At 40.1% G+C, this 72,089-nt stretch overlaps 1 protein-coding gene and 1 long non-coding RNA gene across 4 annotated transcripts; one reads left to right on the top strand and one right to left on the bottom strand.

Moving 5' to 3' along the window:
- Positions 1–27,475: 27,475 nt before the first annotated feature.
- LOC121159811 lies at positions 27,476–34,299 on the bottom strand. Of its 2 annotated transcripts, none has more exons than XR_005884447.1 (3): positions 34,122–34,299; positions 30,438–30,597; positions 27,476–29,587 (listed from the first exon to the last, which is right to left on the bottom strand). It is a non-coding gene; the product is annotated as an uncharacterized LOC121159811 (long non-coding RNA). The 2 variants fall into 2 exon arrangements; XR_005884448.1 differs by having other exon boundaries at positions 30,438–30,560.
- Positions 34,300–42,425: 8,126 nt separating this feature from the next.
- ATP6V1G3 (ATPase H+ transporting V1 subunit G3) lies at positions 42,426–59,892 on the top strand. 2 transcript variants are annotated; one of them, XM_040985203.1, is made up of 4 exons: positions 42,426–42,507; positions 49,035–49,047; positions 54,556–54,661; positions 59,719–59,892. In XM_040985203.1, exons 1-4 carry the CDS (start codon positions 42,426–42,428, stop codon positions 59,890–59,892), a joined length of 375 nt encoding a protein of 124 aa, XP_040841137.1. The 2 variants fall into 2 exon arrangements, with proteins under 2 accessions (XP_040841137.1, XP_040841138.1); XM_040985204.1 differs by lacking the exon at positions 49,035–49,047 and having other exon boundaries at positions 54,561–54,661.
- Positions 59,893–72,089: the final 12,197 nt, after the last annotated feature.

Genomic DNA, 72,089 nt, shown 5'->3' with positions numbered 1-72,089 from the left:
CAGTGTTTTTAAAGGTTCCCTTAAAGTTAAGAACTGCCAGGTGGACCTGTACTACCAGTCACAGGTGAATGAGAACACCTTGCTGTAGAAGCTTCTGGAATAGATGCTCCCTAAGTGAGGAAGGGGGTCCTATAAGCATCGCTCTTTCTTTTCGCTACCCCACATTCTCTACCTCCTTTAACCTTCCATCCTATGCCCTCCAACTACCTCCCTATTCCTGTCGTGCCTCTACTGTGGATATTAGCATATCCCTTGCCTAGGACCTTTGATGGGTGAGCCATGAACTTGTATCCAGTTAAAAGCACAGCTTGATTGTTTGTGCCTAAGCCAGAATCACCCTACCATTACATTGGCTGGATTGAGTCCATTATGTTACTATTGCCACACTCCTGAACCTGGATAAATGTGTAAGACAGAAGCTTATTTCTAGAGTTGTGGAGAGTGAGAAGTCCATGATCAATAGCATGATGTCTGATGACACACAGAAAAAAATGCTGATGAGCAAGAAAGAACTCATTCATGCAGTTCACATTTTAAAACTCTAATTTGTTCATGAAAGTAGACCCACTCGGGAGCTAGACAGAACCCTAAAGCTCCAAGTCCCAATACTGTTGCAAAGGGGAGACTCCCAATGCATGCATTGTAGAGCACAATTTCGGGTGACAGAAATAAATAAATTGATTAAACGTGGTTGCAAGCCACAAATCACTTCTGAGTTGTAGCATTAACAAATTCTAATGAATCACAAGGTGCCACGCCAGGATTTTAATAAATCAAGTCTGAAATCACCTACTCCAGAATGTTAATAAAAAAAAAAAAGATACTTCCAACTTTGAAGTTACAATTTACAGGGATTTATATTACAAATGAACTCTTGCTAATAGTGGAATATTCAAATGAAAAGGCTGGGAAGCAGAAAGAAATCATTAAATAAAATCATAACTACAGTCTTAACAGATAGCTTGGAATAGAATAAACTGGAGTATTCTAGGTTATACTCATTTCTCAATAGGCAAAGAAGATTGGTATAGTTAAATAGAGTTGGCAAGCAAAAATTGAATAAAAAATGTATTTCTCTATATTTTATACGTGTGGTTTCTGATAAAGTTGCCTACATGTTTAGTACTTCTGTTCCTCACCTCTGAACAATGACCCAGCTACCAAGACTGTTTGGGCTATTAAATAATGCATGTAAAACCTGCAATATATAAGGCCTCAGTTACAGCAAGCAGTTGCTCAAGAGTGCCTGGGTATCAAGTGCCTATCACAAATTCACAGCTTGAATCCAATACTAAAATACACATTGAAATGTCTGGTACAAAGAAAAGCAACACTCCACACTCAGAGACATAATCATCAAAATTTAATATGACAATTATATTTTTGTACATATTTTCTTAGAGAGAGAGAGGGAGTCAAAGTGTCCTTATTATAATACCTCCCCCGAAAATTAGAGAAGTGACAGAATCAACTTAGCTTCAAGCTTTTTGAGACCAGGAACTGAATCTCAGTACACAGAAGCCGTGAAGTATGTTTCTGTGTCCATGAGTATAACCCAGAATATAGAAAAATGACAGGACCAAGTCACTATTTATGAACAATACCCCTGAATATAAACTGCATAAATTTCCCAATTAAAGCTACCTACTAGATGGAAAAGTTAAAAAAAAATTAAGGATCTGCCTACAAGACACTTACCGGCAAGGATATACACAGCCTAAAAGTGAAAGGATAGGAAAAAATGAAAAAGAGAAACAAACAGGGGTAGCCGTCTTAATATCAGAAAAACTAGATTTAATACAAAACTGCTAAGAGACGAAGTTACATGACAATTAAGGGATCAATTCAACAGGAGGAAGTAACAATACTGAATCTATATGCGCCTAAGGCCAGGGCACATGGCTGTTTAAAACAAATGTTAGTGGGCCTAAAGGAAGACATGGACCTCAGTACATTAATAGCAGAGGACTTTGACACCTCACTTTCATCAATGCACAGATTAACTAGATGAAAAACTCTACACTACACTACAAATTAAATGTACTTGATTGACAACTACAAAACATTTTATACCACATCTGAAGAATACACATTGTTTTTCTCACTGCCTGGAACTTTCTCTAGTGTAGATTACATGCTAGGCCATAAACCAAGTATCAGCAACTCAAAAAACTGAAATCAGACCATGCATCTTTTCTGGCCACAATGGAATGAAACTGGAAAGTAAGAACTTCAGAAATTACAGAACATATGCAAACATTTGGGGATTGAACATGCTCTTTTCATGAATAATGAGTCGTAGAAAAATATCAAAAGAGAAATTTTTTAAATGTCTAGAAATGAATGGTGACAACACAATACATAGATAATTATGGGATACAGCAAAAGTAATGATAACAGGGAATTTCATTAGCAATTATACTGTGTACTTCAATAAATTGGAATGGCATCGAACAAATTGTGTTTATCAAACAATTAAAAAATGTATTTGAAAGCCTTCCCCCCTCCCCCAAAAAAACACAAGAAACAAATTAGTAGGAGGAAAGAATTAGCAGATTCAAAAAGAAATAAGCAAAACTGAAATAAAAAATAGAAAACAGATGAAAACAAATAACTGGCTTTTGACTAATGCTTTTGCTCTTCTAAAAATAATATTTGATTATTTGTTTTAAATGATGAACAAATTTTCTTCTTTTTTGAAAGGCAAAGTTACAAAGGTGAAGGGGAGACAGAAAGAAATGGAGAGAGAGAAAGGGATAAGGGAAGAGAGAAATTGAAAGATATATATTAATATTTTCTCCATTTGCTGGTTCACTTCCCAAATAGCCACAACTGGTTGAGGTCATAATTGTCAAAATCCAGAAGTAACTTCTGGGTCTCCCCAACTTCTGGGACCAAAGCACTTGGGCCATCTTTCTCTGGTTTTCCAGATGCATTAGCGGGAAACCATATCAGATATTGAGCAGCCAGGACTCAAACCTGTGCTTTTATGGAATGCCAGTGTCACAGGGGGTGGCTTTACCCATCTCCTCAGAGATGGCTTTTGAAAAAAAAAAAGGAACAAAATAGATACACCACTGGCCCAACTAAACAAAAACATGAGGGAAGGAGAGAAGACCCATGGGCTTCCAGTTCATGTCCTGGTTGTTTCAGCTCCCTCCCAGCTGGCAACTTGATGGGCGCTTTGTGGCCTGGGAAAGCAGTCAAAGACAGCCAAGAATCTTGGGACCCTTCACCCGTATTGAAGACCTAGAAAAAGCTCCTGGTTCCTGGCTTGGGAACTGGAGCGCATATTGGATCCCAGCGCATGCAAGGTGAGAACTTTAGCCATGACGCTATCAGGTCAGACCCCCACAAGGCCGCATTAAAAATAAATAAATAAATAAGTAAGTAAGTAAATAAATAAATAAAGGCTAAATACTAAAGAGTTAACATAGGGGAGTGGTTATTTCTTTTATTTTGTAGAGGGAAACCATTGAGCTATTCTTTAAAACACTGCTCACACCACACTGCAGTATGATTGGCTTAAAAAATAAAAGAATATGTAGCTAAAAATGCAAGAGATTTTGTTTCCCATTTTTCTTCTTTTATCCACTTCACAATCAGATAATTGGGATGCTCATCTTACAAATATGGGAAGGAGAACAATCAAGTGGCTCCCTCGAGAGCCGCTCTTGAGGGTGAAAAACCCTACTCCAGGGCCCTTGGTTCTGGGCACGGAGTGGCACACTGATACCCAGCACCCACTCCCACTCTCCTCCTGACAGCTCTTGTAGAACCTATTCTGCAAGGACGTTATTCAGTCAGATAAGGAAGGAGCTCGCTGCCTTTGGAAATTCTGGTTTGGAAATGTCTCAGGGATGACTTAAACGCTTCTAAACGCTATTTAGATAATTAAGAAGTGAGAATGTGTTGAAAAGAGTGTGGTCACTTTGATGTGATGAATGGCATTCCTCAGTGAATCATTTGCCTTTGTAAAATTCAAATTAAATCAATATATTGGATTATACACATCAACTATTGGTTTGCAACATATATCAAGCATAGAGTCCAGCATCTTATTGTCCAGATAAATTCAATGGTTTCTTGGGGACACCATCTCTGGTCTGAAGGCAGAGCTGGCAGAGTATCATCCTGATCAAAACATTTGAGAAATAGGTAATTTATGATTACATCAAATGTTTTTACCATTGTTCAAATACGCTTCCACTCTTGACACCTTATTAGCAATTTTCCACACAGCATCTTCATGTCACCCATTAAAATGTTCAATCTTTTCCTTCAACAGGTATCACACTGCCAAAATGTCTCTTCTACATTATTTTCACATCACACCTAGAAGAAAATCAGAAGTCCTTTGAGCATTTGGCAATCTCCTCTACCCCTTATCTCAAGCCTATCAATTGAGTCAAGTCATACTGTCTCTTGGAGTGGTTCTCTGTAGATACAGTCCTACCGTCAAGGCTGCTCTGAAAAAACCGCTTTTCTGTCTATCTCAAATGTTCTTCTCCAAGAGAATCTCTTAGACGCCCCCCCTCACTTTTTTTTCAATATATTTTCAAATTAACCATACTCAAGATGTTTAAAGTAGGTTGAACAAATGCATTCCTATCTATGTTGTACCCTATCCTATTTTTCTTCAGAGTCACCAAAAACAGGACAAAATAATGAGCTATTAACTCATTGATCTTCAAGATACTGGAACTGTGGAAGATTGGAGTTGAACCACATGGACTCTAAAATGCCCTGAAGTATTCCCAGGACCTGGAGCAGGACAGACCCAAGGTAGAGCCAGAGAACCTCCCGGGCTAAGGAGATGCAACCAAGGTGGTAGTTGGGGTGTGGGGTGACAAACACAGCTAGAGTTTAGAGAACAGCACTAAGGAAATTAGACAGCTACAAAAAGAAAGCATACTCCAGAGCCAGGCAGAAGGCACTTACATCTAGCAGCATGTTGCTCAGCGCATGTGAGGAACCATCCAAAGACAGAGATGGTAGTGCCCAGTCTCATTGGCCAAAATGGATGACTTTTACTTTGTGGGGCATTAATGAGGCACTAGGAAGACTCTTGACTTAGTAGTAGAAAATAATTAGCCATAGACTAACTCCTGATCCTCTTACTTAAGAAATCTCTAATACAAGATTCAATAGTGACAACGAAAGAATGTCTACACTAAGATCAAATTTTGTAAGAATGCACACACAAATAGAATACAGTGGGGCTATTGCTGTGGCTCAATAGACTAATCTTCCACTTGCAAGTGCACGCATCCCATATGTATATGGGTTCATGTATCAGCTGCTCCACTCTAATTTGTGTGTGTGTGTGTGTGTGTGTGTGTGTGTGAGGAACTGGATAGGAAGTGGAGCAGTTGGGATATGAACCAGCAGCCATATAGAATTCTGGTGCATTCAAGGCAAGGATTTAGTCACTGAGCCATCTTGCCAGGCCTGCTGTTATCAGTTCCAACCTGTACCTTGCTTATGACCCATGAAGGCAACGGGAAGATAGCCCAAGCCCTTTGGGACCCTGCACCCATGTCAGAAGCCCAGAAGCTTCTGTCTCCTGGCTTCAGAATCACTCATCTCTGGCTGTTATGACCATTTGGGGAGTGACCCAGTAGAAGATCATTCTCTCTCTCTCTCTCTCTCTCTCCTTCTCTTACAGATAAGACTTTCAAATTAAAATAAATAAAATAAATGAAAATAAAGAGTCTTGTGTTCATAAGATATTTTATCCCTTAGCTTCTAGTCTTACTAAGGTAGGACAAAATGTAGCCATCATTCGTTCTGACCTGCTGTCTTTGTAACATGTCCTAAACTCAGTTCATAGATTAGTGGGTCTTGAGTTTTACATCTAATGAAGTATCCAGAGGTGCCACTTTCATTATGCCCTTTTATTTCTTTCTCTGTAAAATCTGCCTTTCCAGCAAAAGTAAATAAGTCTTTAAAAATTAAAACAAAATAAAAATCTAGTATCCAAAAAACAGAAGGTAAAATGCCTGGTATAAAAAAATTCCACAAATCTTTTGAGATGTGCAAAAAAGAAATGCATGACTCATAAAAACAATTGCCAGATGCTTGTCTAACTCTATGTACAAAAACAAATTCAAGATCCATACATAGCCTAAACCTAAAACAAACAAACAAAACAAAAACTATGCGATATTGGGTTTGGCAATTGTTTCTTGGAGATGACTGACTGTAAGGGACAGGCAACAACTGCGAACATATTCAAATTGGACTTTGAGAAACACACAAAAAATTGTGTGTTGAAAGATATTGTCAGAAAGGAAAAGTCTTGTCTCGGCTAACCCATTAATATATTTTATCTTACAAAGGCCAGTGAAGTGAATCCGTTGTCTAAAGAACAATTGTTCTAGAAAGTTAATGCTTCTTGGTGTTCATTCAGCCCAGTCCTGCATTGCACTTATCCTTAAGCTACATTTAAATGATTCCAAAAGTACATATACTTTATTTTTAAGACTCTTAAGTAAAACATATCTACACCCAATATTTTAATGTTAATCCCTATGAAAAGTGAGTTTATCATATATTTATAGATGAAAAAATATCTAGTATAATATTATTGTATATCACCTTATGCTAATTAACTCACAATATTTTCTTTGCTTTGAGCTTTTACCTGGATGAAAATTATTACTGGAATTTATCAATTCCCCCTTCTCTCATGTTACAGCACAACAACAAGCCTAACATCATTCAGTTTTGTTTCACTAAGCATTGTGTCCTCAGAGCTCTTGATTTCCAGGGTAAATGTAAGAATTGCTATATTGTCAAATGTTATCATATGGAATGTCTTTCCTTTTTTACTTTACAGTAATTAATTGATAAATAAAAATTAAGTGTATCCAAATTAAAAAAAAAAAAAAAAAAGAAAGACATTGTCATCAGGGTTGGCACCGTGGTGTATTCAGTTAAACTTCTGCCTGAGGTATCAGCACTCCAGGTAGACACCACTTTGTGTCCTGGCTGTTCCACTTCCAATTCAGTTTAAGGCCTAGGAGAGCAGAGGAGGATAGCTCACATCTTCGGGCCACTTTATCTACATAGGAGACCTTGAGGAAGCTCCTGTATGCTGGCTTCAGGCCAGCTTAGCTCCAGCTATTGCAGCCATTTGAGACATGAACCACTGCAACTATCTCAACTTTTGTCTGTAACTCTACCTTTCAAATAATAGTGATAATAATACTAAGAAGAAGATACTGTCATCAGGATAAAAGTAATATACAAAATGGGAGGGAAAATTACAAATTTTATATATGATAATGAATTAATTTCCACAATATTTACAGAAATTCCACAACTTAACAACAAAAATAAATAACATAATTCAAAAATCGGTGAAATCTTTGGGCAGATTTTTCTCCAAGGAAGATATCCACATAAGCAATAAGCACATGAAAGTATAATTAATACCCCCAATCACTAAGGAGATGCACTTAAAACTACAGTGAGATACTATGTCTCAGCCACTAGACTGGGTTCCATACAAAACAAACAAAAAATCAGTGAGATACTATGTCTCAGCCACTAGACTGGGTTCCATACAAAACAAACAAAAAAACAGCAAATAACAGGAATATGGAGAAACTGGAGTCTGTACTGGATTCTGCTGCCAGGCATGAAGATTGATGTACTCTATATGGGAAACAATATGGTAGCTCTCCCCAAAACTAAGGATAATTGTCACCATTTACACTCCTGGAAGTATATCCTCAGAAATTAGAAGTTTTGCAGTTGTATTTACAAACCCACAACCTACTAGCATTCTTGACAACAGCTAGTCTGCTTCCACCCCAGCGCCTCTGGGAAGGCAGCCGATGATGGTGCAAATCTTTGTGTCTCACATGGGAAACACAGACAGACTTCTTGGTTTCAGCTTTGACATGGCCCATTCCAGCTGTTTCAAGTATTTAGGAAGTGAACCAGATGATGGAAGATTTTTTTCTTTCTCTCTACTACTATTACTACCCTGCAATTTTCGAAATAGATAAATATTTGTGAACACAAACTCTGTTAATTTTTTTTCCAAAAAGTCAAATTGGGGCCAGCATTGTGGAACAGCAGGTTAAGCCACATGCCTGCAATATCAGAATCTCATACATGTGCCACTGTGAGCCATGATGCTTCATTTCCAATACACCTCCCTGTCCATGAGCCTGAAGATGTGACAAAGGATGGCTCAAGTCCTTGGACCCCTGCAAGCCCCTGGGAGACCCTGCTGAAGCTTCAGGGTCCTTAAGTTTAAATGAAAGTATAGATGAAAAAAATGGTAAGCATTTGGGCCTGCAGTCATATGGAAAGCGAATCAGCAGATGGAAGATGCTCTGGTTTTGCTCTCCCTTTTTGTCTTCCTCTCTCTCTGTAACTTGGTGTTTTAAGTAAATCAATGCATCCTTTAAAAAATGAATAAAGTAGTCAATGTAATGTTCTGTGTACCTTATAAGAGTGAAAAAAAATGGGAAAAGAAATCTTCCCAGAAAGCAATACTTGATCTTCACATAGCTTCAATGGTAAATTCTGTAAAATATTTATGGGAAAAATTGTAGCAATTCTAAAATAAACTATTCCAGATCACTGTCTTACAGGAAATATGGTACCAAACTTTGATACAAATTGACCAAAGATGTTAAACAAAAGAAATATAGATTAATATCTCCCAGGAACAGAGATGCAAAAGCCCTAAACAAAATTCCAGCAGATTAGATGCAAACAGAGTTTAATCCCAGAAACACAAAACTGGTTTAACATTAGGAAACAAACCACTGCAATTAAATTCATGCACTGAAAATAAAAACACTTTGAATTTTCAATCGAAACACAAAAGCATTCAATAAAATGTAACATCTACACCTGATAGAACTCTATGCAAACACTGAGTAGAAAAGAGCTTTCTTAATCTAACCCAGGGAATCCATGAAATCTGCTGCTGACGTTGTATATAATAGTTGAAGCAGAACGGTTTCCTGTTAAGATGAGGAATGAGATGAGTGCATCTGTATTTATCACTTCCATCCAACACTGTACAACTGTTTCATTAGGCGAGAATAACAGAATGGAGAAAGATATTATGGCACTGCAGCTAAGGTACTATTTAGGATGTTCACATCTGAGTTTCTGGGTTCGAATCTCTCCTTCTTCTCACTCCTCCCCTCTGTCTCTCTGTCATGTAAATAAATAAAAATAAAGAACCACTTTGTGAAAACAATTCAAGAAAAGAACACTTATACAAAAGACATCCCAATACCTAATGTAATTCTCTATATTGGAAAGCAGTGTGATGATATCTGAAAAAATATGATTGGCAAAAGAGAGCAATTAAATGAGCTTAACAAGGCTACAGAAAAAAAAAATCAAAAACCAACTGTATTGTTGTCAGTGACTGGACATTTAAAATATCACTTTTAGGGTCAAGCACAGTAGCCTAATCTCCAAAGTCGTTGCCTTGAATACACATATATCCCATATGGGCACCAGTTTTAATCCCTGTGGCCCTGCTTCCCATCCAGCTCCTTGCAGTAGAAGACAGCCCAAAGCCTTGAGACTCTGTACCCATGTGGGAGACCTGGAGGAAGCTCCAGGCTACTAGCTTGGGATTTGTTCAGTTCTGGTTGTTGCAGACACTTGGGGAGTGAATGAGTAGGTGAAAGATCTTCCTTTTTGTCTCTCCTCCTATCGTATAACTGACTTTCCAATAAAAATAAGTGAATAAAACTTTTAAAATAAATAAAATACCAAGGAAAATCTAGATGGTAGAATAAGATGAGGACATATTTAGACAGATGGGGAAAGATCAGCCAGGGTGAGGCAGAGAGGGCAAATTCCAGTAAATAGGAGAGGACAGACCAACAGCAGAGGGTCACCTGGAGACTGGAAAGCACAGGAAAGCAGCGGAGACAATGGTGTGGTGCTGCAGTGACACAATATGCCAGCAACATTCAGCAAGTGGTGCCCAGAACTGCACCAGCAACAAGTTCACTGGGAGATCAGGAGGTGAACCCAGAGGAAGAACTGCCTTCCTACTGGTTTGTTTGATTTGACCAAGATCAGAGAGAGAGCAGCAGATCCCAAACAGGTGGTGCAGGTACGGGTTGGATTTCACAATTCAAACCCTTGCTAGAGCCAAATTGGGCGCCATCTTAAGTAGGAAGGTAATGGCTAAGGGACAGGGCTGCACATGCACTAAGCTGAGAGGAAACTCACTTCAGGCTCAGTGAATTGCAACATGGCATTCTTCAGGTTCCATTCAAGATAGGTCCAGGTAGCCCCCAGACTTAACAGCAAGCAGATCAAGAACTCCTCACATCTCACATCATGCACCATTTTGTACAGTGTGGCAAAGAGTTTGGGAGTGGAAGGACAACAGTGAGCTGCACAAGCTATCATCCTAGGAACTGTGCAAACCAGACCTGGGAGAAACGTACAGACAATGGTGTCACAATAGCACACGGTCACAGGAGATGGAGAGTGGTGAGCCAGGAGGTTGGGATACAGAGATCATGGTGGAAGTTTAACATAATTTTGCTGGAGGGAATGACACAAGCAACTGCAAACAAAAAACCTTATACTAACTGCAATAAGTAAAAACACACTGTAGTTCTATGTTGTGACAGATCTTAGAAACCTGCCACAAGGAAAAGAATCTGATAGCCAGAAGTACAATGGCCAAAAACAAAAGAGAAAAAGACACAACGAATATTACTGAAGACTCCCCTGCAAAGGAGCAAAAACTTTTGCTAACCTCAAAGTTAACCGAAGTATACATCAAGAAAATGGAGAATACAGAATTCAAAACACTTGTTATAAAGCTTCTTATCAACAGGGAGAAGCACATAATACAGGAGAATATGTTACACAGGAAATGAGTCAAATGAAAGCTGATATATCAGAAACGAAGAATTCAGTACAGCAAACCAAAAGTACAGTGGAGAACTCAGCACAATGGCCTGGTGGCTAAAATCCTCACCTTGAACACTCCAGGATCCCATGTGGGTGCTGGTTCTAATACAACAGCCCCACTTCCCATCCAGCTCCCTGCTTGTGGCCTGGGAAAGCAGTCAAGAATGAGCCAAAGCTTTGGGACACTGCACCCATATTGGAGATCCAGAGGAGGTTCCTGACTCCTGTTTTCTGATCGACATAGCACCAGGCATTGCAGTCACTTGGAGAGTGAATCATCAGGTGGAAGATCTTGCTTCTCTTCCTCTCTGTATATCTGACTTTGCAATAAAAACAAATAAATCTTTTTTTTTTTTTTAACAAAATAGAGTGGAAAGTCTCTAAAATAGAATGAATGAAGCAAAAGAAAAAAATCTCAGAATTAGAAGTTATTTCCTGTCACCAGGGAAAACAGACAAAAAGCTGGTAGCAGAGCTGGGTCAAGCTAGAAAAAAAAAAAAAAGAGTATTCAAAAAATGAAAGACACTATGAAAAGGCCAAATATAAGAGATATGGGAGTCGCAGAAGGTGCAGAAAAAGAAGCTGGGTTTAAAAATGTATTTAATAAAATAAGAGAAAATTTCCCTAATATGGAGTAAGAATTGGGAAACAACATCCAGGAGGGGCACAGAACTCCCAAAAGGGTTGAACAAAAATGATCTTCACCGTGACACATGATAATCAAGCTCTCTTCAACTGAACATAAGGAAAATGTGCTTCGAAAAAAACCAACTGACATATTAGGAAATGCCAATTAAACTCACAGGAAACTCTACAGGCTGGAAGAGAATGGAGCTACATATTCCAGATCCTAAAAGCAAATATTCTCAGTCCAGAATAACATACTCAGCAAAGCTTTCCTTTGTCTTTGAAAATGAAATAAAACTCTTCCACAACAAAGAAGAGGTAAAAGAATAAACCTCTTTCAAACATCCTTACAAATGATACGTAAGGTTGTTCTCTTGACAGAGAAAAGAAAGAGCACCCACGAAAACCAAAGGCAAATGTGAAGAAGGTTCCAGCAAAATAACAGAACTGAATCAATGAACAACCCATTGCTAAATTCTAGGAACAAATTACCCCTATTTATATTAACCCTGAATGTAAATGGCTTAAATTCATGAATCAAATGTCATAGATTAATAGACTGAATTAAACAGAAAATCTATCTATCAGCAGAAAATATATCTCATGGATTTGGATGTTTTTAGCTTCATTTCTTCAAAATATGCTTTTTTCTCATTAAATTCTTTAATGACTCAGACCATACAGTAGCATCATTTTCTTTAAGAAAGTTCTTGATTTCCTTTTTCATTTCTTCAACAACTCATTTGTCATTCAGTAACATGTTATTTAACTTTATGGCAATTGTAAGTTTATATTTTTGCTTCCTGTTATTGATTTTGCTTTGCGTCTTTTAATTCAAGATGATGTATAGCAATTGTGTAATGGAGACCATCATATCCAGTGGTACGTTGTTTAACTTCATGGTATTGTAAGTTTCTATTTTTCTTCCTGTTGTTGATTTTGTTGTAGCTTTTCACTTGGGGAAATTTATACTAGCTGTGTAGTGGAGACTGACATGTCCAGATGTGAGGATACGGTGAAGTGTGCATCTCCACCTCAGAGTCAAGAATGCACTCCTAGTGAAACTGTCGGATGCGTCATGACAATAGGATGCTGGACTCTTTGCCACTGTCCATGCCCACAGTGATGGACTTATGACTGTTTATGGCGAACTATGCTGTTCTAATAATATGAGAGAACTCAGTGAGGTAGGGAGGGTTAGGGAAGGGGGTAGGGAAATTCCTAGGGCCTATGGAACTGTATCATAAAATGATAATAATATACTAAATAAACAGATAAATAAAATATAATTTGTAATATAATAGCATCAATATCAACTAGTTAGAGGTGACTCTGATAAAGGAAAGATATGCCATGTCAATTAAATATTACACAGCATTCTGGTGAGGAATTCTTCAAAGTCTAGATGAATGAAGAGATGATCCTCATTCATAAGTGACAGAGTTCCACGTTTTTAAAGTTGATTATTCACAATGGATCTAGTCCCAATAAAAATGCCAATGATATTTTTGTAGAAGTTGACAAATTGGACCTAGCATGGCATCCTAACAACTAAAGTCCTTGCCTTACATGTGCTGGGATGTTATATAGGGTCCGGTGGTTCTAATCCCAGAGGTCCTGCTTCCTACCCAGCTCCCTGTTTGTGGGCTGGGAAAACAGTCGAGGACAGCCCAAAGCCTCGGGGCCCTGCACCCACGTGGGAGACCTGGAAGTGGCCCCTGGCTTCAGATTGGCACAGCTCCAGCCATTACAGCTCTCTTGGGAATGAATCAGCAGACAAAAGATCTTCCTCTTTGTCTCTCCTTTTCTCTGTATAACTGACTGTCCAATAACATAAAGTAGATCTTTAAAAAGGTTGACAAATTTTCTATTTCCACAAAACTGCAAAAAACAGCAAAATTATTACAAATGGTGAACAAAAGGAAAGATTAATCCTGTGTGACTTCAAATACAATTACTATGTCTGAGTGTTAAAGACAGGGTGTTATTGTGGTAAAGACAAATTGGACATTATATGCAAAAGGACAAGTGATTTTTTGGAAAAAGTGATTGAAATAGAAAAAAATAGTCCTGATAAATAGCCCTTAAAAAGTACATAACCACATGTAAAACATGAACTTTGATTTATGTTTAGCACCATAGGCAACTAAATCAAACATTACAACAATTTCAGAAGAAACCGCAAGAAAATGTTTGTAATCGTTCATTAGGCAAATATTTTTTTTTGATACAAAGAGCAAATAAATTCAACAAAATGCAGAGCAGAAAAGTACATACAAGGTGTATTTCATTAAAATTTAAAACATCTGATTTTCAGAAGTTGCTGTTAACATAATGAAATACAAGTCACAGGCCAGGAGAGATATTTGCCAATGGTAAATGTAATAGGACACTGGTGTTCTAGTTACACAGAAAACTCCAAAAAAAGTAGTTGTAATTTTTTAAAATGAAAAGACGTCCCAACAAGGAATATATGTGGATAGCAAACCACACATGAATGGATTCCAATTTTCTTCGTCATTAGGGAAATGAGAATTAAAACTTCCAGATAACATTACTCTGCTATTAAAAAGGCTGAAATTTAAAATGCTGGGTATGTGAAGTACTGACAATAAGATGGAATAACAAGAAATGTCCAAAGCTTGGGTTGAAAAATGCAAAATACACCATCATTTTCAAAAATATTTAGGATCCTTAAAAATTTGTGCATTTCTAGTTTATGTATAAATATAACATTTAAAATGTATTATTTATTTGGATAACATATAGCAAATTTGACTTAACTAGAAGAGGTGAAAACATACACCCTGAATGCTTAAACAAAAATTTTTACTGCAGCACTATTTTTCAATAACTCCAAAATGGAAACAACACTTATGTCAATCAAAGGGTGACTGCATGAGTAACTTCCAGTATTTCTATAGAAATGAATATTGCTTAGCAATAAATAGGAGTAAACTACTATTACTTACCAAAAAAAAAAAAACACACAGAAAGCATGAATGAATCTCAGAATAACTCAGTTTTGTAAATAAAGGCAGAGATTTAAAAAAATAATATACTGCACGATTTCATGAACATAAAACTCAAGTTTGAAATGGCCCAAAATCAGTCAGTGGTGACCTCTACACAGAACAATAGGACCAGGCAAGATGGCACGGCAGGGGCACTGGAGCCAGTTCAAAGCAGAAGGCTGTGTTTATTATCTTGAAGATGATAATAATTTCCCAAGTACAGAAATACCTCATGACTTTAAATATGTCATGTCTTGTTCAGCAAGTAAATTCAATGAAATGTGCTTCAAATAGAGGGAATTAGGACTGTAACTTGAGAGCAAAGTATGTTACTGTCACCTCAATGGTGATAGAGCTGATCTGAGCAAAAAAATCAAGAGGCAACAATTTTCATGTCAGTAATTGGCATCAGCAGGTGGGTTCCAAACAGTGGACAGAGACCTCTGAAGGCCAACAATTCTTCCGGCAATTGAGGCTGTGGAAGAGGATGAAATGACTCAAAGATAAAATGCAGAAGCAAAAGAGGAAAATGCGTAGAGAACCTTGGGGAAATATCTGATCTTCAGAGGTAAGAAATGGAAGAGGAACCAGATTTAAAAAAAAAAAAAAACTGAGAAGTAACACAGAGGTGGGGAGAAACCAGGAAATGATGGGGTCACAGAAGGTAAAAGAGGAAATATTTTCAAGAAAGAAAGTATGGTCAAATGCTGCACCCATGAGAGAACTCAAATATGAGACAGAGCCATTGGTCTTCCCAATCAGGAGTTTGTCCTGTCCTGGAGGGAGCTGCGTCACTGCAGAGCTGGGCAAGCAACGTCCCAAGGATGAGGCCAGGAAGTAGGACAGTAGAACTGCTGGCTGCAAGCAGATCTTCACAGGAACAGGTGATTCTGCAGCACACGGGCAAAACAAAGTGAGAGGCCCATGAGAGCAGGTGATGGGAAACGCAAAAGACAAAGTGCACAGCTTCCAAACCAGGCTTTGAGAGGCTGAAACAAGGACAAGACGTAAGACACAGATGGGCGTCTAGGAAAACAGTGAAGATCTTCTGCATGTGATGCAGACTGGGAAGAGGAGTGGGGGCCAGAGAGAATTGGAGTGGAAGCGTAAGAGACTCGAGCACTCCAGCATGCCATGGCTGCGATTCTGTCACTAATGTAAGCATGAGGGTCATGATCAGAAAGAGACTGGCCGGTATTGCGACACCACAGGATAAGAGGCGACTTAAATGGCACAAAGATGATGTCCGATGTGCAATTTCTTGAATAATTTAGAGAAAGAATATTTCAATTTCATGGATGTGTAACTGATTCTTATAAATCCGAATTGTCTTTCATTGATAGCGGGTAATTTTCTTTCCATCAAGAGCAGTGAGCAATGAGGCACAGAATGTACAACTGGGAAATGAGGTTCCTGGTGCTAAATACACAGCTACAAAGACAGCAAGTGCTTAGTTCCCGTTGTGGTACTGTCGTGTGAGTTTGTAAGATGCTCTGCCTCACTGGACCCCAGTTTCTGTCATGAATTTGAAGTCAGATCTAATGTGGTGTAAACCAAATGTATGTGTAATGTAGCTGACTTGTGTGAAGCTCAAATGATTGCAACCTTATAATAACATTGCCCTTGGTTTAACCAGGCTGGTCAAATTATTGCTGTCATTGTTGTGTCTTATAAGTCCCAGACAAAATATGTCATTGTTCTCAGCAGGTGAGAATAAACAACTAAGAACTCCAAGTCCCAATTGCCAAGCCTCCTTACTTTGTGTGTTCAGTCTTACACAATCCTCCTCCAAACACATGTCATCTCCATACACAAGGCTAAAAATGTCACACGGATGGTCCTTTAGTGAAGCTTCCCCTGTTACTGTGGCAACTACTGGCTTCTGACTTCATACAGGTCATCCTATTTTATTCTCAGGATAAAATTCAAAATTATTTTTGCTTTACGCTGTTTTCCAGAGAGCTTGATTCAATATCAAGGAAAAGGGACTCGTAATTTCAGGAAGACTGTCGTATTGGGATGGAGTGGTGCATGGCAGCTCTTAGATAATAACATTTGACTTAGAATTCTAGCCTGCTGTCTATGGATCACAGTCTAATCCCCTTCCTGCCCCATCAGTAAGATTTCACTGCTAAAGCTTTCAGTGGGAAAATTGCATAGATGTGTTTAGGATAACTGCTGGCACATGGAAAAAATAAATTCAAATCATTCCTACTGCATTCTGGGTAAAATACTGCTCTATCAAGAATATTTCTTCTGTCTGATTCTATAGTTATAACTTATTTAAGTCAGCTTGAGGAAAGCATGCTCTTCAAATTGGGAGTGGAATGAAATGTATACTTCTTTTCTTTTTCTAGCTAAATCCACAAGGTTCTGGAGAACAAACGAGTAACTGGTGAGCAGTGGCTGGCAACCAAGCCTGTGTACATTTAGCAGCAACCATTACAAATCCAGAAAGAAGACTGGGCCCTTCTATCATCTAAAATATTTGCTTAAGAAATATCATATTATGGAGACTATAAATAATAATGTACTGTATACTTTCTTTTTAAAAAGTCTTGAGAAATGATTTTTATGATTTCACTGTAGACAAATGATGGAAATAAAATATTGATGGGATCATGAACATTGTGTGGGCAGGAAGGCAAGCACATGTCAGGAAGAACACCAGATGGAGCTCCCCCAGCTATAATTAACCCACACCTGTGATGCCAGCATCAATCTCTCTGTGTGGATGGCCTCCCCAGGACCTAGCCACCTTTTTATACCATCACAGTGACATTTGCAGCCATGGACGGCTTATCTGGCAAAGACTTTGTTGTCAGTCCACTCACTAAGCAATATTGAATGGGTGCTGTGTGCTATTTTTCTAGATTGAGCATCATAAAGATTCCACACAGAGAAAGATCATGAGCCGAAAGCCCAAAGGCTGCTATTGTGTACTAAAAGAAATAAAAATTAGTTCTAAAAAAAAAAACCCTAAGTTTACAAAGTTGGGGTCTGAGAGGATTTAATAGGGGTTTTTAAAGGGCTGTTGAAAATTAGCCTGAGAAAAGGTAGAGGAAGGATGCTCCAGAGAGAAGACCAGCACAACACACAAGTAAGAGAAACCAAAGCCATTCCGCGTGTCCACATAAGTGGGCATTTGTGGGAGGCGGACTAAGAAAAGCAAAAAGGGACTGTAGAAAACTTTTTAAAACTCTAACGGCTTTTCCTCCATTCTTGCATTTTCTTTATTTTTATCAATTATTTTTATTTTTGATGATTTTTACATAGTTGATTGGGGTGATAAGGATCAAAGGCTAAATAAAGGAAAATGGGTGAGATCACCATTTCTACCTTCTCTTCATTTCCTTCCTGTATCTGGGGGAAGCAGGGAGACAAGGAGAAAAACCACACTCAGCCTCCCAAACACCTCTGCACCCTGGGATGGAGGCCAGTCACCTGATACCACCCCAGGGTCCCCAATGTGGGGCATGCTCAAGGGTCCTGCTGTGGGTCCTGCTCAAGACATTTCAATAGTCTAACAGTTCTGAATTACTGCTAATGTCGCTACTCCAAGCATGATGAAATCTCTCCAGAATCCACAGGCTGACATAGTCCACCTTAGAATCTCTGTTTACATAGACATCCACTGCCAACACCTGGCAGGGGTAGTTGATTAATTTGTTCTGTCCTGCATCATTTGTTGTGGTACCAGGTGTCCTCTACAAACTCCGATGTACTGCTCTATCTTCCACGTGCACCTGGATGCTGTCCACTGTTCCGTCTAAGACACTGAGGAGGCCTGCCTCTGACACATACACTCCACTGTCAGACCATGGAACCTGCGTTCTCTCCATGGTTTGGTTCTGATTCCAGCAATTCAGTTGGAGGGATCCCCCAAGAAACTTCACCTGAGGTGATCTAGACCTGATTCTTGTGTGTGGATGCCAATACAGATCCAGCACAGTCTGAAGCCACAATCAGCCTGTGCACATGCTGGTGGTTGCAATTGCTGCATCAGTTTTATCTCTAGCCATGTCTTCTACAAAAACCACTGGATGTTTTAGCCCAGCCCGATCCTGCCCACCATACACTCAGCCTTCATGTATACCAGTGGGAGCTGCAGCCTGGTTGAAGTGACCTGTAATAACCCTTACCAGGCCTACTTTCCAGTATGTTCAGCAGACCTGTCCAGTCTGTTCCACAGCCCATTCAGCTCGCATACATGTCAACAAGCATTGAAGCCTGATTCAACTCAACCAAACCCACTACCCAGCCCACACATGTGCTAGCAGGTGCTATTCTCTATCCAGCCATGCCTGCCCCTAGTCCTGGTTCTCATGCTTACCAGTGAGAGCGGCGACTCAAGATAGAGGTGTCAACTGTTTCCCTACTGGACCCACTCCCACTCTTGGATCCTGTTCTCTTGCATTTTCATGTAATCCTTAAAAGGGCCGTTTTTACAAATGCTTGTGTGTTCCCAAATCTCAACATTCTTATCTTTTTAAAAAAGATTTTATTTTATTTTTATTGGAAGGTCTGATATACAAAGAGGAGGAGAAATAGAGAGGAAGATCTTCCATCCACTGATTCACTCCCCAGGCAGCCGCAACAGCTGGCGCTGAGCCAGTCCAAAACCAGGAGTCAGGAGCTTCTTCCAGGTCTCCCACACAAGTGCAGGGTCCCAAGGTTTTGGGCTAGCCTTGACTGCTTTCCCAGGCCACAAGCAGGGAGCTGGATGGGAAGTGGGGCTGCCGGGATTAGAACCGGCGCTCATATGGGGTCCTGAGACATATGAGGCGAGGACTTTCAGCAGTAGTCCATTGTGCTGGACCACAACATTCTTATCTTGAAGTCCTAAGTTTTTTTTTTTTTTCCTTTTCTTGATAAGGAGTGCACACCACTAGGATGAGGAGACAGTTGGACACACAGTTCATTCCTTAAACGCTTGCAGCCAAGTTGGAGCAGGGCACGGAACACAACCCAGGTCTCCCAGGGACTCACCGCCTTGAGTCATCACTGCTGCTCCCACTGTCTGCACTGGCAGGAAGCTGGGATCAGGAACCGGGTCTGGCCTGAACCTTACATCCAGGATCACACATTCAGGCCATGGACATCTTCACTCAGGTTTAAGCCACTAAGACAAACGTACAGCTTGAGGCTTACTTTTCAATGTTTTGGTACTTGGAGTGTGAATTTTTGCAAATAATTGAGTTTACAGGAAGTCTTAAGGGTGGACCCTACTCCCTCCACCCCCCCCCCCATGAGAGGGCTATTTTCTCTATAAAAAGAAAAGAAAGAGGACCAGGCGCAGCAGCTTAATGGCTGAAGTCCTCACTTGGAGGATCCCATATGGGCTTTGTTCCATGTACCCATGGCTCCACTTCTCTTCTAGTTCCTTGCTTGTGGCCTGAGAAAGCAGCAGAGGATGACCCAAAACTTTGGGACCCTGCACCATGTGGGAGATCCAAAAGAGACTCCTGGCTTCAGATTAGCTCAGTTTCGGCCGTTGTAGCCACTTGGGGAGTGAACCAATGAATGGAAGATCTTTCTGTCTCTCTCTATCTGTAAATATGCCTTTCTAATAAAAAAAATAGTAAATAAATCTAAAAAAGGAAGGAAGGAAGGAAGGAAGGAAGGATGGATGGAAGGAAAGAAGGAAGGAAAGAAAGCATCTTCTCTCTCTTCCTCTGACAAAAATGTGACTTTCCAAGCCAGAAAAAGAGACTCTTCACCAGACGTACAACCTTTGGAAACTTTATCTTGGGTCCTCTGCCCTCCAGAATTGCCAGAAACAAAGGTCTGCCATTTTTAACAGCCCTAGCCAACCAGGATGTCCACAGAATTAGGAATGTGGTTTGGGAAAATCTACAGGAATCAATGTGAGTAATGTTATAGTTAGCTTTTGTATGTTCTTCCTCCCCCATCCCACTCACATGTACCGCTCTCCAGTCCTCTAGCAACCAATGGTCTAGGCACCAGTTCATTTGGAAATTTGTTAGTGGACAGACTAGAGAGGGAAATAGAAAACCAATGGCAAACTATGCAGGGTGCCTGTAATAAGAAGGCATTCCAGAATTACAGAGAAAAGGCCTGTAAGCTGTTTCTGCAGGTGGCCATGCAATAAGTATTTTAGTTCTTGCTGAAACTACTCAGCATTTCCTCTGTGGGTGAAAGTGACCATAGATAATATGAAAATTAGTGGCTGTGGCTATGTTCAAATAAAACTTTATTTAAAAAAATACAAAAGAAAGAAAAGTATGGTGTTAAGCTGAGTGTAACTTTATCATAACAGATAAATTGGAGAAGATGAGACTGAGCCTGATTTAGATATGCCAGCTAGGTAGGTAGCATAATTAACAACACCGTCCTGCACACACACACACACACACACACACACACACACACGGATGAGTTTGGAAGAGGAGGAAAGACAGAGAAACAAAGGGTCTTTGATCCAAAACTTAAGATACAGTCTTGTAAGAAAGTGACTATTGGAGAAAGTGATAATGAAGGTTTATGGCTTGAATCCGACTCAGATAACACTGCGCATGCCGTCCCCACAGAACCATGAGACAATTTACAGGCACTGTTCTTCGCTGAAGAGAACGGCACCGGAAAGCTTCGCTCGCTGACCACAAACCACAGCCCTGACTGAAATCTTCTCTTCCGCCCAGGACCAGCTCCATCATTCCAAGAACTTACTGAAAAATAAGCATGCAGGAAGGACCCTTGCTCAGATTGCTAAGAATCTCAATTCAAGGCAGCAGAGTGTCAAGCAAGCACAGGCCTCGTGTGCCTACACCGCCTTGTGACTGCCTCTTTGCCCCGTACCGAGTCCCCAGCCGGGCATCTGTCCAGGGCCGATCAGTTATGGTAATCCCAGAAGCATGCGACATTCACAAAGTGTTATGTGTAGTCGTGTTTCTTTTGGTGAGTGGGGTTCAAGAAATTTTCACATGCATAACAATTTCGCTGTGTCTTTAAGGGAACTTTCAAAGAACTCAAGGCTTGTTTTTACTTGTTTTTGCTTCACCAAGTTGGTGACAATTATTTTTATTTTTCACAGATGATTTTAGGTCTTGAGTAAGTACATGGAGAAACATTTATTATTCAGATTAACTGATGCTCCCCCTCTCCCAGTAGAATTTGGATTTTGCTCTGTCCTATACTTTGATACATTATTTTCATGCACGACAGGTGAACATGCCGGATTGTAGGTGACATATCCAACACTCAGCAAGTATTTTGCATCCCGTGCACTTCCACTTAATCTTACTTTATCAATCGAGTTACAGGGATGTCTCTTTTGGCCCTCACTGCAGCTTGGACAAATTTTACGCATTGTGTTAACATGCCTCCATAGCCTCCTTTTGTTAGCCTGCAAATCTGCCGCAATCAGCATTTGCTTCTCAGTGATGGTTTCAGTAGACAGGAACTGTAGGTTTCTTTTCCCCCAGCTCACATTTCAGATTAGGACAGGATGAGGATATACAACTGTCTACGACCGACTGAGAACACCTGTTGTGAGTGGGTTTTCCCCCAGTGCATCATCTAGTGAGCACATTTGAAAATGGATAAAGTTTGAACGTTCTGGACAGTTGGCTTCTCTTTCCCTGGGAGTCTCTGGACATCCATCCTGGAAGGCTCATTCACTAGACATCATGGAGAATATCCGCATTCGGTGAGAAAAAATGTCTCTGGCCAGAAAAGCAGAAAGCAGTGCTGTCTGCCTGGCTTAGCCACTATTCTGCGCCCTTCACCAACTCACCTTATGTACTACACTTCCTTCGTTTTTCATCTTACATTTTCTGGCGTTACATAGAGTTTCCGAGGCTACTTTGTGTTAGGACATTAGCTAACTCACATCTACAGCAAACAGCAAGCAGAAAGACAAAATGTTGGGGAAGGTATTTAGTCTAAGCAGTTGAGATATGGGTTAGGATGCCCACATCCTGTATCAGAAACTGCAGATCTGAGTCCCAGCCAATGCACTTGAGTCTAAGCTTGTCGATAAAGAAGAACCCAGGAGACAGCAGTGATGGGTCAGGCGACTGCATCCTGGAAACCTGGCACTGAGTTCAAGGATTTCAGCTTTGGGCTGACACAGCCTCTGCCATTGTAGCTAGGAGGGTTTTTAACCAGAGTAAGAAAAGTAGCTGCAACTGTCAGCTTAGCTATCTAACTAGCTGCCTCTCTGTGTCTTTCAAAAAATAAGTTTATTTCATAACTACAAGCTTAACTTGCAAGTAGACAAAGAATTCAACAAACAACTATTCCTCAAGTTATGGGCAAAGATTGTAAGCGATAATCACATCTCAAAATGTCAATTTCTCTTATGTAACTTACATTTTTGCACTCTGTATAACAGTATTCACAAATCTGGGAAAACATCCGATATCTGTCTTTTGGAAACCGGACTATTTCACTAACATGATCATTCCCAGTTGCATCCATTTTGTTTCAAAATACACAAATTCATTCTTTTCATCGTGGAGTAATATTCCATTGTGTCACATTCCACGTTTTCTTTATCCAGTCATCTGTTGGTGCACATCTAGATCAGTTCTGTGTCTTAGCTATTCTGAATTGGGCTACAGTGAACATAGGAGCACAGATAATTCTCTCACATGCTGATTTTGTTTCATTTGGATTATTCTCAAAAAGTGGGATGGAAGAGTCTTATGGTAGATCAATTTTCATATTTCTGACAAATCTCCACACTGTCTTTGATAATGGCTGTACTGGTTGCTACTTCCACTGATAGTGGATTATTATACTGTTTGTCCTATATCCTTGTCAGCACTTATTACTGTCTGATTTCTGTATAGTAGCCAATGAAAACTTACTATAGTTTTAATTTGCATTTCCCTGATGGTTAATGATCCTGTTTTTTCGTGTGTCCATTGGCCCCTGAAATTTTAGCCTTTGTAAAATGTCCTTAGCCCATTTCTTTACTGGATCCTTTGTTTTGTTGTTGAGGGGTCTCTTGAGCTTCTTATAAATCCTGGATATTAATCCTTTAATAGTTGCATAGCTTGCAAATATTTTCTCCCATTCTGTTGGTTGCCCCATCTGCAAACCAGATATGACAATAGTATCTACCTGTTAGTTCTGTTGTGTGAGTGCAATAAAACAAGACAATAAAGCATTTAGCATAACTACTAACACAATCATGTTACCTAGAGCTATTGCAAGGACCTCAAACAATTTGTACAAATGAGGTAAGATAAAAGGCTTAAAACTGGACTGCCACTGGGTAGCTCTATTATCAATTTGCTTTGATCTGTCTTGGTGTATATAGGTCATTTTGGTGTATTTCATCACTGTACAAATAAAATATCTAAGAATATTTTTAAGATGTCAAAAGAAGAGTTAATTTTTTCTAAGATATGAAATAAAAGAAATAAATTAAATAACATGCTACTGGAGGTGATAGTCTCCATTACACGGTTAATATACATCCCCTAAAATGAAAAGCCACAAATCATAATCAAGAACAGTAAGAAAAAAAGTTAACAACACCAAGAAGTTAAGCAACATGCTATTAAATGACTAACGTGTAGCTGAAGAAATGAAAGTCAAGAACCTTCTTGACGAAAATGATGCTACTGTATGAGCTACGAGTCATTGAAGAGGTTAATCAGAAGAAGGTGTTTTTAATAGTGGATTTTGATACTAATGGATAAGTAACTGCAGAACACACCTACCACAGGGATAAAATGGAAAAATCTAGACAAATTGCAAATGATTTACAATAAAGCATATTCTTTGACTCTGGGGAAAATTATAAATTAATAACAAGATAACTAGAAAATGCCTAAATGCTCAATATGATACAATATCCTTTAAAATAATTTGATAGTTCAATAGCCACAATGGTGATGATGTGAGTGAGAACAAAAATGTGGCCTCTCAGAACCGTATGAAAAGCCGTGTTCCAAATTCACAGCATTTATGGATATGTCAGGAAAGTTTATGAATGATTATCATGGAAAATAGTCCAGATAATGATATTGAAAAAGAAGAGCAAGTTCGATCCATGAAAAAGAAGAAAGAAATTAATGCAAAAGTAGAAAGAAATGAAGAAAGCAAACATGTAGTAGCAGAAATAACAAACCCAAATCCTATTTCTCTAAAAAGACAACTAAAAGCAATAAACCATGCTGACGCACAAATCTTCCCAAGGTAAAATTAATGTCAGGATTTTTAAAAGGGGCATCAGTGCTGGCATTTCTCCAAAAGAAAATTATACGCAAAGACGTATCAAAGTAATTTACTTCATCGACTTAATAAAGAAAATTTTAATGTGATCATTTCAATAGATACAAAAAATACCTTTGGAAAAGTCAACATCTATGCCACATTAATCTCGCCAAAATGGAAGAAGGGAGTATCACATTGATACGATTTTTGAAAATAAATTTACACTAAGCATTTATTTTGAGATGTTAAAAGCTTCATTTCCTGGGTTCCAAAAGAGTTGAGGATGTTATTTTCTTTTTCCAAATCAACAAAGAAAAACCCGAATCACATTTAGGTTAAAAATGCATGTGGCTCTTCAGCACCAAATGTGGCTTCTCCAGAAATGGGGATGACAGAAAAAGGGGAGAAAAGAATCAGGACAATTACATCTCTCACAACCCTTCTTGCTTTTATCTTTTATTTTAAATGTGAAAGGCATTTAAGAGACAGAAAAATGCAGGTAGTACCCGAGGCTAGAGCAAAATTATAGATGCTGCTGGTGTGAAAGGAAAGAATGAGAACATGGCAGACAGCCAAGCAACCCCAGGTGATTTAAAGAGCCCAGGGCACAGGAAGAGAGGCAGACCGGGTCTGGGAAATGAAACACTCGCAGACCGAAGGAGGAGCTTTTTGAATGTCCCCATGTTTTATGCGTTACTTATATTTCATTTTTTTAGTGTGGTGTAATAAATGTTCCCTCAGTACAGAGTATTTGCTGCTGTGACTGAGTCGAAAACAGCCATTATCTAGTGGCACTAGGATTAAAATTTCTCAAATCAAAGAAATGAAATGGCTTTAGAAAATTCTACTTTCTTTCAACATCCCCCTCCCCAAAATAGAAACGAACCTCTTCCTTGTGCGATTGCCACAACAGAGACAGCCACACCCTGAATTTAATAGAAATATATGAACAAATGATGATAAGCGAAAGCAATAGAAAAAGCCTAGACTCAAACAACTCATAAAATAATATTTTCAAAAGTCATAATCCATACTCTGTTCATCTTTATTAAGACAAGTTATTCCAAAGAAAGTCAAGACGTGGGTTTCAAGGACATGAGAGCCATTGTATTCTCTGACGCAGATCTTACCAACACAAAAAAGTCACAAAGCTGTGTGAAAAGAATCACAATCATGCTACACCCGGAAATCTTCTCTATGTTCACTTCCTGTTGGTGTTAGATAGTACACTGTGCTTTAAATATTAACAGACAAAAAAGTAGCCAGCAATATTACACCTTCATGTGGCTATGTTCCTATCTTATAAACCTACACCATGTATTCATGGAAAAATCTAGAGCTCCCAGCTACAGCAGAGGTCAGTCGTATAGACTGGAATTCTGGATTCAATCAAAATGGGCCATTAAAGGCTGACTTTATAAAATAAATAAATAAATAAATAAATAAAACCACCAAGACTGTTGGTTGAGCTTTGCCAGCGCATTGAGAACTGAACTTGAGCAGCACACTATAATTGAGACTGTAAACTACTTGTTATTAAATTGTTTTTCCTATGGTAAGCAAACAAAGATACATTGAAGTCCAGTGGCTTACAACGTTAGCCCCTGATTCATTTTGCAGACTTTATGGAGCCAAATTGCATGTAACCAATCAATAGGGAGCCACAGAGCTGTTCTAGTGTCTTGCCGCAAGAATTGGCTTGTGGCCACCAAGGCAGGGTGCTATAAGGAAGCTGCTGGTGGAGCAAGGGAGACAAATGCATTTTCCTCTCTGGAATCTGCATATTTGCATGCATTGATAATCAGCAATTTAAATAAAATTATCAGGTTAGAACCACTGAGATCAGAACCCTTGGTTAGAGTATGACTTTATTTCACACAACAATTCTGATTTTAAAAAACTGTCTTTCTTTGAAATTTGATTTTGAACATTTCATTTACACAATGAAACATTTGTTGCAATCTACAGTTTTGGAATTGTCTATTAACTTTGGGAACTTGACAGTGCATGCAAAGTCTCCAGCGGACAGTCATCTGCTTTTCCTTGCAGTTTATTTTCATTAGAGAGAAAAGACAGGGAAGTCGGAGGAAGGAAGAGCTGAGGAGGATATTCCCAGTCACTAATAACCCTCCAAACGCCTGCAGAGGAGCTGAGCTTGGGGCCAGAGCCTGAAGCCAAGAACTCAAATCTCCCCTACCTGCTTACGTGGCAGACATCCCAACTGCTACTTCAACGGCGAGGCCAAATGTCTGCCCTGAGACTTGGTTTTGAGATATCAAATCTATGACAATGACAGATAATCTTAAAATTTGTAAAAGAGATTTTATTTTATTTGCTTGAAAGAGGCATAGTTAGCGGGGAGGGAGAGCACAACAGAGAGAGAGAGAAAGAGAGAGAGAGAATCATGCAGCTGCAGGCTTACTCTCCAGTTGGCCAAAATTGCTAGGGGCTGCACCAGGACAAAGCCAGGAACCCAGAGCTTCTTCAGTATCTCTTACCGGCATGAAGGGTGGACCATCATCTACCGTTTCCCCAGGACGCAAGCTGAGGGCTGGACGTGCAGTGGCCAGGATGCCCAGGCATCAGCACTACAAGTAGTGGCTTGATGCAACATGCCACAGTGCAGGCCCACAAAAAGAGATAGAACAAAATAACAAAAAGAAGAGAACTCTAATTTTAGAGTTCACTTTTTGCCAATTATTTTTATTTTATGTACTCATCTTTTTATTTATGCAGTATTTTTGCTATCTTACAATGATTTTGTCCAACAAATAAACACAAATTAATATATTCAGATTCTTGGAGTGACAGAAGAAAACATCTAGTACAAAGTCATTAGGAGTAACAAAAGGAAATAGAACATTTGGAATGTGACATTTGGAGATAATTTGATAAATCAGAAAGGCAGACTTTGAGAATTCTGTTCACCGTAAGCAAGCTATCATAAATAAGATTTTTCAGGCTGATTCTGCTATGTAAAATGGAAATCCCCCAGTAGTGTGATCAGAATATACACTGATATTCCTCAGACTCCATTTCTGTATTCTTTAATTATAACTCAGGTCTCTGTAAGGTTAGGCAGGTGTAGAGAGAAGTCATGTAACATGGATTTCTCTAGTTACTTTCCGCAGCTCAAAAATATATTTATTATCTTTTTCCTCCACGGGGAACATTATATCTCTCAAGTATTTGCAACAAATTTCATACTCATCCATCACAGGTCCATTAGTTGTCCAGATGAGAGGAGGGTGGAGTCTAGTTACACATCTAGGGGAGTCAAGGAAACTCCTTCCCATCTAAGTTGTAAAATGTGGCAAAGGCATGTGAAGGTATATTTCTGTGAACTCCTGGAGCTAGGAAATGGCTCAGCAAATTTGCATGGGAAGTACACGCTGCTTAATTGAGTTGGAACTTCTCATCTCTCTCATTGATAGGCAAATAGTAACACTATCAAGGCCTGCCTTGTGTCCAGCACGCTTCATCTCAGATTGAGTTTGTGCAGACCACCGCGGTCACTCTGTCTGTGAGAAGGTCTGGGATGCTGTATGTGGATGGGGCACTGCTGGAGTGGCAGCTTCACTGCAGGGAGGAGGACCATTGAGCAGTTTCACGCACATTAACTGGAAAGTTGTACTCGCTGATGCTGCAGTATACATGTAGGAGTTATATACTGTATTTGTTCTAATTCACGGATAATGTAAAGACCGAAGAATCTGGGATCATCGATACAAATACCTGCCTCCATCAGGATGTATTCAAGCACCACCTGCCATGCCAGCTCAGGGAGAGCAGTTTCTTGTGCTTGTAGGGCCATTTTGGTGGGTAGTGTGAGAAGGTTCATAGAACAAAAGCAGCACCAAGCTCTTGGCTTCCCCTCTTGCTGGCAGTGTAAAACTGCTCAATCTCACTCAAAATCACTAGATATCGAATGTTTTTTAAAAATGCCCAAACCAATATCACACAGATTTTTTTTTAAAGAAAAGCAAGTGCTTTTCCATTAGGGCATGAAGGGGGGGGTGGGACGGGAGAGGAGCAAAAAGCAACTTTACAGAATTACCAGACTCTGAAAAGAAGACTTGGAAAAGCCACTCAAAGACACTGTGGGCAAATCAATGTATGACAGCCAGCAGGAAGATCAAGAATTGCCCAAGAGAGGCAGCAAAGCCTGAATATCCAATGAGGGTTAGGCACACACAAGGATATGCAAATAAAAGATGAAACAACAGTGAAGGGATACTCAAAGTAACATCTGAGCGTTGCAATACCAGTATGTGGAGGACTGTATAACACCCGACTAATGGTGATTATTGTAAGGTGACATGAATTATGCACCAGTTTTATTTTCCCTGTCTTCTACTCCAAATTGTCTTCATTGAACATATATTGCTATTGTAATTGAGAGGAAATTAAAAACAGATGTGGTAGTCCAGAAACACAGGAGTAAAACCATCCAGGTAATAAAGACAATCATCCCCAGACCTGAAGAAATAGAGAACATTATTCAGTCCCTGGAACCTTCACACCTGCTTCCAAGGCTGACCAGTTGCTCACACAGGCCACGCATCCTTCTTGTGGTCAACCTCCACCCATCCTCCCCTCTCTCACCCGGAAGCACACATCGAAACTCACACACATAGTGAGAAACTCACACGCTAGGGTATGTACACACACACATACTCATGCTCACCCACTCACTTCTGTACTTCCTTTTTCTGATGATGACAGGAAGCCCTAAACACCATTAATTTAGGCAGCCGAGCCCAGCGCATCTCCAAGCATTTTTGTCAGGCTGTGGATTATTTTGACCGTGTCCCATGTTGTCGCATGGTAGGCTGTGAGAGAAGTTAATGTATTAGGTCAGTTTAAGCCAGGAAAATTCCCTCTTTAATAATTCCAGTTTCCTGTCCTTGCCTCACTGTTACATTCCCACCTTCGTTTCCAACAAAAACACATTAATAGGGACAAGTTTATGACCAGTCCTAGAGATGTGGTTTGGCTGAGGGACAGCAGCTGGTCTCTTAAGGAAATTTCAGTCTTGTTTGTGAGTAATTCACCGGTGCCTTTATGCAGACAGTTGCAAGTTTCTCTTTCAAAGCCCGCCCTCCCGAAGCCCGCAGGTTGTTCCCTGTGTACTCCCCTAGCCATTCCTGTCTTCTACAATTCGAGTTTCATGTGCACCGTGGTACAGCCCATGAGACTGGCTAACTTGAGAGTGTTCATTTTGAATGTAGTTCTAACAAGTAGTGAGTATGGTATCCCCAAGCAGGTTATTAAGTTCAGTGTCAGTTCCTGTTGTTCAATTTCACTTTTAGCTTGTAAACGGTGTACGTGATACTCAGCAGGACGGGATCCCCTAGACTGAATGCACAGATTCTGACCCAGCTTTGAATTTGCTGTCCTCAACTATACAGCTTCAGCTCTTTGGTTCTGCGCATTGTTCCATCTGGAAAACGCCGTTCACTTTAGTTCAAAAGAGTTTGAGTGATGCAGGAAAACTAAGACGCATCGGGACTCCTATAAGCTGTGGACGTGGTGACACACGCGAGAGTGATCCTGACTCTGGGTCAGAGACCTGCGATTAAGTTTCTTGGATCCATTTTTTAAACAGTTGTATGATCTTTAGAAAATTGTCTCACCCACTTGAACACTAACATTGCTGAATAAAAACGGAATTGCCCTCACCTAACAGAGTTGTTTTGAAGTGTGAGGGAGAGGCGCATAGCTCCCGCTCAGTGACTGGCAGCGGCCTGTGGAGTTCACTTCCTTCTTTCTGAGCCGTGCGGTTGGGAGTGGCCATCTTTGCATCTGTCAGACATCAGCCATAACGTTAGCACTCTGCCACCTAAGTGAAAAGGAATAAGGACACCCCAAAACATTTCTGAAAGAGGAATAACTTTTTCTTTGCCTGGGAATTGCCCAGGATGGTTAAGCAGCCCAACTACCCTGGAATTCTTGGGAAACATCAAAGCTGAACTTGAGGGAGCGTGAAAACATCCAACTAGTCCTACCACCAATGTGATTTTCTTAGAAAAAAAGAACATCTTCAGATCTCTCCTACTCCAGGTTCAGCCAACATTCCCAGGCTCTCTCTCAGCCTTAGCCTCAGAATTGTAGAAAAAGAATAATAGAATGAATTCACTTCCAGGAGATGAAAGAAATCTTCCTGCATCCAACGAAACCATTGACCCATAGAGACACAAATAGCCCTAAGAAAACCACACTATTTCTGCTGTTTAATTTAGACTTCAGTAGTTCTTCCAAATAAACTGAAAGTTTCCTGAATAAAAACATAAGAACATGCTTTTGATCACATTTTAAAGTGTAGTTCCTCATTTCTACTTGTGCCCATTTCTTGCTGCAATTTTTCTTTACCTTAAATTAAGAAATCAAGATTTCTGCCATTAGAAAATACTTTCAGAAATAGCCCTCCAGTTACTCTCCCATGAATAAGAAATCAAGGAAAGATATAAAAGAAATCAAGAATATGATAATCTTGCCTTTGGGCTTGCTATAGTTTTGTTTTTTTTTTTAAGAATTTCTAGGTTTCTTTTAGGGCTCAGCGTTTGAACGGGGGCATACTGAATTTTCCAGACTCAGTGATAAGGATGGCATGTTCTTCTCTTTGTGTTTTTGTCCCTGCCTGCTGTGATTACAGTGAAAAAAAAGAAAAAAAAATTTTTTACAGTTCATTCGCAACAGATTCAGAATTGCAAAAGAAGTGGGTTTGCGAAAGTGAAAGCACCCATGTGAGTTTCACAGCCCAGCTGTCTGTTTTTCTTTATTAATAATGGCCTCCCTTAACAAATTTGAATTCTAGAAACCATTGGGCCAATGGTAGAAACGTATGAGAGCTTTCAGATTTCCATGCTGAATCTAATGCCAGGAATTTTAGTTGAAAGACTGGAGAAGCTCCTTCTAATTAGGTGGGCTTTTTAACTGGACAAGTTCAAGGCTGGCAGGGAGTGATCTGAGTCATGGACTTCCATGCTAATATCAGTCTTGAGACAACAGCGCTCTCACAACCTTTCAGGTTGCAGATGAATCACACAGAGTCACTCGCATCCCAACCTGCTCTGTTTCACAGCTGTTTATTGGTCCACCTCAGCCTCAAAAATTGATAGTGGGGAGTGGAGGATCATGGGCTGGGAGTTATACCTGAAGACATTCTAGATGATCAGCTGACAACAAGTTTCTCATTAGTACAGCCTTAACACTGGACAGTGCTGGCTGACTTGCAATAAATGCTTGTTGAATGAAAGGGTGAATACACTGTCTTGAGAGATGCACAGCACATTGAGGACCCAGCATGAGAGGAAATCCAGACCCGCTCCCTTCTCTAAGAATGTTAGATGAACACCTTGAATGAAGACAGCTCAAGGCTGTTCTTGGGCGTCTTCCCCGTAGGAGATTCAGCTGAGATAGCTCATGGAAATTTCCTTGTTGATACATCGTATGCCCATTGCCCAGCCTCATTTGTCATATCCCACTTTAGTAAACTGTCACTCTTCTGTTTTCCAGATTTAAAATTTTATTCTTTTGTTTCAGGTAAGAAAGCTCTGTGTTAAAATCCTTTTCTTGGGAAAATTTAATGTTCCAATTTCTATCTCCAATCATCCACCTAAATCATTGAGACAGCAACTAAAGGCCGGTTCTCTACAAAGCCCTGGGATAACAATACAAGCCACAGAAATGCGGACTTTGTATTCTCCTGTAAACCTCTCAGGGCTATTTGTATGAGCAATTCCTGAACCACTTGTAAGATTCTGGATGGCAAGGAAAATCGTGTAAATTACTCCAAGGGCAAGCTTGAAAATTCTCTGTCATTCTAAGTGCAGTTCTCCAAGTCCACCACCGATATCAGATTATCTCTTCCCTTAGGAGTGTCCCTATGGAGCTCACTCCCAAGAACATTACAGGTAGTTTAGCAGAGGAAACTGGCAAACGCAGACACATACAAAGCAGCTGTAGCTTCTAACTAAACAAGTGTCTGATTCTGTTGTTTCCTCTTCCTAGCAGGATGTGTTTGTATCAGAGTCCTTGCTCTGCCTGAGCGACCCCGCATTGGGCTTTTTCTGCCATGGCAGGTATACAGTAAAGGTACTTCGTGAGAGCTTATGTTTCTAAAATATTATGAACCTATCTTAAACAATAATTTAACTTTTATTATTCCAACTGTCAGGAAAATACTTCCACAGCTTTCCATAAGCTCAAGAATTGGAAGAGATGCTGAAAGACCTTCCTCTCAATCCTTTTTCTGGGCTGCGTTTCTGACTTGTAACTGTCACTTACTGAAATGATGCTTTAGGCAGGAATGAATGAAGGAAGTGGAAGGAAGGAATACGGAAAGAAGGAAGGGATGGAAGAAGAGAGTGAGAGGAAGGGGGGAGAAAGGAAGGGAGAGAGAAGCAGGAAGGAAAGGTAAGGATGGGGGAAAGGGAAAAACAGCATCTTATTACATAAAAACATTTTGTAACAGTAAGTGGTTTTGCTTGTCAGTTTGGTGCTACTGTAATGTATGTGCATTTGGTATAGCCATTAGATGATAGCTACACACACTCTAACATACGTACATACATGTATAAACACATCCATACATAGATGATTGACAGGTAGCTAGATAACAGTTAAAGTATCCCAGGTTGTTTTTCTAAATGCTTTTCATGTATCAAAGCATTTATTTAAAACTGAGTTAAATAACAATGAGGAATTATTGAGAGCACATAAGTAACACTTCCCGGGTAGCATAGCACATAATTAGTACAAAAAGGTTCAAGCGTAGCATTGTCCAATACAAATGTAATATGAGCTACAGTTGTGCCTTTAAAATTTCTGAGTCATATTTTTAAAATGATATAAAAGTCTAAGAGAAGCATTCTGTGAATTCCAGCTTATGTAACCCAATATGTGCAAAATGTTACTACTCCATCACCAACTTAATAAAGCAATGAGATATTTTTTACACTATTTTATATGTGCTGCTGTTTGAAAATTCCATGTGCTTTGCATTTGTTGGATATCACATTCTCTACCAAGTAGGGCATGGCTGATCTGCAGGTGAGCCAGTAGACACAGTCCTGCACTGTTACATTAATGCCTGGCATTGGTGAATCGTAGGCCTTATGACATGAAGCACATTGATCATGTTAGAGCATTTAGATTACATGAATACACATCTGGCTGAAATAGTCCTGCAAGTATTTCACATCTCTTTTGACTTCGGAAGGTGGGTCACAGGCACAAGTTGAGAATGAACATCCCCTCTTGAGGGACCCGGGAAGTCAGTTGACGCAGACGACCCCTGCCATCCTTTGGCTGTTCACAACCCACCCTCAGTACCAGCAGTGCCCTGGTCCTTCTCCCTCTTACCTTCTATGTCTAATGTGCAGCTGCCCCTGCTGCACATGCTCTCCCCACAACCCTGAATATCTGTGGTCTCCTACAGCAGACTCTGAACTGCCTCCAGATGTTTTCTCTGCTGTGTTGGCTCCAATCCATTGATTTCAGCAGCTCAGTGTCCCAGTAGAGGTGATATACTGATCCAAAGTCACAGAGCAGGGAGGGCAAGAGAAAGAACTCCTCCCAGGGACAAGACTGCAACAGGGATTTTACTTCTTCCTGCTCTAGGCCCTACTGCATCTTTTTTTTTTTTTTTTTGACAGCTTTGGCCATCTCCATGTCACTGAGGTTCCATGTTTAGTGGGTAGCCCCAGCAAGGGTTCCCTCTTTCTCTGTCCACAGACCATAAAAGGGAACTAAGCTAAAGGGAGCTGTGCTAAGATAAGAGGGCACCAGAGAGAGGGGAGGGTGGAGGGAAAGCGGAACACCACCCCCTCCTTGCCTCCCTGATAAGTTTCTACCAAGGGTGTTCTGGGCAGATGATGTGCTGAGCAGTCTCAGTTCTCTATAAAGACTAGCTGAGAAATTCCCTCTCTTAGCCAATCTTTGATGGCCTAAGTCTGCTGGCAGCAAGTTTTACCCCACTCAAGCACAAGGTGCCTGTTGGGACTGTGTCATCCATGCTCCATCACCCCGGGTGGCAATCCCATTTTAAAGTCCAAGAACTGTGCTTGAGGCTGTTCAGACACTGATTCCATATCAGCCTTGCCTGGTGCTGTTTGAAATCAACGCAAGTCACAAAGAGAAGTAAAATCCCAGGGTGGCCATATTGGAAGCCTTACCAAAATATTTGTACTTCTCTTCCCAGCTCTAATTTGCTATTGCATAGTTTTTAAAAATCCACTCTGAGAAAGTCAGTCTTCTCCAGGAAAATGTATGAAAGTGCTATTCCTAAACTACCTAAGCATTCAACAACATGGCACAGAGAATAGGGCCAGAGTGACTATCAAATCCGGTACGACCTTGATCTGTTAAGAGACAAATGGCTATGGAAAAATCACCTGGTTTAAGTCTCTTAATCTAAAAAATGGTTAATGTTAATGGTCATCCTGCATGCCTCAAAGTACTCTGTGACATTCAAATGAGATAATATGCATGAAAGTGCTTTGCAAAACATCAATCATACAGCAATAGATCGTCAATATGTCAAACACTCTTTATGAGTATTATTATCACACTCAGCTTTTGCCCTCCATTGCTTACACTCGCCATTGCTCCTGCCGGCACCATTGCAAAACTTCTATGTGTCTGCTTCAGCTCTCCTGCATCACGAACAGTACTGGAGTTAGTATATTCATATATTAGAACTGGGACCAGCATCATGGCATAGTGAGTCAAGTCTCTACATGCAATGCTGCCATTCCCTATGGGCACCAGTTAATTTCCCAGCTGTTCTATTTTTGATTCAACTCCCTGTTACTGTGCCTGGAAAAGCTGCAAAGGATGGATGGCCCCAAAAAGTTAGTCCCCTGCAGCCACATGAGGGATCCCAAGAGGCTCTGGGCACTTGGTTTTGGATCAGCTCATTGTGGCCACTTGAGAAGATTTTTCTCTCTGTCTCTTGTCTTGTAAATCTGCCTTTCAAATAAAAATGAATAATTTTAAATGAGCTAAGTTTTTTTAAGTAATCCTATAGCTTAGAACCTTTTTGTTGATCTAGAATATAACGAATACTTTTTCTCTGAAGAATATTCTCTGATAATATAAAGCTACATCTGGTATATCAATAGTAAATTCTTGGTGCTAACAGTGAGGCTTGGTGGGATTAGCCACTAGCTGCAGTACGAGCATCTCACATGGACCTGCTCATTTTTTTTTCCTGGCTGCTCCACTTACAATCCAGGTTTCTGTGAATATGTCTGGAAAGGAAGCAGAAAATATGCCAGACAGGTGGCACCTTTCCTCCTGAATGTGAGACCTGGGTGGAATTTCTGATTCCTGGTTTCGGCATGGCCCAACCTTGGCTGGCTATGGCCATTTGGGCTTCTGGAGAGTGAGCCAACACATGGAAGATTCTCTCTCTCTCTCTCTCTCTCTCTCTTTCTCTGTCTCTCTTTCTGTGTGTGTGTGTGAGACTACCTCTCAAATAAATAAGTAAATAAATTCTTAAAATGAAAAAAAAAACTGTACATTCTCCACATAACCCCACCACACAGACATGGGAATGTAACTTTGGGTAAGTTGCTATCCATTGTCTTGTTTAATATACCCAAAATAACCAGATTTAGTGATGGAAAATTATGGTTAAAGTAGAAATGTAAAACCAACTGATGTCAACTTTCCATGTGAGCAGAAGTACTTTCCAATTATCCAACTGACACCCTGCCCTGCCCCAACAAGCACCACACGCACCATTCACCACTAGACATTGATAGTTGGCTAAAAGCAGGCGAACCTGGACTATTCAGAATATCTTGCCTTTTGTTCATTTCTTTATTTTCTGAAAGAGGTTCTTGGATTTAGGACACACAGAATTCCCATTTGTGGTTTTTGCATACAGATTCAAAGCAACTAAACACTGCGGCTTTTCTAAGGGTGTTTGGTCATTTCTGGACCTCAGAAATGGCCACAGGTGACCCGCAGGACTATCTAATGAATGCTTATGGTGACCAGACTGTGGCCTCCATGCGTTTCACTCTAACAAATGGCACTAGAAACTGCCAATCACGGGGACATTAATATATGCCTGTCACTAGACCGGGCATCTGTTGTTCACCAGCTCTGATGTTTTCAAGTTTGAAAAAGGTGGGGAGGGGCACAGACAGTGGTGATAGCTGAAGAAGTTGCATAACTACCAGTCAATGTAGGAGATCAGAGTTAAGTTCCCAGCTGTGTTTTGGTTTGTTAATAGCCACACTGAAGCCGTTTAGGTATTTGGAGGTATTTAGGTAGTCGGGAGGTGTGTATTTTTCTCGGCCTGTCTTTTTATTTTTCTGTCACCATGGCAGTCAGAGAAACATTTTAAAACATTTTAAAAATTATTGGGATGTGTCTTCCTTACAAGGCAGTATTCCAGAGACAACCACAGATAAAATACAATCTCTACCCTCAAAGAACTGATAGTTTATGAGCAAAACAGTGCAAGTGAAGCTTGCACACTGCTGTGAGATGCTGGAAGATGGAGCCCAGGGCAGAAGCCTAGTGGCTATAATCCTTGCCTTGAACGCCCCCAGAATCCCATGTGGGGTGTACCGGTTGATGTCCCGGCCACACTGCTTCCGTCCGGCTTCCTGCTAGTGGCCTGGGAAAGCAGCAGAGGACAGCCCAAGGCCCTGGGATCCTGCGCATCCCCTGCATGAGAGACTCGTAACAAGCTCCTGGCTTCTGGCTTTGAATCAGCTCAGCTCTGGCCATTGCGGCCACTTGGGGAGTGAATCAGCAGACAAAAGATCTTTCTCTCTGTTTCTCCTTCTCACTTCCTCCTGTCCTGTATATTTGACTTTCAAAAACATCTTTAAAAAAAAATGTGCTGTAAGATAAAGAATCAATTTAATCTAGGAAGTTATAGAAAATTTTGTCCTTTAGTGCAGACATTAAAAATGAATTTTGGAACCCCAGTGCTATGGCTCTTTGGCTAAATCCTCACTTTGTGAATGCTGGGATCCCAAATGGCATTGGTTTGTGTCCCGGTTGCCCCACTTCCATCCAATTACCTGACTCTGGCCTGGGAAGGCAGTAGAAGGCAGTCCCTAAAGCCTTGGGACCCTGCACCCATGTGGGAGACCCAGAAGAAGCTGCTGGCTCTTGGCTCAGCCCTGGCCATTGCAGTTATTTGGGGAGCGAATCAGCCAATGGAAGATCTCCTGTGTGTCTCTCCTTCCCTTGGTAAATCTGATCTGACTTTCTAAATAAATTAATTAATACAAAAAGAAAATAAACTTTGGATGACCGACCTTCTGGGTAAATAAAAGTTTGATAGGTATTCTAAAAAGGAGGAAGAATCAACCCATCATTTCTTACTCAGTGACAGAGATCAGAAAATAGAAAGGGTCACTGTATGACTTGGCTAAGCTTTATACGCTGCGGTTCTGCTATGGTGAAGAAGGATATGTGTGTCATAGAAGCATTCACTTCAAGTCTTCATGTTTTTGTGGATGAGTGAAGCTTGGTGTTTGGTGTTTTGTGATACCTAGAAGTCCCAAGCCCCCCAAACCAGGAATTAGCTGACTTTTCACTATTATCCAGGTTGTAGCATTAAACCTATGGAACGAAAATAGGAGATTATATTGTGAGCTGAAACCTATAGGGTAGTGACAGAACAGATAATAAGAGGAAGTCTGAGCAGAAATGAAACTACAGAAAAAGGGAAACCCCAAAACTATATACTGAATGTTTGCTAAATTTGCAATTGTAGCGCTTAAAAACATGCAAGGTTAAGGTGACAACTGAAATGTTTAGCATTTCACTGTAATCCTTAAGCATTTAACAACTGAAATTTTCAAAAGGTACAGATGATTTCAAGATTTCGTCATTTGTATGAATCTTTGCAATTTGAAGCAATAAAATGCAGCATGAAAGCATTTACAAAAGGAAATTAAAATATGCACTATATTGATTCTTAAACTTCCTTCTTTTTTTGCTCATTTATTTCTTTATTTGAATGGCAGAGTGACAGAGAGAAGGGGAGAAGCAAAGTTATATACTCTCCCCAGATGACTACCATTGCCAGGGCTGGTCAGGTGGAGCTCAAGTGTCAGGATTCCATTCGGGTTTCCCACATAGATGGTAATTTTCCCCAGTAACTTCAGCCGTAATCTGCCTCCTTTCCACAGAGATGGGTCAGAGGTGAAACAGCCAGAACTCAAACCAGTACTCTTCTAAGGAAAGTGGATGCCACAAACTGTGGCTTTAGCCTGCTGTGCCACAAGGCCGGCCACCTTTCACTTCCTTTGTGCTGTTGCTGTGAATGTAGTATTCATTTTTCCATCTTATCTGAAAAACAAATATCAACAAATTAACAAATAAACATTAACATTGGCCATGGAAACACAAATTGCCTTGTATGGTTCAAATCAATCCCTTATTACTCAGTTTCATTTCTAGGTATAACAAAAATGTAAACTAGAATAAAATAAAGAGCAAATCCAAAGCAAGTATTATGAAACAAAAGGTATAGCAAGAATTCAAGGTATCTAAAGTCATAATTCTTCAAAGAACATCTTCCTTAATTGTGGAGGTTGAAGTTAAGCCAAACCTTGTGTGTGCTGATGGCTTTACCTTCAGTAACTCAAGCACATAGTTACAATTTACCCGTATTTTTAATAGTTTTTGACACAATGGCATGCCAGCTGATTCTCATTTTAGTTTTATTTTCACAGTCTTCATCAGCCATGATAAGGAAGGAAATTATTCCTAAGAATAAACAAAGTGTTGAATTGCAGCAAGGCCACTGACTATGAAGTCAGTTTGATGTCTCCACCCAGGAGACAATATCCTTGGGCTGTTTCTCAGATTTTCTGAGCCCTAGTGTTGCTTCTTTCAATGCTGTTATTGATCAAATCCATGTGATCTGCGATCAATATTTTTAGATCTAGAGCTATTATGAAAATCAAAGAAGTGAAAATATGGAAATATACATAATAAATTATAAAATGTAATACCTCATCTCTAGCACATGATTAGTATTTTATCAGGGAATAGAAAAAGAAATGATCATTAATGATGCCTAAGTAATAGACAATATGTAAAAAAACAAAGATGCGAGCTATATGCAAACATTGTTGAAAGCACTACTCTCCTTACAACTTCTTGTAAACCAAAGGCCACATCAGCAGGAAAGGGAGTGATTCAGCTACAGAATAGAAACCAGGAGTGTGGAAGTAAATTATCCTTGGCACATGAAGCAGAATTCCAAGTCCTTAGCCAGGCTTTCTCTTCCATCTACTTTGGCACTGCCTTCCTCTCCATGTTTCATTTCTCATGTTTCATGCAGACTGCATGATGATCACATGTTCACTGTGGTGTCATCTTCATGGAAGCCCTGCTGGTACAACTTCAAAAGTTTGCTCTTGTTTGTCCCTTCAGATCCCAGGTGTAGATAAGCATGTCCCGTGCCCCCTTTCCCAGCTCCCAGGCCGGTGTTCCACCCGTTTCACTGAGAGAGCAATCCCCCGATGGCCAGGAGGCTCAAATCCATCCTTCCAGTACTGCTTTCCTCCGACTAGATGCCTCTCTTGCCCAGAGAATCGATGCCATGTGCTGTCATCACAACTTCTGACATATAACTAAAACTCATGAGAGTGACACATTAAAAGGAGGCACTGTTGATGTTTTTTTTTTTTAGTTATGGAATGTTGGACATAAATCCAAGATATCTTGGAAAAGCCTAGTAATTACCATAAGTGATTTTTTCTTTTCCAATCAAACAAATACATTTTTCCAAGCTTCCATTCTTATCATCTAAATTTGGGCACAGGACTCTGAGAGAAATTCAGAAGTTTTGTCTGCTGCAGATTGAAGTGGGCACTGCTATGTTCCCAGTGTTTGACACTGTTCATGGTCCCAAAACCAATGAGAAATGTACATTATCTTTCAATGGCTTCAGAAAATAATGACAAGGAATCTTTTTCATTTAATCCTTACTTTCCATCCTAAGTAAATGTCTGAAAATATAATATCCCCTAAGTTGATCAAAGACATATACATTTAGAATATTTATGCAAATTTATGTCTGTAAGTGAAATGAAGCATGCAGAGAATGATTGGGATTGGCTCAATGTGGTATTTATTGCAGAGCTTGAAAATCTTGGGCAACCCAGGTAAAGAGTTTCTCCAAATTATGGTGCAATCATGTTACCTCCTCAAGCTTTCCACTCATGCCGCATTCTCAACAGCAATAGAAACTGATCTCCAGTGTACTTCCCACCTAAGCCCTCCGTACCACTTTCACTCCACATGAAGCATCCCTCCTCAACAACTCAAGATTGGGCCCTGTTCAGGTGAATTCACAAGGAGATCGTCAACAGCCACTGCCAATGCAAGAGTAAAGTGATTTCCTCAGAATGCGCTCCATTTACTAAACCACAGGAATAACCCAGTTACACTGGTTGTTGTAATTATGCAGTGAAAGTGCTTCATAACATGATTAAATATAAATGCAGAAGAAAAAGAATGATAGTCTTGCATGTGGAGCAGAGTAGTTCATTTGGTAAATTAAGTGATACACACAGAGACACAAATATATCAATGTGACATAATCACAACACAAGTGACACATATCCAGGAAATTGGGAGAAATTATGTAAACTTGGTAGATTCAGTTCTGAGATAGCTTTACAATTGTCTTTCAGTCTATAGATGCTTATTTGAAGAAATTGAATCTGGCATCTAAAGATGAGGCATTATAGGTGTAATTTATAAAAGTAGTAATGCAAGAACTTTCAATCTACAGAACACTTGAGCAGGATAAAAGGCCTTCACTCCAAGTCAAAATTCTAGAATGTCCTGTGATGAGTGCAGCTACAGATGAACATTACTTTACAATTCTTCATTGTGACCAACACTCTCATATGGACAGTTTCAAATCAAGTGTGATGAATTTTACTATACAGTCTTGGGACAATACTCAACATACACACTAAATAATACAAAATTTATGATGTCTTAATTTAACCTCAAATGCCTACCTTTATAATTTCCACTATTATGTATTTAGTCACCATGATAAAATGTCACTAGAAGTTAAAAATGAATATAGAGAGTGACACAATGACACAATAGCCAAAAGGAACCTTTTCACTCCCGTCACCTGGAACCTAGGAAAAACAAGTAATGGAGTCCAGGTCCTTCTTCTATGCAACAAAGCCAGGAAATTTCGGCCTGGCAAAAGATTTACACATTTTCCTCAAGCAGATAATTGAATCACTGGAAACAGCTAAATAAACCTGAGGTTAGTACTGCATGGGCAAAGAGCAAAGACCCTGAAACTTGGGAGAAAAATAAACAAGGCACTACTTTTTAGAAGATGCAGGATATTAATATCCCCCCAAAGTCATCTTATTTGTTTTTATAATCCTATTCAATATCATGTGAAAATCCCTGTATCTCAGATAGAGAGCTAACAGAAATGGCAAATGTACTGCTTTCTCTGTCTGAACTGGTTTTTCTGGATTCCACCTGTTTTTCTCCTGGGGCTTAGCTGTCTGGTCAGATCCTGCCAGTTGCTCAGGGACTCCTTGTTGACACAATGCTGTGAGCTGGGAGTGATTTCTGAAAGGACAACCGGCCCTACCACTCCCCAGATTTCACACGTCACTCGACTTGCAGCAGGCAGCCATGGCCAGCCAGTCCCAAGGGATCCACCAGCTCCTACAGGCAGAAAGAAGGGCCAAGGACAAACTGGAGGAAGCCAAGAAGAGTAAGTTTCTCCACTGAAGGGTTTGTCACAGAAGAGGTTGGGGCAGTGAGATCCCAGGGGGCAGCTCCGCGTACCAAGTCGTGGGGAGACTCAGGGTTGTTTATTAAAACCGCCCACCTTTACATACTGTATTGCTCTAGCAAGGTTGAAAATTTCCTTATTCAGACTTTCGTTGGAAGTCCCGTGCTAATGAGAAGGTTACGGGGATGTGGACTTAAGCCCCATTCCCTTAAGGGTTTGTCCTGTCTCAGATTCCTCATTATTGTACAATGTTCCTGACACAAGTAACTCCAGATTGAATCTGCTTAGCAGTGGGTAAATTAAGCAAGTTGCCTCTCTTTCAGAAGCTTCAGCTTCCACATCTCTAAAACTGGACGAGTAACAGTGAATGACTTATCTTTACTGCTTATTTGATGGCTTTTAAATTCTAGTGTCTTAAAATCATTCTATTTATTCTCATTTTCTTTCTATTTAGTCAAGCATCTATTTATTTACATATTGAATATCCTCCATAAACCTCCTTCTTGTTCTCTTTGATGTTCACAACAGCCAGGCCAATTCCATATTAATGTTGTTTCTATTTATGCATCCTGAAGTTGAAAGTTTGTGATTTGCCCAACGTTACATTAAAAATTTTTTTAATGTGTTAGCCAAATATTTAGTGCTTATCTTATTTACTGTTACAACCTTTAAGCAAAAAGGGAAGGCAATGCCTGAGGAAAATTTACAACTTGCCCAAGATCACAGGGTGGTAAATGGTAGAGATAGGATTTGGACTGTCTGATTCTCCAGCTAAAATCTTAACCAATGCACGATGAAAAATGCATACAATTCTCATAATGGAAAATCCCAATGCTGTAGATAGACCTGTTGAATTCAATCCCCTCATGCCATCACATATCACCTCATTTAGTTTATAATCATTTATAGTCATTCATGGTCTTCAGTGATTATATGTCTTCCCTTTGTAATTAGATTCCAAGTCTAACAACCCAGGATCCATGACTTACAAATGTTACCCAGCAACCCTTGGGATGAATGTGGTAATCAGACTAGAGCAGGTGTGCACTAAACATGATTGAGATACACTGAGTGAAATGACAGAGAGGCATATTCCAATGCAAGAGAGGAATCCGGGCACTCCGTCTACTGATGCTTCTATCTCAAGTAGAATAATAATTCCCTTTTCTTAAGTCCTAAGGCAGCTTGATGTTCTGAACACCCAGCACTGTGAGAACCAACAGCAAAATGGAAAAGACTTGATGTGTTGTTGGTGATTAAAGAGGAAAAGGAGAAAGACAATGAGGTCTGACTTTGCCTAGTTTTCATTTCTTTCTAAAACAAGCCATGCTAATGCCTGTAAGAGGGCATGAGTGCCAAGAAATTGTAAAGGAAACAATACAACATAAGACCGTCTAATTGAAAGAGGACAGAATACCCCTTGATTTTTTTCATCCAGTTTTTTTTTAACCACATTTAAAATTTCTAGATCAGAGGACAAACTGAATTTAAGATGTGATAATTAGGTCCCGTTGGCTTCCTGTTTATGGATGAAGCAAAATGGCCATATTGACTATATACACATCACTTCTATTACATGATTTAAATGATTTTTATCACCAACTTCTCCTTTTTCAAAGTCACAAAGGAAGAAGAGAAGTGTTGCCAGCATGGGAGTTGCTTGGGAGCAGAGCCACTGAGGACACCAACTGCACAACAAAATCAAAGTCCACCTTCGCTCTCGGTTCCTCTGATGAATAGGAAAAATGCATGTTATGTTATTTGTGTATGAAATGCTCATTCTATTTGCAAACAATGTAAAGGGATAATATATTTTTCTTAGTCTATCATGTCCTTGTTCAAGAAAAAAAAATAGCTCACCAGTAATAACACACTCCCAGCTGTTAAAAACTACAATATTTTGACTTTGAATAACCAGCTCCTTCACTCAGCCTCAGACAGAATGTCCTGTCAGCCCAGGCTGAGCAGACAGCTTTCTTTGGAAAGAAACTGTTTTCTTGCATTTCTTGCATCGCTACCATCATGTAGCAATTTATAGTTACAACAGCACTCAGCCTATTCACTAGTAAACATGTAAGTATAGTTTTACAACACAGAAACCTTTTTTTAAAAGACTTATTTATTTTCATTGCAAAAGGCGGATATACAGAGAGGAGGAGAGAGAGGAAGATCTTCTGTCCGATGGTTCACTCCTCAAGCAGCCGCAGCGGCTGGAGCTGAACCAATCCGAAGCCAGGAGCTCTTCTGAGTCTCCCACGCAGATGCAGGATCCCAGGGATTTGGGCTGTCCTGGACTGCTTTCCCAGGCCACAAGCAGGGAGCTGGATGGGAAGCAGGGCTGCTGGGATTAGAACCAGCACCCATATGGGATCCCGGTGAATGTGCAAGACGAGGACTTAACCACTACGCTATCACGCCGGGACCCGCAAAACAGAAATCTTACCCTTATGTAAGAGTACTTCAAAAAAGTTGGTGGAAAACTGGAATTAAAAGTAAGTTTATTTGGGTACTCCAAATTTCAAGATCACATATGATTTTTCATAAATGACTTTTCCACAAACTCTCTGAAAATCCATCATATATCTGGCATGCCTTAGTTCCCCTCATGTGTGAGTCATTTTAATATTACTCATTTATCTAGTTCCTTATGGATGCTGAGCATCACCAGATCCAAGCCATGTAAATGTGCTCACTGAAGCTTCGACTCAAGCCCTGTCCTGGTGCCATAAGGACAGAAACGATCCTAAAGTAGAAGAGGCAGGAGTGCTTGGAGTATCCATCATGCAGACTGAGACCATGCCATCTTGGACCAGGCACCATCTCTTGTTTTTCCTTTCCCACAACTTGAGAAATTCGCCCTGATAATCCCACTCCCCGATCTGCGGTCCCTCGCCCTAATCTCCAGGCACCTATCTGTGGCTCAGATAGCCTCTGTCACTGGTCCCTGGGCCAGCACACAGCCCACACAGTCCTTGCCTTCCCGTTTCCCTCTCTGCTCCCTTCCCTGGCTCTCCCCCATCACCTCCATCTTGTCCCTTCCCTTGCCCGGCAGCCCCATCTTGCCACCATGGCAGGAAACGTGTCCCTTCCAGTTTTCTCCCCTCCACCCCTGCTCCCGTTCCTACCCTGCTGGAATAAAGGACCTACTAAGCACCTTACTGCATCTGGGATTTTGTGTTGAGGTAAACATCAAGAAGAGAAGACTCAGCTGCAGGAATTAGCTGTGCATAACAACATAATAACTTTAGGAACTATAAGTTCATTTAAAACCTAACAACGTAAGACTTAATATTTATGTATTTACTAATTCTGTAACTTGACTTTCTTCCTAAAAAACAATGCAGTTGAAAATCGATCAGGAAGCACAGAGGTGCAACAAGAGGTCTGTTAAGTGACAAAAGTGACCAGCACTGCAGAAGTCTATGATCGTTTTCTCTTTCTTTAAAAACACTTCAATGTATTTATTTTGAACACACACAGGAGACAGTGAGCTTGCTCTCATCTACAATTGGGACTGACCAGTCAGCAGCTGATGGCCCAGAACCTCCAGCCAAGTCTCCCGCATGGCTGGTAGGAATCTAACTACTCGAATTATCACTACTGCTGGTCAGGGTCTTCCTTTCAGGAACCTACAATCAGGTGGTCTCGCCTGGAGTCAGTCCAGGTACTCTAATGTAGGGATCCTAACCAGTAGCTAAACCATAAGGCAAAATGCCTGCCCTACTTTCCTTAAACTCATTTATGTGAGAGTATCTAGCTGGACTCCTGAGGGTATATCTAACCAGAAAAAGTAGAAGAAGGGAGAAGGAAAAGAGGAGAGAACAAGAACAAACACATAATTAGGAATGGCAAAGTGGGAGGATTTTAAAAATCATGGCATAAAAATATTAATAGATTCTATTACAAAGGATACCTCAGATCTTGGTAAAGCAGTTGTGCAATAGAATGGGTGGTATAAGCAGTTTTCCTGCAGGGATATCTAACTAACTATCTATCTATCTATCTATCTATCTATCTATCTATTTATGGAATGTGGGCATAAAACCCTGGGAACTCTTCCCAAAGCTGAAGGCTTGAGTTCAAAACGTCACTGTCTTACTATAAGGTATTTGGAGCACTGCTGAGCCTCAGTCTTTAGAAACCCAGTTTTATACCTCCATCACTGTCCAAATATACAGTTAATAGATGTACATATATAATCACTAAAGTCATTTTAAGAATGAGAAAAATATTAATTTAGCAGAACAAAAATTAAGCACTGCTGAGTTGCTTTCTATGTAAGTGTACAGTGAACATGCATATTACTAAAGCAGTAACAACAAGGTGAAATACAGCATGCATAGGGTAGGGTGGAACTGAAATGAATCAAATAGAACAGACAAGAATAATGTAGTGTGATTCTTTTTTACTCCCATCGCAAGTTTTGGATCCACCCCTCAAGGGCAAGAAAGACATGGACTCCTTCCGGTGAGATGAGGAGAAAGTTTCAAATATATCTTCATTTACTCATTAATAATTAAACCATCTTTATTATTTAAAATTCTCACTCAGCACACATATTCATTATGTGCAAAATAATCCTATTGAATTTAGATGAAATCATGTTAAATATACTACTTTAAATTCCCCTACTTGGCATTATATTTTTTAACTACTTTTTTTATTTAATATTTTTTATGGCTAATAAATTTTTCATTAATCAAACACAAAAGTAGATGTGGTGTGCCCAGACAAGTTGCATTTTTGCAATGGAGTTTCAGAGATCAGCTCCTGGTTTGGGGCATTCAATGGAACCTGCAATCAGAATGAGATTGGAACTTCAAGGTGCCATCGCACTTCTGTTTCTCTGAAACCTGTGAGATTTTTGGTTGTGATTTTGAATCAAAGCAGTATTTACCTCATGAATACGCATGCAAATGTGGAAAACTCAACAGCATTTATACAAATGCTATCCTAAAATGTTCAAATACATGCTACTCAACATCACATACAGAACTCACATTCCCAAGCCATTCACAAACAGGTATCAGAACTTGTCTCACTGAAAATAGCATTGGTGCTGAACTAAAAATTACAGACCGCACTAGGCATAGATCTGAAGATGTGGTAACGAAACCTGAGTCTTCAATTCTAGGTAAGAGACAAACAGCTATGTTAACTATGTTCTAGGAGAATGTGTTGCACTGCAAACAGTGCTTCCCACCTCGGAGTGCATATAACTGAATCCCATCTCTGCTGCCACACCTGCCTCATGGGCCTGGCAGGCAGCAGGTGTCACAAAGGCCGAGTCCCTGCCACCCACAGGGGACACCCAGAAAGATGTCCTGTCCCCTGGCTTTGGCCTTAGCCAGTCTCAGTTGTTGCAGACCCATCGGGGCCAAACAAGCAGATGGAAGAGGCTCTCTCCTCTCTCTCTCTCTCTTAGAAATACTCTAAAAACTACCGGCATGAGAGTGAGGGAGCTGTCCTTCTCTCCTTCCCAGGTGGTGTTGTCAGCACCCTCTCCTTGGAGCTGCCCTGCCTTGGTGCACACCCAGCTTCTGCCCCTTGCTCACTGTGGCCTTGGGAAGATCCCTGCTCAGCCTCCAGTACCTGTTCCTTGTACTTTAAAGTGGAGATATGAATAATAACTACCTCGTGGAGGTGTTGTCACAATTAACCGAGTTGATGCATATACAAGATTCAAAACAACACTGGTGGCCAACAAATGTTAGCTATTAATATTCTGATACTCAATAAAAGCAACTCTGTCCAACAGAGGACTGAAAGGACACTTTCGCAAATAATTTCTTCAGCATGTTCCACTATAAGGTCTTTCACTGAATTCTACTTTTGCACAAATTTAGTACTGAAGAAAAGAATTCTACTCTCTACTTAGCTAATAACATTAATATAGTACTCTAAATTACTTTGTAGGTCTAGGAAATGCCCACCATCAATAACTTTTTCCTTAAATCAACAAATGACCTATTTGTTTCAAAAGGCAGAAATATTCTGAATTATTTAAATAGCCACCTTGACTTAATAAATTCTTCATTATGCAATTGGATGTTATGGTTCATGAAAACATGACTTTTAATAAAATAGTAAAATAAGGGTTGTTATATTAGCATTTCATGGCCCTGTTTTGTATGCTTTGTAGGCCTGTAAATACTTCGTCTTTGCTGTCTGCGGACTAACAGGCTGTTTGTAAATATATTGGTCTTTCATTTCTTTGAGTTGGTAGTATTAAAGTAGTAACCATAGAAATATTTTAATGTATTAATAGAATTTGGTTATATTCAACCTATGACCTACACAAAAAGTGATTATACTTTTTAAATAAGGAAAATAAAAGCAAAGAAAACCATGAGGCAAGTGGCACTCCTAAAGGAAGCAGAGTCAGAAAAGGAGCTCTTAGCAATCCCGTCATCAAAGGGAACAACGGCTCCTTGTCTCTTGGTGACGTAACTTCCCCAACATTTACAGTCTTTGAGTCAGGTGAGTTTCATCACAGTATCAGCAAGAAAGTGGGACTGCTTCCCCCCCTCCCCGAGCAACAGAATATAAATAAAATGATTGATAGGAATAGAGAGATAAAAACCTTGCTGAAGTACACTTAGTTTCCATGGCAAATCCAGGTGGCTTCTGCTTTGGTCAGGTGGCAGATTCACGTTGGTGTGCTTTCTACTTGACTTGGGAATCCAGCACGGTCTCCAGGGATACCTGCCATCGTGAGCTTCTGCTTCTCTCTACCTGCATCCACTAGGACTGCAGCAGTTAATGCCACAAACTGCGTGATTCTAACCTATGCATAGTTATTTCCTCACTTTCCTGGGGGCCCTTAGTCCAAACACAAGGCCAGTGGAGCCGAAAGCTTGCGTTTTCCTTTCCTTCAGTTTATGTATTCTTCTTTGACTTCTGTACAGATCCCCTTGGTGTGATCCCTCTGCCCAGATAACTGGCATGCAGACTTCCTGTGCAGATCTTGCCTCTGGATTCCAGACTGGCTTGTCCAGCTGCCATCTCACTAGCTCCCCTTAGATGCCTCCAGAAAGCCTGCAGGGATGATGGATGGGGACTTACTTTAAAACTCATGCTTTACTCATCACTTGGCTTGTTAGCAGAAGCCCCCAGAAATTGATCCTGCTTTTCTAATAATGGCTAAAGATTATCCAATAATTGCTGATTGTCACACACCTCATACGCTTGTTTTTCTAGTCTTTTCAATGACTCTTTCCCGTAGATTGTTCACTGTGTTATACTGATTAGAAAAAACAGGCTCACAAATTATAAGTAACTTGTTCAAAATTGCAAGCTTTTTTTGTGTCATTGTGGAGGTGGTCAGTGTATAGTTTTGATTACTCATACAAAACAGAAATTCCATTATCTGCGTAAGAATAAAACTACCAAAGAAATTTAGCATTGCAGGCAAGAGAATATGCTTCTCTGTATCTAAAAAGGCATTTTTCAACTTGAAATACATATGTCACTTGAGCTTTGTCAGCCAGGAGGCCAGGGAGAGTCTGTCTGGCCCAAAATGATTCCTTTAATCCTGTCCAGATTAGATCAGCCAAATATCTTTTTTTTTCCCACAAAACATCCTATTGAATATATCACTATAATGACCTGTTATATCTAGGACATTTCTGAAAAAGTAAGTCACATGAGTGAAAATGTGGAGATTTTTATCAGGTGGTGTTTTTGAAGAGCCTTCCAAGATTTCTTAAATGGGATTCACTTGACACCAAGTGCTTTGGTGATCAATAATCCCATGCTCCATTTCAGAGTACTGGGGCCGGACTCCAGCTCCAGGGCCAAACTCCCAGCTCCAGACCGGACTCCCAGCTCCAGGCCCGACTCCCAGCTCCAGGCCGGACTCCCAGCTCCAGGCCCGACTCCCAGCTCCGGGGCCGAACTCCCAGCTCCAGGCCCGACTCCCAGCTCCAGGCAGGACTCCAGCTCCGGGGCCGAACTCCCAGCTCCAGACCGGACACCCAGCTCCAGGCCAGACTCCAGCTTCCTGCAAATAAGGCCCTGGGGAACTGGGATGACCATTTATTTGGGTTCCTGATATCCATGGAGGAGACTTGACTTGCATTTCTGGTTTCTTACTTTGGCCCAGCTGCTATGCACATTTGTGGGAGTGGGGAAGCAAATCCACAGTTGAAAGCTCTCCCATATAAGTAAATAAATAAGTCAGTCTCTCCTTGCCCTTCTCTCATTCCTCTAAGGGAGTGTCCACTTCCATTGTCTAGGCTAACACATTTCCGTGGCTCATAGGTCTTTCCTGATCTTACCAAACAATCTTGCTGAAATTTTATAATCCGTATCTGTGCAATTTATTGATATCTTGGGTGAATTTTGTTGCTATGAGACAGAATATGTTGGACATTTACTGGAGTAGAGGAGAAACACAGATTCTCTCAAGTTTCAGTAGCAGAAGTAATCATAAAGTTGTGATTTTTTTCTCTGTTGTGGAGTAAGTGGAATAATATTTATGTTTAATTATTTTCACATTTAACATTGTGTATACCACCATTTTATAGATTTCATAATTTTCTTCTTCCTGGAGGCCAGGGCAGCATATACATATCTCAGAAAAGAGCTAATTTATGTCAATTACAGACAAGGACAGTATCATATGCATTTCTTTTTCTTGTTTGTTCTAAACTTTTATAGTAGATGTTTAATAGGCATTGAATAAATGGAAACAAAGTAAAAGCGTCCTGTGTGACCCCAGTCTGCCAAACCTATTCTTTTTTTAAAGATTTATTTTTATTATTTTTTTTATTGGAAAGGCGGATATACAGAGAGGAGAGACAGAGAGGAAGATCTTCCATCCGATGATTTCAATCCCCAAGTGAGCGCAACGGTCGATGCTATGCCAGTCCGAAGCCAGGAGCCTCTTCCGGGTCTCCCACGCAGGTGCAGGGTCCCAAAGCCTTGGGCCGTCCTCGACTGCTTTCCCAGGCCACAGGCAGGGAGCTGGAAGGGAAGCAGGGCTGCCGGGATAGAACCGGCGTCCATATGGGATCCCGGGCGTGCAAGGCGAGGACCTTAACCACTTGCGCCACTGTGCTGGGCCCAAACCTATTTTAATATTATTTAAAATTGTGATGTGTAAGATATTCATCAAAAAGAACCTTTTTCGGGCCCGGCGCGGTGGCGCAAGTGGTTAAGTCCTCGCCTTGCACGCCCGGGATCCCATATGGGCGCCGGTTCTAATGCCGGCAGCCCCTCTTCCCTTCCAGCTCCCTGCCTGTGGCCCAGGAAAGCAGTCGAGGACAGCCCAGGCTTTGGGACCCTGCACCTGCGTGGGAGACCCGGAAGAGGCTCCTGGCTTCGGATCGGCATAGTATCGGCCCGTTGCGCTCACTTGGGGAGTGAATCATCGGACGGAAGATCTTCCTCTCTGTCTCTCCTCTCTGTATATCCGCCTTTCCACTAAAAAAAATGATAAAAATAAATCTTTAAAAAAAAAAAAAAAAGAACCTTTTTCCCTGCAAACTTATGTGCCCATATAAAAACTGTGTAATTGATTTTCATATCTGAAATCTGAACTGCCTTCTATGTTCATCCCTATTTTTGAGTCTGTATTAAGAATGTGAATATGGGTCTCTTTGGGCACACAGAGCGCACAGGCTTTTAGTGCTTAAGCAGCAAAATACACGACTTTTAAATTGGGCCATCTTCCTATACCCAGAGAGAAGCGAGCTGGAGGTTAATGCAGGTGGATTTGACGTTTGTATTTTTCTTCACCCCTAACAGAACAGTAGGCTTGAGGTTCCAGTTTCTTCCGCTGGATGAATTCAGGTGTAGCATATGCAGGATGTCACACAGCGGCAGCTGCTGAGTCCATCCAGAAAATCGCTGTGCCAGCAGCCACTTCCCTGTGGCTCTCCTATTTAATTGAATGAGAGCCAGCAGGTGACTGGTACCATGAAAGGGAAATCACAGACAGGCTCAGAGCCTGTCACCAAATGATGGAGCTAACACGGGCTTTTACTGAGCGCTGGCCTCTGCTCAGGACCAGGAACTCTGCACACGGAACTTTTCCTATCGTTATTTTTATGTGCCAGAAAGTTGCAACTAAGAAATTGTTATATTCTTACATATAATAAGTAATAAGAAAATTGATTGAGGAATAGTTTTTCTTACCAATACCTGTATGTATTCGTTCTGTTCAGTTTCTAAGAATGTGAGTTTGATTGACACAAAAGCATGAGAAGGGTAGACAACAAGGGTATCCACACGCCAAATGACAGCAAGCGTCCGTTAAATGAGGAAAAGGCAAGCATCGTTGTTTGTGCTCCCCTAAGTGCAAAGCATCAAAAGAGTGTTTTCTCCAAATCTTGGGTTTTAAAAAAAGTGACAGCGTGGAGCTGAATGTGTGTTCTGGATGAAAGCAACCCAACTCCACTGGAGCGGGATCAGCACTCAGAAGGACACATTCCCACTTCAGTGACACCGCCTCCATTCCTGGAGTGTAGGAGACCAGTCCACCACCTGACCCCTCACAAGAAGTCCAACATTCCAACAACGGTACAAAACACATAGGCGGATGTACGGCAGATAAAGTTAAATCAAGGGGTCCTTTCATACTGGAAAGCTACTAGATGAGGATGTAATATTTATACCAAGTCTACACACTGCAATGATATGAAAATTGACAAAACATTGTGGGGGGGAAAATGAGGTATCAGTAAAGAAGCTACATTAAATGACAAAAGAATGAAGGCATTTGGTGACATTGACAATAGATTCAGACTGAATGCATCTGATCTTGTCTGATCTCGGAAGCTAAGCAGGGTCGGGCCTGGTTAGTACTTGGATGGGAGACAATAGAGTCAGAGAACAAAAGAATGCTGAAATAGTCGAGTATCTTTAAAGTTTTCAGGGTTTCAAAGCTCTAGCCCCAACTCCAGATAGTAATAGGCAGTGGGGGCAGAGCAGCGTTCTGTAACCCACAGTCTGCAGTCATTAACGAACCCAAACTTTTCACAAAGCCCATATGCTTTGCTAATGACCCTCACAATGTTGTATTTTTCTAATATGCTTCTCTACAGTGTGTTCTGGCTCGGGGCTTACACCCTTGCTCTTAATCAAATAAAAGAGGCTCCCAGCCATTAAAAACAACTGGTTTTACAGTCACTTCCAAGTCCCTCTCAGAGAAAGCCACTAGGAAAACACATTTACTTTGATGTGTTGTGGGGCTTAATCAGACATTCAAGAGTCAACAAATGGTAAGGGAAAAACACACCAATAAAATGTTTGAAAAAAATGCCAAGTCAGTTTGATACAGCCCGAGCTGCCTGTGTGCAGTGGAGTTGGAGACCTGCCAGTGTTAATAGCATCCAGTTGGTGTGGACCGAGCGATTCCTGGCAGCAAAGCACCGCAGAAAATCTAACCAAATAATGTCTTTCAAGTAAGTGACAGCGAAAATCTGTTCTCTGGATGTCACTGCTGTGAGGAAATTGGCCGATATTTTACTTAAGCATGTAAAAATAAAGGAAGGTGGTCATTTCCAACTCTAATAGAGAAATGAAAATTTTTATATAATTTTTAAATGCAGTTTGACCTTCTAGAAAAATTTATTTAAATGGAAAGGTTATCTGTTTTTAAAAATAAACTTTGAGGAGCCAGTGCTGTAGTCGAGCAGCTAAAATCCTCGCCTTGCATGCACCGGGATCCCATATGGGCAACAGTTCTAATACCGGTCACCCCATTTCCCATCCAGCTCCCTGCTTGTAGCCTGGGAAAGCAATCAAGGATGGCCCAAAGCCTTAGGGTCCTGCACCCATGTGGGAGACCTGGAGGAAGCTCCTGGCTCCTGGCTTCATATTGGCTCAGTTCCAACCATTGCGGCCATTTGGGAAATAAACCAGCAGACAGAAAATCTTTTTTCTCTGTCTCTCCTCCTCTCTGAATATCTGACTTTGCAATAAAAATAAAAAATTAGTTAATTAAACAAATCTTAAAAATTTAGCTTTGAAATTCCATGTATCTTCAAAAAAAAAAAAAAAAAGATTCCTTCTATGCTAATTTTCAGGAAAAGGAAAGCGATTGAAACAAGCTAAGGAAGAAGCCATGGCAGAAATTGACCAATACAAACTGCAGAGAGACAAGGACTTCCGAATGAAACAGTCGAAGGTACGTCAGAACATCACAACTGATTTTCATAGAGCACAGATTATAATATATGTAAATATTCATATAGTACAAGGTAAACCCTTGGGATGAAATAAATTAAAATTGAATGAATAACATTCAACCAAGTAGATCTTAAATATAACAGCATCACTTATAATACCTGTTTTTACTTTCAAGTCAGTTTTATTGTTTTCATATAAAGGTTTATCCAATAGTTACTATCAAACACAGTACATATGAAAACCACAATCATAAATAGGGCCAGGAATAGTTACAATATCATTCTTATCACAGATTATTGATCCATAAGTTACTGAATCACAATTTTAAGCAAGAAAAGACTGCAGAAAATGGTTTTGTTTATTGATTTTTTACCAATAGATTCTGTTCAATAATGTTGCATGCTAAAAATGCAGAATGAATTTGTTCAACCAAATTGCTTTTGGTGAAACCAAAATTTCTAAGTGACCAGAGTGGGTGTCAATGCAAATTCTCAAGAAGCCTGTAGCTAGCATGTTCTTATGATTGCTTCTCAACTGGCTGGCTTCAAGGTGCACGGTAGCTCTTCCTCTTGTTTGCTCTATCTTTCAAATAAATCAATCCTCACAAAAACGACATAATGTTTTCCACAATGTTATTTTTAAAAAGTATCTGCTGTTTGCAGAAAGTGCATGATATTGTCAGAGTTCACATCCTATTTTCCATGTCACAACATGAACTGAAATGTAGACAGCAGTAAGCTCTCTGTGTGTCATAAACTTTATAGGCTCTTTTGCTTTTGCTGCCATAACGGTAGAACTAAAGCTCTGTTCTGAAGCTGACATCGCAAAATGAACTCAAGCTGTGGGCAGTCCCTCCGTTTACAGCTTGTTTGTGATGGTGGATAGAGGAGAAGTTCAATGTAGCATCAGGTACATTGAACCTCTCGGTAAAAAAACACAAACCAAAAATCCCACGATTTTAAAAAGTGCCATTCGAGGTCTTCCTATAACAAGGTGGAAAACTTGGTGAAAATGCATCTTATCAGCATTTGGAAAAGCCAGCTCTTAAAATCACAGCCCACACAGATGCTGACACCTGCGTGTTTCAGCAGTTATACTTTCTACCACTCGACCTATTCTACTCTAGCCATACTTGCTGACAGAATGAGCGCCTAAACAAAATTTCTGTGTTAATCTTTCCTGTTGACTCCTGTTGTACTGTTGCATCTGATAATATAATCATACTCAACAACCTGCTTCTTTTTTTTCCAATGTTTATTAATTCATGAAGAGAGAGAGCATATGCTGCTATCCACTAATTCACTCCCCAAATGCCTACAATAGCCAGGCTTAGGGTGAGGTTGAATCCAGGAGCCTGAAACTTAATCTAGTTCTTGCACCTGAGTAACAGGTGCCATCACCCCTGTGTCCTCAGGCCTTCATCAGTAGGGAGCTGTATCAGAGCTGAGCCTCGCACCCAAGGCTCAGTACAGGATGTGTACATTTTGACTAGCACCTCACCCACCAGGAAATGCCAGCCAGCTTTCATTAAATTACAGAGAATACTTCTGAGATGATATTTTTAAGTAATAATAATATGAAAAGTAGCTATAGTTTCAGAAGGTGGTTAGGTTAAATGTCTTGAAATATTTCTCCAGAAGGATCTTGTCAGGTATAAATGTGGTTCAGGATTTGTTCCCTGCTTAGGTCAGTAATAGAAACTCCTCATTGTTCTCATAATTAAAGCTACAAACCAGTTTTACAGCTAGTTGATCAAGGACTCATGCAGAAAAGTCAATGAGCGTAAGCCTCCACTGCATCATGCAGGTTGTCACACAGCACAGATCTGCATTCCTGCAACAACCGCCAAGTAGGTCTCATTATTGTTAACCCAGGGCAGTGAGGAGGCCTGGGAGACCCTAGCTTCCGCTCGTCATGGCTTTTGCATCTTGACATTTCCTTTTTCCTGGTCTCGCAGCTCATGTTAATACACATCTTTTCCAACTCTCTGACACCAATAGACAAACAGATATCTCAATCTTGGTACTCTATCAATTAGTATTCACACGGATTCATTTATCTATTGTTCATCATGGCTACCCGATGTAACATCTACTAAAGAAGATACCACAGGGCTAAAAGGAAATCTAGGCTGCACTGGGAAAATTAAATCTGTCATTGTAAAAGTGAGAGTGAGGTGGACTATAAATCTAATTAAAATACCTGAAAATGAAAGTGGCAATGGAAAATTTTTACATCTTTAATTTTTCTTCCTGAATTTGTACCGTGAGAATATTTTATGGTCTTGAAGCGATCACAAATTGAGAGTACAAAACTACTAAGTGACAGTACAAAACTACTTTGCTCATGACAGTGGGATCTGAAGATCTGCCTCACTTCAAGGTGAAACATTTAACAACAAATAAGGAAAACTTATAGAATGTTGGAAAATGTCACCATCATTGTTAGTCAGTGTGTCACAAAGATAGTCACATTTGTCTTGACACCAACATTTTGAAAATGTGTGCCAAGAGATCTTTAAATGGCTTTCTGTGATCAAATGTATTGCATATCAGAGAGTTATCAACTTCTGACTTACACTAGTGCCCGAAACTTCAGCGTACAGGTTTCTGAGAGCATGAGCAACAGAGCATAGATAACGGGATCTCTGCAATACTTGGGAGTGGAATTGTTTTACCCAGTTCAATAGACAAGAAGTGAGCATTACTATCTTACAACATAATGGCACTTACAATGCAATGGAGAACAGGATGATGCTGGTTCTTTGCCTTTCAAGCTTAGATAGACTCATCTAAACACCTACATGGGATAAATCAGCATTCTGCCTTCACATGGAAGCATAGAAATTTTCCTTAGGAAGACCATCTCAAATTAGGCACAGTTAGTCAATGTTTTAGCAAACACTGTAGAAAACTGAAACTCCTGAATATCAGACATACTGAGAAATAATCATATATTTGATTGTGCAGGATGAGACTTAGTACCGTGGAGGTAGTTTCGGGAGCATTACAGTTGGTGAAAGTACACATTGGACCAATTCCGAAAGTGCAAGGAGGGTAGTCAAGGAAAAGTAGAACATCTGACATTTACCCACCACTTATTCAGTTCTTTGTTTCTGTACTGAGAGTCTTCTTAATGGCAACTCTATTCTGAAAATCGCCATCCTGACTCCAGGAAGTGCATTAAGGGCACAACTATTACCAAGAGAGATGTGTTTATTGTAACAAAGCTCTACCACCCACTATGGTAGCCAAGTCACCTGGGCCACTGAGTCCTGAAACATAACGAAGTTGCGTTGTAAGATTCCAAAGACTTGGTATAAAGAGTAAGGGTGTGATTTTTGTATTAACTTTATATTAACATAATTATGGATATGTTAAGTAAAATAAAATAATGGGTGTAAAAGTTAAATGTACTAACTTTATTTTGCCTTTTGAACATGGCCTCTAGAAAGTTTAAAATTCCATATATGTGTCACCTTGTGGCTTATATTACATTTCTACAATTGGGCACACTTAGCTCTCAAGAATCTGCTTTACATGTTACAACAATCCTAGGAAATGAATGATGCTATCTCCATTTTTAAAACTGAAGATCCCAAGGCTGACATTAGTTCTTCCAAAGTTAGCCAGTACAGCTGTTCTACACTAACCTAATCTAAGCTATTTTTAATTCTTCTCCAAAGAAACATGGGTAACAGTTTCACCAAAGTTTGTCTTTGAACTTTTCACCACCAAGAGTTGGATTTCAAGAGGAAAAGGTTATTTTTTTCTCCTGTTTGGTAGAAACCCACTTTAAGACATGTACTTCAGAGGATGGAAGAAGAAACCGAATTTAGTAGAATTATTTTATGTACTTCTTTTCTGCTTGGAAAGCTCTTCTCAGCAAAGGAAACTTATCTCTTGTGATTCTGCTTCTTCTGTTCTCATGCCTCAAAGCATTATTTTTGTAAAAGTTATTTGTGTGTCTTAAAAACTGTATCTTCTCAAATTGATTTTCTTTGAACTGGGATGACCCTATGCTCTGACCTATGACACAGAAAAAGAATTTGAACCAAATGACTTCAATTTCATTTGACTTCAAGCTACATTATAGATTAGGCAGGTTCTCTAATTTAGCATGTTTATCAACCTTGTTATAGAAGCCAATCTTTCGATGTGTTTCTTGTACTGAATCAAACACACTCACAGAAGACAAAGCCATCTTGTCTTCCCAAGGCCCAGGTTAGAAAGAGGGCAGGTCAGAGTGGGTGGCTTTAGCAAACAGTAATATTCAAAGTTCCTTTACCATAGATTTCTTTTAAATTATTAACTTCCCTGCTAAAATCATACTCTGGTCAAGCTATCACTTGATAGAACAGCTCAAAGGACAGAGAATTTAGTGTTAAATACTGAGAATCACTGACCAGGAGTGATCAGAAAAAGTAGTACCACAGTGTAGTGAAATGAACATACATATATATGTATGTAAATATATATATGTGTGTATATATGTATATCTCAGTCTGAAACAACTTCAATTTACCCTGAATTTATCAAGATATTTGTTACTCAAAATGATATTTGTGCATGTGAAAGTGTCTTAGAGTATATATTGTGTTTAGATCTTCCTGAAAAAAAAGGACTAACTAAATCAATTTTTACTACGTGTTTTAAATTTGGGAAAAGCCAGTTATTTGTTCTTTAAAAACTAGCAAAAATGGTTTTAATGGTGTTTTCCAACATTATTTTCTAGATTGGTGATTCAAAATGTAAGCTATAAGGAAAATGTGAAAACTGGGTGGCAAACCAGTTGATGAGCATGATGTGGGCATTGTGTCCCTGGAGGCAGTTTTTATCACGTAGAGCCCATCCGCAACGGAAGTAACCCACTAGGACCAGTTGCTGCTCTTCAGGAAAGCTCATTCCTCTCATTGAAGGTCTTTAATGATCTGGTCTGTTCTAGAGAAGGAATGCAAAATATGCAAGCAAGGAGCAATAACAAGCCAAGACAAACTTAGCTTATAAAGCCAATGCAATGCATTCTGGGGTGTTTTGAATTCTGTTGTTTTGTTAGGCCATGGACTCTCAAGGTGATCTGTCAGATGAAATAGAAGAACAAACTCAACAGAAGATACGACAACTGAAGGCAAACTACAACAAGCACATGGAAAGTGTAATGAAGCAGCTTTTGAACATGGTCTGTGACATCGAACCAGAAATCCATGCGAACTACAGAGCTACCAACTAAATGTCCATCTTGTTGCTGGATAAATGGTATGTAGTTGATTATGGCTTCATGTTCATTCTCAGGAATTTGTAATGTTAATCTTAACTTTCCTGGATATCTACCAATCTTAATGTGACATAACTTTTAAGCAATGGTGTTCTATTGTCCTGGTAAGAATTATGACCTTGTCATTTATTTGCAGTAAGGAATGAAGAGTAATGTTTTTTGGTATTTTAAAGGAAAATAAGACCATGATAACTTTGTAGTAGATGTGATTTATTGCATTTTTTTATCAATTTAGAAAACTTGTTTTTAGTTATGATTACTAAAGGATAATTTCACATGCAAGATATGTTTATGACTCATACAGATCTAAAATTAACATATGTCAATAATACATTCAATTCACCAGTCAATGACAAAGGTAGTAAAATGTTACAACCAGTTCTCTCTACTGGGCCCAATTGTAAGAACATTTCTAAGAACTACATGTATATATGCATATACACATGTAGGGAGAGAGAGAGAAAAAGAGAGAGAGAGAAGAGTTTTATAACCACTCTATTTGCTTACCTTCAATTAACCAGAGAGTACTTTTTCAAATTATTTTTAAAAGGAAACAATGATAAGCCGATAGCATAGAAGGTTTCGTATGTTGTTTTCTTGTTTGTTATTTAATTCTCAAGAGATACACTAGGGCAGAATGCTATTTACACAATTTCCCAGCAGTAAGCCAAATTCCTAAGTACCAAGTACTTTACAAGCCCAGGTACACTGTTAGCACAGCATCCTAGCAGGTGAATATCCATCTGCAACACCAGAGTTCAGATAGACACCTGTGCAAGCCCTCACGGCTCTATTTCTGATCCAGCTGCCTGCTAATGGGCTGGGGAAAGCAGCAGTATTGGGAGGTCCCTGCCTCCCAAACACTGCCTCCAAGTACTCCCAAGTACTCCCAGCTCCTGGCTCCTAGCTGTAGCCCGGCCCAGCCCTGGCATTTGTAGCCATCCGGGAAGTGAACCAGCAGGTGCAAGATTCCATTCTCTTTCTCTCTGACTCTTCTCCCTCCTTCTCTGTATCACTTTCAAATAAATAAATAAATCTTCTAAATGTTTCAGTTCCATGTATAAATTACTATGGTTAGGCATATAGGCAGTATTAGTGATACCATTTACAAATGCTAAGAACTAAGGAACTTCACTAGAGTGGCTTAGGAAACAGTGGTGGCATTGAGCTTTACCTTGGCTGTGGAACTCCAATGCCCATTCATTCCTTCCCACCAAATGGTCTCCTCAGAAAATTTCTGTATTTGTGTCATTATGAATCATGAATACCTTGAAATCTTATTTTCCAAATAATGTATTCAGAAAGACTTTTATTATTCCAGTCCAAAAAGGTTAATTAGAATGTTTAGTTGTTATGAACCTATGCATATAATCAATTCAAAATACAGAATATTTGAATTGATCATCATTTTAATTTGCATGTTTTGCCCCCCTTAGCCCAAAAGTTTAGCTTCTAAAGTCTGATGTTAATTAAAAAGATGAAAGTTTAACTCATCTCCAACGTGTGTGAAGGTTGGGTCTGGGGGAGAGATTAGGTTGCTTAGGTCATTAGAGAGATGTTCAAGAGAGAATATTGGTGGATTTATAAAAGATCGTGTACTCCTAGGTCTCAATAGAACCACGTGCTCCATGTCTCTTGCCCTGTGATTCTCTCTGCCGGAAGTCAGCTGTCTCAGATCACATCAATAAAAGTTAGTTGATGCAACTATTGCTTCTGATTGCTAGAATCACAGAATTTTTTTTTTTGTAAACAAAATCAAAACTTGAAAGATTCCTCAAATGTAGAAGAGAAAGGATCATTTTTTCTAGGAATCCCTTTTTCTTCTGTTTTGAGGTGAAGAGGGTTTCAAGTGACTTCTCTCCCTGCACTAAGGACAGCTGTGGAGACCTTCATTTCAACTGTGTTTGAAGGATCAGAGGGACTCTTTAAAAAATTCAGGGAAATGTATATTACCAAAAAAATGGCATGGATTTCAACACCGCTTGCATCAAAATAAACTTACGATTTCAATCCCCATGAGCATTTTGAAGTGCTGACACAGGTATGACAGTGAGTAAAACTGCATATTTAAACAGTTGGCAGGAAGACCATTGTAAAGAGCACGGCCTGATGCTTCTCCTTACCTCATAAGATCTCATCCTCTGCTTTATCGCATGGAAATAGATACTAATTTTCTGGATGTGAAAACTTGAGTATATTACTGGGAACAACAAAGTTAGTCCATTCTAAGCCTGAACAGGAGACAAAATACTGTTTAGAAACACATTAAATCAGTACAGGATTTTCTCAATCTGGAGTGGTACCATTCCCTGAGGGCAGAAATGAGAACTGAGGATCCACAGACTTGCATCTGGCCCGAGCCATACCATGCATTGTCTCTGTTCCACTGGCTTCTCATTTCAACTCCCTGAGCCTAGGAGTCTTTGTTAGTGTTTGAATACAGAAAATGGTATGAACGAAAGGACTTCTTAAAGCATTCGAGCGTTTTCTCTGATAAATTGGGTTAATTTTGAAGAGCAATATTCACCACTTGCAGATTTTTTTCATTCACTAATGCAAGTTCTGCTAATTTCTCGATGTCCTCACTGTTATCAGGAGTACAAAATGTCTTCAGTATTCTGGATACTGTGCAGCCCACAGAGTTTTAAACTCAAATGCTGTTTCTTGTTTGACTAACTGAACGTTCGCATCCTCACAGTTGGCACTACCTTCCAGTTTTACTTTATTTACAGAGGAAAAGGCTTTATATTTCAGACAGGATTCATGAATCGATGAGAACTACAGCATACTGAGAAGTCAGCCTTTCTGTTCGTGTACTTATGCTAAGTGGTTTTTCCTGTTCTTAAGGTCATCGTCACTCAGAAATGAAATAAACCAAACATGTTTTCAATACTCTACCCATGTTTTGATCTTTTGCACAATCATTAACTACAAAATGAAATAGGATTCCATTAACTTCTGACTCATTTCCACTGCACCTGAAAACAAAACTACAGATTTTACAGAAGGGTAGAGGGAAATAAAGATTTTAAATTTTTCTACATCTTAGTGCACCAAGTCAAGAGTTGACATACATGTACGATCATTATGTGTTCCAGATGGACAGAGTAGAACAGTGTTGGCCAAAGTATGCAAAGTTGCTGGCTTTGCAATTTTCCTCTGAGACCCTCCTCGAGCTGGTTTACCCCACAAGAAGGAAGATTCTGGTCAAAATTAGCAAAACCACATTACCTGCTGCTGACCATAAGAACATGCTTGAGCAAGGAGGAGATCTCATAAACCACACAGACGTGTGTGCAATAACGAACAGTACTGTAAGCCACTGGACTTCCAGGTGATATGTCATGACGTCATAGACGCCTCCCATTAGATGTCCCTTGAAAAAGGAGAGGCACTCTGCTCTCTTGAAATACAAGAGTGCAAGTAAAATAGGACATAGACGTGACCATTACATTCACACAGGCGGGGGGGGGGAGTAGGAGGAGAGAATGATTCATGAGAAAGTGAGAAATAGCAATTACAGGTAACAACAGACTGGAGAATGCGTGTCTGTAGCTCAAGGGAGCTGTGTCTAGTTTGGGATACAAACTGTTTACTATAGGAGAAAAAATTGTTAAGAAGAGTAGAGAGATGACTAATTGCAGAAGCAAAGTCCTTGAGAGGGTGAGAGAGTTGGAACTTAGATCGCCAGTAGAGAAATTAGCTTTAGATACAAGTGAGGCTACATATTAAAAAATGGCAGTATATGGATTGATTTATCAGTAAGTAGATAGACTTGGGGTAAAAAAAGATGAGAAAATTCCTGTTCAATTGCCACTATTATCAATTTAAATATGAGAGACAGAATCTGCTGAAAATTAATAGAAGTCTAGGAGACATATCGAACAAAAGAAAAAGCGATAAAATGTTCCCTTTAGAAGCTAAGAAGGTTTCTGTGCTGCAGAAGCGTATATGATTGTCAAGCAGTGCTGAATGTCTGAAATAATCCATCATCTTGCTTTCCAAGTGAGAGATGGTTCAGTTGCATTTTCCTCTGGTGACAGCAAGGTGCTCACGGGCAAAGAGCGAGTCAGGAGACAACCAGCTTCCAAGTCCTCAATCATCAACAAAGACTGCAGATCAACTGTCTTTTCATGCATGCTCTGCCCTAAAACTGAACTGGAACATTCTCATAAAAGGACTGCAAAGTTATGGCTGTATTTGAAGAAAAAAACTATTATTGAAAATAAATAATTAAAAAGAAAGATATAAATACGAGCACAGATGCTATTTTAAAATTTAATAATGCTGTATTACCAATTTGAATAAATGTAAATGTAACTGCTACTAATTCTACATGGCTCTCTTACTTTTAATTCTCCTATCTCCTGAGGAATGACTAATGTTAGTTGTGCATGAAGTTACTGGTATGGTGAGTTTCCTAACTTCAGAATAGCCTTTAGAAGTTACTTATTGCAGGGTTAGGAGTGTGATGAGAAGGGAGCAGCAAGATAGCCTAGTGACAAAATTCCTTGCCATGCATGCTATGGAATCCGATTCAGGCACAGGTTCATATTCTGGCTGCTCCACTTAGACTATTTGAGCTCATATCGACAAAGAGATGTGTAACTGTTACAGTAACCATAGCTATTATTATAGCTTAAGAAGAACTAAGCTGAAATGCTGTTGCAAAGACAGTATGAGTGTTGAAGGAGGCTATGTGATTAAGAATGGCAGAAAAGTCACTGTAACTTACTTTTGCATCCAGTTGAAATAGACCATGATGAAATTTTCTTATTTCAAAGTGGCCGTGACTTGAAGTTGTTTCTGTATTTTTGGTTCTGTTAAATCTAAAAGAACAGAAGTTTAACCAAGATTACTTTATAATGCTAGCACTTTCATTGAAAAAATATTTACAACTATTAATTTAGCATGTTTATTAATGTGTGATCAATTATTAAGAACATGTGTTTCAAAAAGCCTGGAGATTACGATGAATATGACAGCCTTGCCAAAATTCCGAAGAACTATTTCCTACTGGAATTGAGTTTGTACTCACAGTTCAGAAAGTTGCTTTCCAAAGCAAAAACACAAATGCTGCCAAACATCTCAAATAAACCCCCAGCACGGGATGTTTTATGTAGTTAGTTCTACACAAGAACCACAGCACTTCTTGCAGTGATGATGCAGGACGTCAACAGTTCACCCCATTCCAGCCACGAAGTGAGTAAATGCGTCTAGTGATAAATGAGCAACACCATTCTCGTGAGCTCCAGCTCGGGTTCCGTCCATGGTGAGTAACGTCAGTCCAGCACTGTCAGTAGTGGCATTAACATATGAAATAATAGTAGTGACGTCATTAGTAGGGAAGCAGAACACTTCTATTCGGTTCACCTCGAAATGTGCACAACAACTGGAGGCAGGCTAGGCGGCAGTCCGGTTTCCACGTGTTTGCACTGTTATCTGCAGCCTCCCTGAGTACCCATCAAGGAAATGTTCAATCAGAAGCAGAAGCCAGATTCTACCCCGAGAGCTTTGACATGTGAGGCTGCCACCCAGGACATTTCACTGGTTAGTGATCTTAACTAAGGTAATGTCAACAGTAATCATTAGTTATCAATACAATAGAATAGCTCCTCACAAGCTGACCAATTGCAGTCTCATGGACACTTCTTAGAATCTACCCCAGTGAGCCAGCATTGTAACACATATACTGAAATGCTGGCTGAAATCCCAGATGCACTGTTTCTGATCCACCTTCTGCTAACACACCTGATAAAGCAACACAAGATGGTCCACCTGCTTGAGTCCCTGCCCTTCGTGTGGGATGCCAGGATGGATTTCCAGGCTCTTGGGGTCAGCCTGGCCCAGCGTTGGTCATTGCAGCCATTTGGGAAGTAAGCCAGCACATGGAAGATCTGTTTGTCTCGTCCTATCTCTCACTCTGCCTTTCAAACATATAAGTAAACATTTCAAAATTAATGTCTTACATTGTTCTAACAAGAAAAGGAACCCCATAAAATCTGAGACCGAGTGGGAATTAGCCCAGGGAATGGACCGGGGGTGGGAGTGGAACCAGAAAGAATGCAGTAAATGGCCTAATGGTGAACGGAACATGATATGGATATAGACAGAAGGTCACATTTGAGGGGAAAAAACCACCCAAATTGCTGCTAACAGGTCAGAAATGTGGGCAATGAGGAATGCTTTATGCCATGCTAAGAAGTTTATTCTTTACCTGAAATGGATAAAGCTATTGAGTTACTGAAGGGTTATTGCATATGCTGTGACCAAACAGCGTCTGGTGAGTTAGCGATGGGAACAAGACTGGAGACAAAGGCTCCAGTTATGAGGCTACAGAGCTAACCCAGGTGGGTGATGAGTAGGTGTTACCAGCAGCAGGAATGGAGCTAAGAGGAAGCCAGCAAGATCACGTAGAACTGACCTGACAGAGAACTGGCTAGATGTGAAAGGGAGAATGTGAGAAGTGCTCAAGAACAGTCTGTTTTCAGGGGAATTAGAAAAGAAAAAAAAAATGGGAGAGTGGACATATAGAAGCAATAGTTTCTAGGACCAAGAGAAGAAGCAGAAGTCAGCAGTCCTGCAGAAGTGGGCTGCTAACACAGCCTGGTCTGCTTGCAGCAGATGACATACCTGTTGTGTCTATTTCTAAATAAAACAATGTGCAATAAAAATTTCCCTTGTTCATGACCACATTTGTCAGTCTGCAGAAACCCAGGCTAAGTGGAGATGCCTCTAATTTAACATGTATTTAATCACATCCACTGCTGACTCTGCCTCTACCTCCCACAATGACACCCCTTTTCCTGCCAGAATCTTGGCGAGGGCTTCCGGTTTCTGCATGTGGACCTTTTCATCTCAGTTCCCTTGCACTTTCCTCCCCAGATCACTATATTTTTTCCACCACTGTGACTAAACCATGAAAAGTAACACAGACAGCATGGAGATCTGGGGTCAGCAGATGGAAGAGCCTCGTGCTGTCTCCTGCTCCTTGTTGTACAAGGTGGACAGAGGCTGCCTCTATACACGCAGGTGGCCTTGAGCGGCCCTGTGACAACCTGGGCAAACCTCACGGCATCTTCAACCTGCACGAAAGAGCCTGGCTCTCCAAGTGTCGGGACCTTACGCTTTTCCTGAGTATCGATGTGGTCAGCGGGCTATTGACAGCAAAGCAGGTGCATGTCACTTGAGAGATCCTTGGATCTGTCATGTCTCTAAGTGTTTTTGCAAGATTCACACGTTGCTACCTCAAGTAGCACAACAAGCCCCAGGCGGTATCTTTGCTCCTGAAGTCCTTTCTGAAACGGTGTTTTCCCTCCTGGCCTCCATGTCTCCTGCATAAAAAGGACAATTAAGTACATACACAATACTGGCTCTATCTCCAAAACTGTTATGCTCCCCTAAACCACTCTGCTCAGCAAAGATTCATCCAGCTACCCAGATTCAACCTCTGTTAAGGCAGAGAAGCATTTCAAATAACACAACTCCAATCTTAAGGTATTTTTATTCTTATAATAATACAGAAAACTCCACTTCTATGGTCTTCACTTCATCTTACACCCCACAACTGAATGGCAACACTGGGTTTTAAATTCATTTTCTTAAAAATGTGTGAGTCTAGTGACACTTCCTAATTTGACACAACTTCTAACTCTCCCTATAATGAAAAAAATGGAGAATATAATATATGCATCATAGATTTTTGAAGATATAAAAGCAAATGACACAATCAACAAAGTTTGTCATCATAGAATTCATGAAATAAATTAGCTTTCGTTACTAAATCTCTATTGCCCCATAGAATGGACAAATGCTCATGCATCTGTGTGATCTGATTTGCTTTACCAACCATTAGGAGAAAGAAAAGCCAAAAAGTATTGATATCAATGAAATGTTCAGATGAATTGCATTATATTTATTTGGCCAGTGTACTTTATAAACATAGTTTATAAAATTTTCCAGGTCACAGATTTCCCAAAAGTACTTGGAACAGCCAATATTAAACTTGAGAGGTATTGAAGTATTTTAGTATAAAAATATTGATTCTGGGCCCAGCAGCATAGCCTAGCTGCTAAAGTCCTCACCTGAAACACTCCGGGATCCCATATCGGCATGGTTCTAATCCCGGCAGCTCCACTTCCCATCCGGCTCCCTGCCTGTGGCCCGGGAAAGCAGTGGAGGACGGCCCAAAGCCTTGGGACCCTGCATCCACGTGGGAGACCCGGAGGAGGTTCCTGGTTCCCGGCTTCGTATCAGCATAGCATTGGCTGTGAATCATTGGACAGAAAATCTTCCTCTCTCTCTCTCCTCTTCTTTGTACATCTGACATTGTATTAAAAATAAAAAAATCTTTAAAAAAAAATAGAAAAGTAACAACTGAATGTTTAAAAAAAATATATCGATTCTGGGGGGAAAAAAACCCTTCATATTCAGATAAGCTATAAAGCAGTTGTAACTTTAACTTAAACAGTAAAATAAATAAGCAGATAAATAAACTTTGGCTCTTGATCAACCAGTATTTGCCGTGGAGGAGATGCGTCCTGTCCAAGTTTTTGTTCCTTAGTAGTTTCTGACTTTCTCTGACTTGGGCAATAGACTGTGGCGTTTCAAGGAACTCCGGCAGCCACACCTCCAGTTCCAGCTTTCAGCAGGCAGAGCACCACCCTAGAGACAAACAATAGCCCGGAGAGTTCCAGGCATCATGAAGCCTACGTAAAGAACTCCTCCTGATGAGACTGGAACTTCTAAAGGAACAGCTCTATCATGAAAACATTATAATATCCTTTGGGTTTTCAATACTGAATGTTATAAAAAAAAAACTTAGCAGAAATGTTGTAAATATCATGGGGCATGATGTGACATTCTGTTACAAGTATGTACCCTGTAGCACCCAATTAGGGCAACTCTGTGCATCTCATCAAATATCTAATATTTCTGTATAATGAAAGCATCCAAAAGCCTATGTGAAATAGCCACTGTGGTAACAGGACCTGAACTCATTGAACAGTCCGACAAATCCTAGACTTTCTTACTCACATCTACCCATAGCCTAACACCCATTATTCAAGATTATTCCAGATTTCACTTCCTTTCGTTATCACCACCGCTGAGATCACCTCTCGATTGTAGGTTCTACACTTGAGTTAGACTATATGATATTTGTTTATCTGGTTTTTTTTTTTTTTTGCTTTAAATAATGACCTCCTTTTGAGACATTTATTTACTTATTTGAAAGTCTCCTATTCCATCCATGTTGTTGTTAACTGTGTGATTTCATTCCTGTGTGACTGAGTAGTATTCCACTCATTTCCTTGCATGCATTTGTCAGTGGTGAGAGGGAGCATCCTGCTCTTGCTCCATGTCTTAGAAAGCTTCCAGCTTCTCTCCCATGCACTATCATATTAGCTGTTGGCTTCTTATTCATGGCTTGGATCATGTTTAGGTACATTCCTTCTATTCCTAGTTTTTACAGTTTTTAGTATGAAGTTATGCTGGATTTCCTACATCTATCAGGAATGATAATATTTTTGTCCTTCATTCTGTTGAAGTGGCATAGGTTGAACCATCTTATACCCCTGGAATGAATCTTATTTGATCACAGTGAGTAATTTTTTAAGAAGCTACTAGGTTCTAACGGTGAATATTTTGTTGAGAATCTGCGTCTATAACCATCAGCAGTACTAGGCTGTGTCTTAATTGCTTATTTACGCCTTTGTCTAGCTTTGGTATCAAAACAATCAGTAAATGTTTTTGGAAGAATTTTCTCCTTTTCTGTTTACGTACATGGTATAATCCAGCAGTGAAGCCATTTGGGTTGGGACTTTCAGCGGTGGAAGACTTAAGTGACCTTGTAAAGTGTCCTGCTTCTTCATGAGTCACTCTTGGAAAGTGGCCTTATACATTTATTCTAAGTTATCAGATTCCTTGTTGCATAATGATTCATATTAATCTCAAACAATTCTGTGCTGTCAGTCATAGTGTCTCCTTTGTCGTGGAGTTGAATCTCTTTTTGTTTTACACTTGTTCTTAGTCAAGTGGGTTTTTTTATGTTTTATAGATGTGTTTATTTAAAACAAACAGAATGACAGAGAGATGCATCTGCATTAATTTTTTTAAAGATTTATTTCTTTTAATTTGCAAGGCAGATCAAGAGAGAAGAAAGAAAGATCTTCGATCGGCTGGTTCACTTCCCAGATGATCACAACTGCTGGACTTGAGCCAGTGAGAAGGCAGGAACCAGAAGCTTCTTCCAGGTCTCCCACACAGGTGCAGGGTCCCAAGGTCAGAGGCCATCTTCTACTGCTTTCCCAGGTCACAAGCAGGGAGTTGGATGGGAAGTGGAGCAGCCAGGACACTAACCAGCACCCAAACAGGATCCCAGTGCTTGTATGGGGAGGATTTTAGCCAACTGAACCATCACCCAGGACCCAGCCTATTTTAAGTTATGATAGATATTCATAGGAAAGGTCCTATTGCTGTTGACTTGACTCTTGTTTTGTTTTCATTTGTAGTTCCTTTCTTCTTTTTTGCAAGCTTAATTTGAGGTTAGTTGATTTTCATTAGTAGTATACTTTGATGCCTTGCTTATCATTTTCTTTAAGTCTAATGTAGAATTTTGCCTGGTAGTTCTCTAACGTTTACCCAAACTCATTTCGATTGTAACAATCTATTTGAAATGACTTAACGTGTATTAAAGATAAGGAAGGAGATAGAAATTAAGCATATTAGAAATAATACAAAAGGACTCTATACTTATAATCTATTTCACTCCACATTCTGAATTTTTAAAAATGCCTTCATTTATTTGAAAGGCAGAGTTATAAAAAGAGAGGAAGAAAGAGAGAGAGAGAGAGATTGTCCGTGTACTGATTTACTCCCAGACTGAATCCAGGACCCAAGAATTTTGTCTGAGTCTCCCACATGGGAGAAGGAGGCCCAAGAACTTGGCTCATCTGCCTCGCTTTCCCAGGTAAATTAGCAGAAGCTGGGTTGGAAGTGAACAGCCAGGACACAACCAGCACTTATACGGAATGTCAGTATTGCAGACAGCAGTTTAACTTGCTGCACCACAGCACTGACCCACATTTTGAATTTTTGTTATCCCATTTGTGTCTCTTTTTATATTTCCTGTCTCAACATATTAATGTAGAAAATATTATCTACTTAGTCTTTTAGTGTTTTGCTTTTCTTTCCTACCTTTCTCTTGTAGTTCTGGGGTTCTCTAACTTTGGAGAGCTTGATGATAATATGTCTTGGGATGATTTTGTAGGTGGACTCTGGTGACCTTTAGCATCCTGTACTAGAGCAGCTGGATCTCTTTCAAGGCTTGGGACATTTTCTATTGCCTGTGTTGAAGAGATGAAGTTGAGAAGATGGCTTTTATCAAGTTCCCATGCCATTTGTCCGTATCCCCGTTTTCTCTGCACGTCCGTATCTCTGTCTATGGTAACTGGTGTCACAGTAACAGACAGCTCCAACTACTTAGCTAGCTGCCTGGGAGTCCATTATGGAGCAGAATGCTCTGGGCCACTTTAGTGTGTAAAGCCACGCAATTATAATATGTATAGGCTTGGCTGCTTGTGGATGGATGTGGATGTGCATCCAGTGGCCTGAATGAATGTGAACACATGTGCAGCTGTCTGGGGATGGACATGCACAAGTATGCAGTTGACTGTATGTGTGTTGGTGTATGTGGCCAAGTGTGAATGTGTGTGCATGTCTGCATCTCTGTTCATTTGCAGTCATGAACACAAGACAGATATGTCCTGTCACCTCTCAGCCACCAGAGGCAAGTGTGTGCTCCTTATACATTCTTCACTGCCACTGCGAGCAAAGGATGTATGAACCCACAAATAGCTCCAAGTTTTTCTCTGACTTTCCAGTGTCTGGATCTGTTTGTACTTGAGTCTAAACTTGAGCATACACTTTCATGTTCGTTCTACACCATGGGAGTCCTCAAGTCTCTCTTACACTTCAATAACTTAGACGTACATTCTTTCCAAGTTGTCTCAAAGCTCTTGTGATCTTCCTTCATTCTTAATTCTTTCTGTGTTTCCTCCTGCCAAATAGCTTGTTTCGATCTGTTGAATTCTTTCTTCTGCTCCACTTATTCTGCTGTTGATGTCTTCCATCACATCTTAGGTTTTGCTCAA

This window comes from Ochotona curzoniae, unplaced genomic scaffold (genome assembly GCF_017591425.1).
Source record: "Ochotona curzoniae isolate NIBS_2020 unplaced genomic scaffold, NIBS_Ocur_1.0 contig_430, whole genome shotgun sequence".
Lineage (NCBI taxonomy): Eukaryota > Metazoa > Chordata > Mammalia > Lagomorpha > Ochotonidae > Ochotona > Ochotona curzoniae.
The sequence above is the reverse complement of the archived record's forward strand: the minus strand, read 5'-3'. Positions and strand labels throughout refer to the sequence as shown.

What these genes read in the sequence shown, in the direction of transcription:
- ATP6V1G3 (XM_040985203.1), top strand. Translation starts at nt 42,426, where the DNA reads ATGGCCAGCCAGTCCCAAGGGATCCACCAGCTCCTACAGGCAGAAAGA. An exon ending in TCCGAATGAAACAGTCGAAG is followed by an intron (nt 54,662 to 59,718) that starts GTACGTCAGAAC and finishes TTGTTTTGTTAG; the next exon opens with GCCATGGACTCTCAAGGTGA.